Source organism: Mastacembelus armatus, chromosome 20 (genome assembly GCF_900324485.2).
Source record: "Mastacembelus armatus chromosome 20, fMasArm1.2, whole genome shotgun sequence".
Taxonomy (NCBI): domain Eukaryota; kingdom Metazoa; phylum Chordata; class Actinopteri; order Synbranchiformes; family Mastacembelidae; genus Mastacembelus; species Mastacembelus armatus.
The window spans coordinates 281,443-340,606 of record NC_046652.1 but is presented as its reverse complement, the minus strand read 5'-3'; the positions used below and the strand labels follow the sequence as shown (position 1 = coordinate 340,606).

General features: G+C 40.5%; 1 protein-coding gene across 2 annotated transcripts; it reads right to left on the bottom strand.

Annotated features, from left to right (window-relative positions):
• Positions 1–4,024: 4,024 nt before the first annotated feature.
• On the bottom strand, positions 4,025–47,446 carry LOC113121716 (melanoma receptor tyrosine-protein kinase-like). Of its 2 annotated transcripts, XM_026292439.1 has the most exons (27): positions 47,228–47,446; positions 27,263–27,414; positions 24,053–24,260; positions 22,143–22,277; positions 21,983–22,051; positions 21,658–21,776; positions 19,808–19,949; positions 18,997–19,110; positions 18,786–18,912; positions 18,404–18,477; positions 17,865–17,955; positions 16,136–16,335; positions 15,917–16,049; positions 15,394–15,484; positions 14,975–15,132; positions 14,454–14,486; positions 13,892–14,036; positions 13,173–13,295; positions 12,941–13,039; positions 12,320–12,505; positions 11,050–11,205; positions 10,555–10,630; positions 10,228–10,374; positions 8,686–8,783; positions 8,243–8,386; positions 7,774–7,867; positions 4,025–7,557 (listed from the first exon to the last, which is right to left on the bottom strand). In XM_026292439.1, the coding sequence occupies exons 1-27, from the start codon at positions 47,298–47,300 to the stop codon at positions 7,208–7,210; spliced, it is 3,537 nt and encodes a 1,178-aa protein (XP_026148224.1). In that variant the 5' UTR covers positions 47,301–47,446; the 3' UTR covers positions 4,025–7,207. The 2 variants fall into 2 exon arrangements, with proteins under 2 accessions (XP_026148224.1, XP_026148225.1); XM_026292440.1 differs by lacking the exons at positions 4,025–7,557; positions 7,774–7,867; positions 8,243–8,386; positions 8,686–8,783 and adding an exon at positions 9,483–9,512.
• Between the last annotated feature and the right edge of the window lie 11,718 nt (positions 47,447–59,164).

Below are 59,164 nucleotides of genomic sequence, written 5' to 3'. Positions count from 1 at the left end.
TGTCACACATCACACCTGACACTTTCCTCCACCCGTTCCAACCTGCTTGCACCTGTCTCTTCACTTCTTTTCCACACTCTCTGTTGCTCTGCACTGTTGACCCTAGGTACTTAAAATCCTCCACCTTCTTCACCTCTACTCCCTGTAACCTGTTCTACTTGAGTCCCTCTCATTCACACACATGTACTCTGTTTTACTGCTGCTAAGCTTCATTCCTCTCCTTTCCAGAGCAATACTCCACCTGTCTAGATTTTCCTCCACCTGCTCCCTGCTCTCACTATAGATGACAATGTCATCTGCAAACATCATGGTCCACAGAGATTCCTGTCTAACCTCATCTGTCAGCCTGTCCATCACCACAGCAAACAAGAAGGGGCTCAAAGCTGATCCTTGGTGCAGTCCCACCTCCACCTTGAACTCCTCTGTCACCCATACAGCACACGTCACCACTGTCTTACAGCTTTCATACATGTCCTGCACCACTCAAACATACTTCTCTGCCACTCTAGACTTCCTCATACAAAACCACAGCTCCTCTCTCGGCACCCTGTCATACGCTTTTTCCAAATCTGCAAAGACACAATGCAGCTCCTTCTGGCCTTCTCTGTACTTCTCCATCAGCATTCTCAAAGCAAATATTGCATCTGTGGTTCTCTTTCTTGGCATGAAACCATACTGCTGCTCACAAATGCTCACTTTTGACCTCAGCCTAGCCTCCACTACTCTTTCCCATAACTTCATTGTGTGACTCATCAGTTTTATTCCTCTGTAGTTCTCACAATTCTGCACGTCTCCCTTGTTCTTAAAGATGGGCACCAGTACACTTCTCCTCCATTCCTCAGGAATCCTCTCACTCTCCTAGATCTTGTTAAGTAGCCCAGTCAAAAACTGTACTGCCCCCTCTCCTAAACACTTCCATACTTCCACAGGTATGTCGTCAGGACTGCCTTTCCACTCTTCATCCTCTTCAACACCTTCCTCACTTCATCCTTACTGATCTTTGCTACTTCCTGCTCCACAACAGTCACCTCTTCTACTCTGTGCTCTCTAACATTTTCCTCATTCATCAACTCTGCAAAGTATTCCTTCCATCTTTCCATCACACTTGTGGCACCTGTCAACACATTTCCAACCTGTTCGCCAACCTGTACAAATCCACCTCTCCCTCCTTAGAGTCCAACCTATTGTACAAATCCTCATATGCCCTTTGTTTGGCCTTTGCCACCTCTACCTTCACCTTACGCTGCATCTCCCTGTACTCCTGTCTGTTCTCTTCTGTCCTCTCAGTGTCCCACTAATTCTTAGCTAACCTTTTCCTCTTAACACACTCCTGAACTTCCTCATTCCACCACCAAGTCTCCTTATCTGCTTTCTTCTTTCCAGATGACACACCTACCTGTCTCCCTGATCACTTCAGCTGTAGCTGTCCAGTCATCTGGTCACCTGTTACAGCTCCTCCCTGAAAGCCACACAACACTCTTCCTTTTTCAACTTTCACCACTTGGTCCTCTGCTCTGCCCTTGTCCTCTTCATCTTCCTCACCACCAGAGTCATCCTACACACCACCATCCTATGCTGTCTGGCTACACTTTCCCCAGCCACTACTTTGCAGTCACTGATCTCTTTCAGGTTGAAACGTCTGCACAAAATGTAATCAACTTGTGTGCTCCTGCCTCCACTCTTATATGTCACTCTATGCTCCTCCCTTTTCTGGAAAAATGTGTTCACCACAGCCATTTCCATCCTTTTTGCAAAGTCTGCCACCATCTGTCCTTCTGCATTCCTGTCCTGCATACCAAACTTACCCATCACTTCCTCGTCACCTCTGTTTCCCTCACCAACATGTTCGTTGAAGTCTGCCCCAATCACCACTCTCTCACCACTAGGGATACCCTGAATCACCTCATCCATCTCCCTCCAGAATTTCTCCTCCTCTTCTATCTCACATCCTACCTGTGGGGCATAACCACTGACAACATTCAACATCACACCTTCAACTTCCAGCTTCAGACTCATCACCCCATCTGACACTCTCTTCACCTCCAGAACATTCCTAGCAAAATCCTCCTTCAGGATAACTCCTACTCCATTCCTCTTTCCATCCACACCATGATAAAACAGCTTGAACCCTGCTCCTAATCTATAGGCCTTGCTACCTTTCCACCTGGTCTCCTGAGCACACAAGATATCCACCTTTCTTCTCTCCATCATATCAGCCAACTCTCTAGTTTTCCCTGACAAAGTCCCTACATTCAAAGTCCCTACTCTAAGTCCTACACTCCTGTCCTTCCTCTTCTCTGTTTGCCTACGAACACGCCTTCCTCCTCTCCTTCTTCGACCAAGGCCATACACAAAAGTAGTAATAAATAAAAATTTACTGAAGATTCACTAATGAATATCAGACATTTCGTTTGAATTTTGGTTCACAGAAGCATTAAAAAAAACAAAGTAATAAGAATGACCTGGACAAAGATGATGATACCCTTAACTTAATATTTGTTACAACAAATCACTGCAATCAAGCAATTTCTGTAACTCTCAATAAGACCTCTGCACCTGTCCACAGGTATTTTGGCCCACTCCTTGTGAGCAAACTGCTCCAGCTGTCTCAGGTTTGGTCGGTGACTTCTCCAGACTTCATGTTTCAGCTCTTTCCACAGATGTTCAACAGGATTTAGATCAGGGCTCATAGAAGGCCACTTCAGAGTAGTCCAGTGTTTTGTTCTTAGCCATCCTTGGGTGTTTTTAGCTGTGTGTTTTGGGTCATTGTCCTGTTGGAGGACCCATGATCTGCTAACGAGACCAGGTTTTCTGACAGTGAGCAGCACATCTCACTCCAGAATGCATTGATAGTCTTGAGATTTCATTGTACCCTGCACAGATTCAAGACACCCTGCGCTAGCAAAGCAGCCCCAGAAAATAACCGAGCCTTCTCCATGTTTCACAGTAGGTACAGTGTTCTTTTCTTTGTATGCTTTATTTTTGCATCTGTGAACATAGAGCTAATGTCACTTGCCAAAAAGCTCCAGTTTTGTCTCATCTGTCCAAAGGACATTCACTCAGAAGCTTTGTGGTTGGTTAATATGCATTTTGCCAAATACCAGTCTCACTTTTTATGATTTGCTTTCAACAGTGGAGTCCTCCTCAGTTGTCTTCCATTAAGTCTTGGAAGTTATTCTGGGCTCTTCAACTACCATTCGTATTATCTGTCTCCTCAACTTGTCATCAATTTTCATCTTGCAGCCACGTCCAGATAGGTTGGCTACAGTCCCGTGGACCTTAAACCGGTGACTAAAATGTACAACTTTAGTCACAGGAACATCAAACTGCTTGGAGATGGTCTTTACCTTTAACATGCTTGTCTATAATTTTCTTTCTAATATCCTGAGACAACTCTCTCTTCAGCTTTCTGTGGTCCATGTTCAGTGTGGTACACACCATGAACAGCACAGTGACTACTTTCAAACTTGTAAAGTTTAAAGGCAGTCAGTCTGCCTTTAAATAGGCAGACTGACTGAAGTTTGACTGAAGACTGAAGTTTGAAGACACCTGTGATGCTAATTACAGGACACACTTTAGTTTAATATGTCCTTATGGTCAAAGGATTTTCAATCTTTTCTAGGGGTACCATCATTTTTGTCCAGGTCAGTTTCATTATTTTTTTTTTTTTTAATTTTTCTGGTGAACCACAATTCAAAAGCAATGCCTGATTTTCATTAGTTAATTTTCAGTAAATCACTTTTGTCAGCTACGAGTTATTTCAGTGAGAATTATCGGTTTTTCTTTCTTTAATGGAAGGGGAAGGGTAAAAACAAGTTTGTTAATGTGTGTACACTGAGAAATATAAGTAGCACAACCTCTCCTGGGTTGTTTTAAAATAATTCAATAAATATTTTTAGAGATGGCAAAATGAAAACAATAAATGTTTTTGGGTAAAATCAGTGACTACAACTTCAATGTCAAATAAAAAGGTTAGCAGATGAACTGCACACTAAAAGCTAAAAGATGTGATTCTATCAAATGGTTGGTTCACAACTAATTTCACAACATTTTAATATTTAACATTTAAAGATAAATTGCTGCACAATAAAACAACATTTACAGACATTCCAAGTAACTCTCCAGTGTAATTTTCTGAGGAAGCTGAGTGAAGTTGAGGTTGTCTTTGTATTTTAGGCTGATTATCAAAATTACTTAAATCATTTTCTCAAGTAAACAAGGTAAATATTTGTGGTGCTACATATTTTTAGTCATTGTTATCTGAGAGAGGACTTCATTATTTTTTAAATGTAATGTAATCAGACTGCTGCCTCCGAATGACTGAGAGTAATTATTTCATCATTTGCAAGGAGCCCAAACAGAGCTAAAATCCAATCTCTAGGTGTTTGTCCCTTTATTTCAAACTTGTCTTCATCTCAGTCAGGGTTCTCATGTGTTTCAGAAATTTGTCATTTACCTGTTTTGCCATGTAACAAACAGGTTTCCTTATTTTGACTGTAGTTTTAAGCTTTGAGCACTATGTGTTATCTTGAGATAACATTATGAATAATTAACACACTAGTGAACCTGCAGCAACCAAATACACTCTCTCAGCTTCTGCAGATTTCTACTGACAAGCAGTGACAGTTTACAGATTCAGTGTGAATAACAGAAAATCAGGATTTGGCTCATTTTTGTCAAGTAAACAACAAAACAAACCTTTTTACACTTCAGTAAAAACACATCAAAACTTGCACAATTGTACGACTGAAAAAACTAAACATAATATAATCTAATTGTTTTCATTCTTTCAAGTTGTGACATAAACTCTAAGTGAGGCCTGTAAACCTAATTTTTTGGAAACAGAATAAAATACTTGTGTATGTTTTAAGCACATTATTCATTTACCACATTAACATAAACATGAATTTTTACATCGTTAGTCCAGAGTGCAACTACCTGACTCAAATGCTGCTCATCCAGCCAAAGTCAGGATAGTGGATGGGGACGCATCTACTTTTACAATATGTACATGACAAATCACAAACTCTGGCTCTCAATGTGTATCAGCCAGCAGAAAAACAAAAAAAAAAACAAAAACGCACTAAGGACAAACTTAGAAATGAGAAACTTAAAAATGTCCACAGCATAGAAAAATGTAGCCATTACCTTCCATGGACCAAATGTTAAAAAAGAGCTTAGTTTTGAAGATTCCCTAACACTTTAGGGAAACACTTATGCACTTTAAAAGTACGTAAGGACTTAAAACAAAAAAATAGTTAAAGCTTTAAGCTATTATGCAGAATATTGGCTGTTTTATAATTTAAGGAAAACACATTAGTTAACACACCAATTTAAAAAGTGATAATTTGGTATCTCCTAACCAGAAAAAAAACTTTAGCATTTATAAGTATTGTGTAGACATTTGATTTATATGTTAAAATAAACTCTACAATGTAGTTTAAGCAACTCTAATTGTGTTGTAATACATTTGATAACAACTCCGTCAGCATTCATGTCTCTGCTTCCTGTTAGACTCTTATTTTGTGTTATTTCCTGTGTTCCTTGTAGTTAGTTCTCTGTAGCTTTATGTTCACTTAACTGTTTGTTAAGGATTGTTTTCAACTGTGTTTGCTCTTGTTCCTAGTTTCTCCTCTCCCTGTGTGTGTGTGTGTGTGTGTGTGTTGTCCTGGGCAACTAGGTGATGAGCCACACCTGATGCTCATTAGGCATCAAAGCCAGCCCTCCACTTCACCTAGCTGCCGGACTGTACTGCTGCTGGGGTGGATATGTCATCTTGCCATTCCCTGTGTTCCTTGTTCTTTGGGCCCTGCATGTTTCATGATCACTGTGCTTGTCTACAATTGCTCCTGCGGGTTCCTGTCCCCTGAGTCTGCTGCTACACTCACCTAAGTTTCCACAGTCTCCTCCTGGTTCCCAAGAATCCTGATTCTGGATCCCAACTTATGTTCTCACCTGCCCCTTCATGTTTCCCGAATTCCTGTTACCCAGTTAAAATATTAGTCACCTGCCTCCCTGTGGTTTCTGGATTATTGTCTGCCTGTTTGTACTACTCTGTCTGTCCCCCCCATGGTTTGTTCCCTGATCCTTGCCCAGTAAATATCTCAGTTCAAGTTATCTTCTTTTGTTGTGTGTGTCAATAAAGTTCTTTTGTATGCAAACTTGGGTCCAGCTCTTAAATTAATATATATGTTATGACAAACTCCTCCTGTGGACACCCATCAAGGGGGACATCAATGGGAAAAAAAAATGCTGGACAATCTAGTAAAATACATCTGTAGAGTCTTCAGTGAAATTAGAAAAAAAATTAAATTAATCAACACTTTAATGTTCTATAGGCTACTTTATAGCTGATTACATCTACTTTGTAGCATGTTATAAACCATTTATTCAATGTATATATACTACTTATAAATGCTTAACGTTACAGAGAAAACAAATCAACATGGGAAGTGTCTCATTAAGCTTGTTATTAAAATAAAACTTTCCCATTATAACAAGATTGTTGTCATAATGGCAACAATACAAAGCTTAAGGAAGTATTTTAAAGTGTCTTCTACTGAAACTCACCTCCAGTTTTAGGTGCAATTGATTTTTATTGAAACCTGCAGAAACAGCTGCAGAACCTCCACACCGAGGACCTTATGGAGCCCCAGTGCTCGTGAACATTGTCCCCCTATGGTCTATGTTATTATCAAGACTATGATCAAATTTTAATTATTGCACAAATATGTCACTTTTTATAATAATAATTATTCTTAATTTTTCTTTCACTCTGCTCCCATTTTTTTTTATCACCCATGAAAATAATGTAAAGGCTGATGAGGAAGGCATTAAGTGAATGTAAAATTGAAAATAATGCTGGAATATAATGGTTTTTGTGTGTCATAGATTGTGTCCATCATGTCACTTAAGTCTGGGTCTTCCCACAGCATCGTTGTGGGAAGACAACATTGCTGTCGAGAAAAAAAGTGTGTTTCTGAGTTTTGTTGAGAAAACTCCACATCAACAGTAGCTGCTGATTGTTTATTTTCCCACTGTTCTCATCTGTTCCCACCAGATTCGGCTGCACTGTAGGTGCAGACTGAATGGCTCTCATGGAAAACCTGACAATAAACAGCTAAATTAAATACTGCCACAAGCCTGACACAACAGTGTCCACAAAAGCCCACAGCTTCAGGTCAAAGGGTTTGAATGTTGCTGCCTACTAGCGGACAGGAGCATTCAGTGCAGTCCCCAGGCCCAGGTACTCAGGGTTCTCTGCTGCTGGGAGGAAAACACCAATCCTGGTTAAAGCAGTAGTGGCACGTGGGAGGAAGTCGGCCTGGTAGTCCAGGTTGTCGAGGCTTTCTTTAGTGGTGAGGGGAAGCGAGCTTTGTGCAGTGTTCAGGTATTCTGGCCCCTTGAAAACGTGATGAGAGGGCTTCAGATCATCTGGTGGGGAGGGGGGGAACAAAGTGGCACCCCAGGCCATGCTCAGGTCCTCATAGTTGGGATTCAAAACCTCTGGCAACCTGCTGCTGCAGCTGGTTTCACTCAGACTCTGGTTCATGTACTCTGGAAAAGACAGGAAGAAGAAAATATTTTGATTATTTTTTTATTGTTAAAATTTGTATTTTATGTCAAAGGATACTTAGAGGATGTAATGTTGCCTAAATCATTAATTTTACGGCTATGCACATTTTTTAATCAAATAACTGAACAGTAGTAATTTGCAGGTCATTGTTTTGTCAGGTATTAACTTTAATTTGAATAAACCAAACAGATTTGTACCATGTCCGGTGAAGTCTTCTTTAACCAGTGCATTGTGAGTCGGATCAGTGATATATCGCAGAGCAATGCTGTTCTCTCTTGCTGGATGACCATTCTTAGTGAAAAAGGGAGATGCAGTAAAATGTAATTAAAATATATAATGTGTAAAAAGTATTTGGTTTGTGTTTACAAGCACGTAGTTCAGGTGAAATGAGAGCTGAGACAGCCTGACCCACTACACTACAGACAGACTGGCCTAGCTCTTGATTGTTAAATGGAAATACCTGTAATCCCTTTCCCAACTAATCATTTCCCACTTCAAACCAGAGGGAAAAGCTTAGAGAAAAACACAAACATGGAAATAACTCTCCTGGGAAATAACTAAAACATTTCCAACTTTGGTAGAAATCGTTGAAGGAATAAGAATCAAGAAATTTTCAGGGCCTTGAAAGTAAAAAGCTGTAAATTTAAGGGAAGTGTGTGTTTTTACCGTGGCATTGCAAGGATGGTTGTCATGGTTTCCCAGTCCTTTGGAGGGTAACAAGTACTCTTCAGCATCGACCACATCCTCCATGTCATCAGAGCTCAGCAGACGAGAGTAAAACCTTCTATCTGATGGACTGGGGAGGTCACCCTGAGACGTGTCAGGTCAGATTATGTTCAACATAATGGGCATAAAATTAATTGCCGGCTCAGAAATATATTTTATTTTCACCTAGTTTAACCCAAGTTACATTATTATTTGTAGAAAATTATGTGCATGTGACATTCAAAACTGCAAAGAATTTATTTAAATATTTATACAACACTGAGTAAAAAAAAAGAAATAAACTAAAATAATAAAGACAAAATAATCAAAAAAATAATAGCTGAAATTATTAGAAACCAGATAAGTCCATAAATAAAGACTGGAATTAACTTATACACACTTACCTGTATGACAAGGTATCTGGATGGGTCTCTGGCCATTTTGGTGAACTCAGCTATCAGCTCCCTGAACTTGGGACGACTGGACGGGTCAATCATCCAACCTGCAGAGCAACAAAGGGACTCATTGGCATGAACATTCACTCAACAGGACCCCAGTCCCATTGTGGGAAAGTGGTAAAAAAGAGCCTCTCTAGTCATGTTGGCAAACTCACTGAATGGTTGGCCATGTTGGTCCACACTGAAGCAACATGAAGGCTACTGGATGAATGGTCATGAAATTTAGTTCAGGTATTCATGAATCCTACTCACTTCAGTGATTTGACTTTTTCTTTGACTCAATCCTTACATTGACATTTATGATGATTGCTTGCACTCAAATTTGGAAGTAACTACAGAAAGTATTTAAACCCCTCCACATCTTCTACACTTTATGTGTGGCAGATTTAATTTGGAAAAAATAAAACTGTCACTTGCTGTCATTTTTCACTTAATACTCTATGGTGACAAAACAGAAACATAGAATATTTTTTTTGCAAACACATTAATAAAGGAAATTGAAATCTCTCTTGTACAAAACTAATGTCTAATGTCTAACTGACATCAAGGCCTGGATGACCAGTAACTTTCTACTTTTAAACTCAGAGAAAACAGAAGTCATTATATTTGGGCCAAACAATCTCAGAAATAACTTTTCTCAAATTATAGCTGCTCTAGATGGCATAACCCTGGCCTCTAGCACTACTGTAAAAAACCTTGGAGTTATTTTTGACCAGGACATGTCCTTTAACTCACACATAAATCTCCTATATTGGCTTCTCTTCATTGGCTCCCTGTAAAATATAGAATAGAATTTAAAATCCTTCTTCTCACATACAAATCCCTTCATAATCAAGCTCCTTCATACCTCAAAGACCTCATAGTACCATATTATCCCAATAGACCACTTCGCTCTCAGAGTGCAGGTCTACTTGTGGTTCCCAGAGTTTCCAAAAGCAGAATGGGAGGCAGAGCCTTTAGTTATCAAGCTCCTCTCCTATGGAACCAGCGCCCAGCCTGGGTTCAGGAGGCAGACACTCTCTATACTTTTAAGGCTAGACTTAAAACCTTCCTCTTTGACAAAGCATATAGTTAGGGCTGGCCTCAGGCAACCGTGAACCATCCCTTAGTTATGCTGCTATAGGCCTAGACTGCCCGAGGACCATCGGTGCACTGAGCTCCCCTACCCTAACCCCCCCTCTTGATTAAGTCTCTGCAATGTTTGGTTTTAGGCAGTTTATCCCATTCTTCCTGGCAGATCTGACTGTGGGAATGATTATTAGTTCTGTCCACTGATGTGCTCTGTGGTTTAAGTCTGGGCTTTGTTGGCTTTGTTTGCTTCATATTGTTGTGTTGAAAGGTGAACTGAAATTTGACCCCATGACTATTTGATGAATTTGCACAAACTGGGTCATACATTCATGTTCCTGTCAGGCCCTATTGTAATAATCTTGTTGAGCCTCTGACTTTTAATCTAGCAACATCATCAGTTCAAAATATTTCTCTTACACTTAACCATGATCATGTAGACATCAATGGTGCAGATTGGAGGCTGAGGCAGCCGTTCTCCTTTTTCTAGCACTGATGAAATCTCACTGGCTGGGATGCCGTCATACGGCTTGGAGCCAAACGTCATCAGCTCCCACAATGTAACACCTGCAGACAACAGACCCTCAGCTGTTAAAACTACAGTAACATGAACAGAGGTGCCATAGATCCAAAAAAAAAGTGCAAAATTAAAAAAAAAAAAGCAGGTAGAAGTCTGACAGTTTTTTAAAAAAATCAATCATGACCTTAGTGGCCTTAAGGAGGCTGAAGAGCCAGAGGTTTACTCACCATAGCTCCAGACATCACTTTGATGTGTGTAGGTCCATTGGAGGATTGACTCCAATGCCATCCACTTAATGGGAACCTACAGAAAGAAGGCAGGGGCAGAGTTACTGCAGACCATACTGCTTTCATTAAAGTGACATCTAAAGACATTAAGTGTTTTTATGCACATTTTTAATATTAACATAAAAATACTTAGTGCCAACAACACAAATTCAAAGCAAAATGCTCAAAATATAACAAAAAGTAGTGTGTGGCTTCATTCATTCTTACGACAGTAATCCATCATTGGAGGAATAATATGAACTTTTAATATTTAAAAGGTCAAATATTAAAATGGTGATCTCTTGGTGTTCACTACAGAGAAGCTTAGATTTGACTGAAAGCAGGCAGAAACTGTTAACCTGCAGCAGATCAATCAGTAGAGGAAAAATAATCTTTTCTTCTTAAAAAAAAATCACATGACAAAATTAGCCTTTATGTATCTGCTGGATAACACACCCTCCCTCCATCAGCATGGTATTCCTTCTCATCAGCCATCAGCAGCTTAGCAAGACCGAAGTCAGTGATCTTGACATGGTTAGGGGTTTTCACCAGGACGTTCCTTGCTGCCAGGTCTCGATGCACCAGGTGACGATCCTCCAGGTAGCTCATCCCCTGCACACATCCACATGCACAAGCAGATCTTATAACCAAAAACAGCCCTGCATACTGAATATTATGTGTGAAGAGAATGATTGTAATAAAGCATTTTATTTTGTACCTTTAAACTGTGGAATAAACTACTCCTCAAAATTTGTTCACAAAACTAAAAAAAACTCACGATGATTTTATTTCTGGACAATATTATGTTTTAATGTAGTATTTATTTATATAACTATCAGCATCTTAAGAATATTAGTAACTTGATGATGATTGATAATAATAATAATAATAATAATAATAATAATAAATAATAATAATAATAGTTATAGCAATAGCAATTCTTATTCTTGTTATTATTATTATTATTATCTTGTTTTCCTTTGTATTGGCAGTCCTGCAGAGTGGCTTCAGGTAAGCAAATGATAGGATTGCATTGTACTGTTGTTAGTCAGAACAAAGCTTAAAGGTCATTTGATGCTCTACACAAGAGTCCATGTAAATTTGGTCACCTGCCCAACTTAACGGGTGTCCACATTCAGCACAAATTTGCACCCAGCATGGGATATTGTATGTAATAGGGCACAGCTTTGTCTGGAACACATTTTCTACATTGACTTAGTTTGTCAACATGAAAAGGGACAGAAATTGTATAAATGATAAAAAAAAAAATATTGAGAAAGAAGTTCAAACATCAGCTCCTTTCTCACCTGCACAGATGAGAACAATGACTCAGTAAGTGGGTGGGAAAGTCAGATTGTGGATTTTGAGAAGTTACAGAAACGGTTAGCCCCTAATATGATGTTGGACAGAAACTGTGGGGAAAGCAGCTCTGATGGCGAATGATGACAACTCAGAACAATATTATTCATCTGAGCTGATTAGCCTGTTTGTAATTTTCCCAGCATTTGAAATATTCAAAAGAGGTTAAGGCAGAAACTAAACAGATTAATACACAGACACAGATTCCTGCTTTGTTCAGGCTAATAGGCCTCAGTAGGCTTAAAGTGAGCTGCCGAAAAAGCTCATGCCTCAGGCAGCGACAGAAAGAGCAGCTTTCTCATAAACTGAACTCATAAGCAGCTTGGGTCTTCAGTAGAAGATTGCTTTATATTTTATCTGGGATCACCTTTGCAATCTGGACACACCAGTTCAGCAGCATCTGGGCCCCAACATGGTCCTTGTGGTATCGGACGTAGTCCAACAAGCAGCCATACGGCATTAGCTGAGTCACCAGCTGGACTGATGAAGTCAGGCAGATTCCCAGCAGACGACACACATGAGGGTGATCCACGCTCGCCATCACATACGCCTCCTACACAAACACACACACACACACACATAAATATGTTAGAAGTGTCAGAAATCACTAAAAAACATCCTGTAAATAATGGCAGTGGGAGCAACATAGGAGAAATTCATACCTTTGAATTACTTAATTTATTCTCATGTTAATAATTTTTTGATTATTTTATTTGACCTTATCTGCTCTCTCATGGAGGGTATGGAGGATATATCCAAATTAAATGAATTTAGAGACAAAGAGTGATAAATTTCATTAAAATTCATTATAAAATAATGATTTTGAACCCAAAAATCAGTAATAATGTGTCTATCTAGGAGGAAGAAGAAATTGACAAAAATGAACAAGCAAAAGGATAAAAGGATAAGAGAAAGAAAATAAGTAGATGGAGGGTGTGTAGACGAATAACAACCATTAAAGTGAGAAAAACAGGCTGAGGAGTCTTACATCCAGTATTTCTTGGTTGGCTTTCGGTGATGTTGCCTCTCTGAGAACTTTGATGGCTACTGGGATCTTCACAGTCTCGCCTTCAGGGATCCACAAACCCTAAATCCACAAACAAATCGGCGTCATGATCCACAAACTTTGCTGAAAATATTCATTAGTACCAACAACACAACATTATGGTTATAGTAAAAATGATCTGAAGTGATATTTTGCCTGTATCTGTCAGCCTTACCTTGTAGACAGTCCCAAAGGCCCCAGAGCCAAGCACCCTGATCTTCTTAAACTCTGTCTCCTTCAGGACCCTCAGAAGTGCCTGGTTAGGAGCTTGGCCACTTGGAGTCAGTGGCTCCACCAGCTACAAAATTTATATTTTTATTAGAGCCATTGAACATCCAAGGTACTGATGGAAAAAAGTAAGTGAGTGGTTTTTATAACTAATTGAACCTTAATATACAGCAATAATCCCAAAGAAACACTTTCAGTCGCTGCAGATCAGACCTGCACAACATTTAGGTGGATGTTTGAACAAGTTCTTTCTCACTGAGCTACTTTAGCTCAGACATACTCAGAACAGTGCACCAACATAAAAACATCATCCCAATAGTGAAGTACAGTGGAGGGAGCGTCATCATTTGGGGTGACTTTGTTGCCGCTGGAAAGTTCCTGATCTGAAGCAACTGAAAAAATTTGAGGTTATTGTTGCCAAAGTATTGTAGGTTCAAGCAGGTTTTAATTCTAATTGGTTCAATTACTTTTTCTTGACAAAATTGTCCAGGTTAATTTGTTTGTGCGCATTGTGAGTATTTTTCAGTCTTCTTCATTTAGCTAGCTAATTATTTGTCCTTAGTCTTGAGATCAAAAGTCTACATGAGCTATTTATTCTTCATTCATTTTTTTGTTATAAATAATATCATGTTTTATATTCAGAAAATTAACACCATCCTGTCCCACCTCTTTCTCCTGCAGCAGGCGGCGCATAGTCCTCTTTCTTGTTATTCGCCGTCGCCGTAGCAACACAAAGATGACCAGTGACACAATGACAATGACCAAGAGCCCACCAACGATGCCAGCCGCCAACGTAGAGTGGGTAGAAGCACTGAGAACACAGAATGTATTTTATAGATTACCATTTAAATGTGCTGTGTAATGTTGTTTCACATAGTCTCCTGCTAAATTTAGTTAGGGTATCATTTTGAAAGAATGTGCATAGGCCTAAACAAATTCACATTTATTCTTTACTATGCTAATGTGGAAATTTGAAAACACTGAATGTATCATTGTATTTGGTTGAGCTTTCATTCATATTTACATAATTGCAAAGAATAATGTTCCATAACAACACTGCCCAATTTCTACTTAGTTTAATTTCACCCATTGCTAATATTTATTTCAAGAAACAAACGCAAAGTAGAGATTTTGTAACTTCTTGTCATTAAGTTTTCCTGTGAGAAAAGGAGATTCAAGACAACATACTGTACAATTTTATAGTGATCATAAGAAAAATCATGCTTACCCTGTGCATCCAGACAGTCCAGGACCAGAACACCTACAGACATAGAAACACAATACACCTTAATTTAAAAATTCATACATCCATTATCTATACCCCCTTATTCCTAACCAGGGTCCCAGGGATCAGCTGGAGCCTATCCCAGCTCTCTTTGGGTGAAAGGCAGGGGTACACCCTGGACAGGGTCACCAGTCCATCACAGAGACAAACAACCTCACACACTCACACTCACTCCTATGGGCAATTTAGAGTCACCAATCAACCTGACATACATGTTTTTGGACTGTGGGAGGAAACCAGAGCACCTGGAGAAAACCCACACTGGTAGAACATGCAAACTCCACTCAGAAAGATCTCTGCTGGGTTATGAACCCAGGATCTCCTTGCTGTCAGGAAACAGCACTAACCACTCATCCACCGTGCTGCCCAAATTAACACCTCAAATTCAATTAAAAATAATTAATTTTACTTAATGTATTTAACATTGCAAACAGACAGAGCAATTCATCGGTTCTATGTCTCACCCCTGTGTGCAGTTCTGGTGGCAAGGCTGGCACTGGCCTATGCTGTCAGGGTATTTCCAGATCAGCATGTCTCCATCTCCTGGCACGCCATGGGGACAGCGAGGCACACAGTGAGGCCCATCTTTAAAATGGGCACACTGGGAACACTGGTCTGGACCCTGCAGGTGGTGAGTGGAGGAGCATGGGGATGTGTTCAGAAGTAATTTATACAAATCTGGTCAGTTCTTAAAATTGATATCCATGACTAGATCTTACATGGCTCAGCCTGATCTTTCTGGGTGTTTGGTTTGTTTTACATATTTAAAATAGTCTAAAATAATTTTAAAATATATATAATATTAAACAGAGATGTGTATGGAGGAAATTAAGTCTTTCCATTGAAAATCTCAGCAGGCAGCAGCAGAAGCAGCTGAACTGACCGGCCCATGGCAGGTTGGGATCCCGTCCTTCAGCAGACACTCTGGGTGACACTCGACACAGACTTTGTTCATCTCAAATTCTCGGGGTTCACTGCAGAAAAACACAGACAGAAACACAGACAGATGTACACAGAGTGCGAGGTACTTCAAACACTAGAGCAACACTTCATAAAAATATAAACTGTTATAAATAAAAGCTGGTGTAAATAATACCAACCCTTAAGCAAGGTTCCCTCAGCAGTTAAATAGCTACACTCACTGAAGTTTTACAGTTTAAACTTAATTGATCATACTAGCATGCTCAACACATTGAAACATTTTTTATCAAAGACCACCAAGCTGCCCACTACCTATAATAATATTACAACATTATATAACCTTATGTGTGTATTTAAACTAATTCTCTGTCCAGTTTAACAGTGAAGCCCATGACCCCTGGTTGAAGTGGACTATGATGTGAAGTGAGATCAGTATAGACTGGACAAACTGCAGCAAGGACAGTTTGTAAAAGAAAACACAACACCTTTGCAGCAGATTACAGGAGTCCACACAGCACCCCTTACGGTTGAAGTGCCGACAGGAGACACACATGGTGGGACCTGGTCCCCAGCAGCCTGCATCAGTACACTTCGAGTCACAGGTTTTATTCTGTTGTTCTGTGTAAAGGACAACAAAAGATGTTCTTATTCCTCTGATGTTTACCTCATCAAACATAAATGTGAACACACATCCAGAAACTCACTGCAGACGCTGGGGGAAATGTTGTTTAGGATTGTGATGGTCTGATCACTGGATCTGAGCATGCTGGCCCACTGGTTGAGTTTGATGTAGCAGAGCTGAGCATTGTCCTTTATCAGCACCTTCCCTGCGCTCACCTCCTTCAAGGAGCGCAGACCCAGCCAGCGGAGGTACTGCGCCCTCACCACTGCCAAACTGTGCTGACTAGAGAAGAAATATTCAATATGTGAGTAAGTTTTAAAATAATATATCACATTCAGGGCCCTGCGATGGACTGTAGACCTTTCCAGTGTGTATCCCTGATTTTCACCCAAACAGCTGGGACAGGCTCCAGCAGATCCCTAAAATTCCTAAAATAGGAATAAGTGCGTAAAGATAAAGGATGACTGAATGACATCATGTGATTTGGTTCGTCTGAAAATTACAATCATATACCCTTACCGTGTTTTAGGCAGCTGTTGACTGCAGTTCGGTTTCATCACTTGACTTTCAGTGGTAAATAGAGTGGCTAAATCTCCTGGTGCTTCATGAAGTCAAACAGATAAACGTCTAATATAAACTGTAGGCCACCTGCTCATTTCAGCTGCACATACAACATGGTAGTTTGTCTTTATCCTCTGTGATCTTAGTGTTAACACAGTTTGTTTGCTCCTAAGGTCCATGTTTTGGTTCTCTAACTTGCTTTGGTCTATGGGCACATAAGCATATTCCATGTTGCTGGTCTTTGACAGCTTGACTGTGACCTCAGAGTCAGGGTTGTTTGTAGTTTTATTGCAGTTTAATGAATATAACTGATGAGAGAGAAACTACAAGAAACCCCTGTACAATAGGTGGCACACCTTTGTCACCTCAACATTTTCCCCAAAAATACAAAAGAGTTAATGTTTCGTTACAGAAGCAACTTCAACTGAACAAACCAACTTAAGCTGTAGAAGATCTATCAAATCATATTTATAATATTTTATGACTTTTTTAGGCATGAAATGGAGATTATCAACATTATAAGGCTTTTTAAGCCATGGGAAAAGCATCATTATGTGTCATGTGTAACCCCACACACAAAAAAGTCCAGGGACCAAGGTTGCTCTTGCTATCCATTATTGAAAGAACACCTACAGCCCAACCATTCGCAGTTCCACCCTTGTGCATATTTTTGGAAGAACTGAAACAGTACACTTTAGCTGTGCATTGAAATAACACATAGTTTTGAGTGCTCAGAGTGGCTGTTTGTCTACTACAGCACAATAAATAAGGGGAGGTAAACAAAAGCTGCAATACTGGGCGACTAAGCAGGTTTATGAGGAGGCAGGTAAACCACCACATCCTGGCTATGTGAGCATCAGCATTTCTTCTGCTGGCTATCACAGTGGACTAATAGTTAATTGTCCATACCTGCTGACATGCTGCATAGATGGTACATTTTGTTTACTGCCACTGTCAGTCATGAAGGGATGCAACAGAACAGAAGTTATGAAAGTAACTACTCTGGATGACTGAAGGTCCCTCTGACTATTCATGTGGTGTTTATAACTGCAGTGCTTAGTTTTTAAAAAAAAAAAAAAGATCAATAACAGAAATATAAAATCACAATCTTTAGTCATAATAACCTTTCATAATTTCACTATTAATCTGAACATCATAATTTCTGATCACAGAACCTATTCAAAACTGGTGGTTAAAAAAAAAACAAAATAAAACATATTTATTAACAGTGTTAAAGGGCAGAGACTCACAAGTGTGTTGTTCTTCCTCTGATGACCTCCAGGTTCTCAAACACTGACAGCGAGGTCAGATTTTCCGGCCAGGACTGGATCAGCAGGAAACCTTGAGAAGGCAAAGGCAAAGGCAAATTTATTTGTATAGCACCTTTCATACACTACGCAATTCAAAGTGCTTTGAAAAAACAAAATAAAACATATTGAACAAATACGCTCATTATTCCTGCACTATTCAATAAATTACCCATCTGTGTGAGCCTCTTTATATTGTCATAAGACAAAACTACACTTATTAAACTTATTACACAGCTCAGTGGGCCTGAATAATGTCATTTGATCATCAGTGACTGCATGAGCAACTAATTAACAGGCAATTAATGGCCAGGTCACAGTATTAAAATTATAGTCTTAAAAGACCATAGGGTACAAAAAGCTGAGATTTTAATATCCTCATAAGTTGAATAATACAAGTAAACATCCTTATATTTAAATCACTGAAACACTGCTGTACTCTCTACTACTGAAGATAAACATAGTGGTGATCTTTGACCTACCAGTGATTTCCCTCACTGTCCTGAAGTACTCCAGTTTACATGGGTCCATGGGTGGGATTTTATAGTGTGCATCACTGAAATAACCAATGAAAAATAAAACCTTTCAAGTGTTGCGGTCATAGATCACAGAACTGCAGCTCAGGAAATAAAATTATGTTTTGGATTTCTAGCTGAAGCAAGATTTAGTTTTATAAACATTTCTGGCAGATAGGCCCCATCTCACTGATCAAGGTGAATCTCAGTGAGCAGGCACACGGAAGTTTATAAAAATAAGGACTTACTGAGCTTAAAAAAGTAATCAAAATGATTATTTTGATCATAATTTCCTCTGGAAATTTGTCAAGCTGTGAGCACCTGTGAGGCAGCAATAAGAGTATCTCACCCAGTAAAGGAGGTTCCAATGAATGAGATGTCCCCATTGATTTTAGTACAGTTCCTGAAGGACTCAATGTTGGAGGCATTGACTGCCATGGTGTTGATCAGAGCCCCGACCCCGATTCCATCACAGGCTAGAGGAAAAACAAAATTCTGTAAGGTTATGTGTTTAATGTTCAGACCTCGCTTTCTGTTTGTGTCTCTCTTGGTCTTGTTACCTTTAGGACAGGGTCCATCACATGCTTTGCAACGTTGAACTCCATCTTCTTCAACCTCGTACATTCCAGCACTGCAGGTTCGTACACATGACCCATCAGTCACCACGTAGTTATCTATGAACAAACAAAACAATACAGGAAGCCTCTAGTTTATCAGACTTTAGGTGAAAACCCTGCTGAACCCCCATAATATAAAAATTGTATTATTTCCTCAGGTACACAGAAACCAAGCAGTACTCTAGAGCTGACATTATTAGTTCTTTTGTTGATTAGTTCCAAGCAGACCTACGAGTTACAGTCTAACACATCTTTAATAATAGCCCACGGCCTGTCAATAAAATGTGGATCAAGCAGATAATTTTCTTAACATGTCATAGCATAGGCTCTCATGCTCATGGCTCTTTCAGTTCTCCATAAAAAGGACCATTTACAACAAACAAATGCAAAACATTTAGGATACAGAAATTGCAGAAATTGTAAATCAAGGTCATGGAATGCATGGATGCTCATTAGTCATTAGTCATTAGTTTAAAGCAAACAAAGTATAATAAGCCACAAGAAGATAAGGCACAATACCAAAAATAAACATTACTATTTCTAATTAGTTGAAGGACAGGGAGTTTGTTCATTTGTGTTTGCCTTCTTTCTATTCTTTCTAAAATATGTGTATCACTGATGTAATAATAATTAATAATAATTAATTAATCCTTCTATTTAAACACTTAAATGCTATTGCTAATACCTATATACTGTATATTTGGAAATAATTACAGGCCTAAAAAAATGTAAGTAAAAGGATAAAAGTACATACGTGGGCAGGCCTTGACGCAGGTCGCCCCGAAAGTGAATTTGGCATTAGGGTTGGTGACCACCTGGTGGGTTTTGGGGTCGTAGAGTTTCAGAGGAGGACACGCATCTTTACAGGTTCCATCATCATTAAAATCTCTGCAGGCCTGGAGAAGAATTGAAGAAACAATGAGAAAGGCAGTGTCTTCATTGTGCTTTTTTTAAAATGATAATTTCAAAAACATTTCCAGTATTACTGTAGCTTTCACTGTTCTTTACTGTTTCTTCTTGTTTTTTCAGAATTAATAGTTTTAAAAGTACACTGTCTAAAAATTTGATCACGGGCTCCTCTGAGCAAAAGAAAGAACAGCAGTTAAAATCTATAAATATAGCTGAGAGAAGAACGGCAGACAATGACAATGACTGAGATGTGGAAGCGAAGCATAACTCAACCACACAGAACATTTGCTGTTAGTTGAAAAATACATGTACACATATGGGTAACAAATTAAAGGACAAACTAACATAAAGTGTCTTAATACGTTGTCAGTCTGAATTGAGTTGTAATATGGTCGCTGAAAAAGGCCATAGCACATGATTCTGATAATTTTCATCCTTATCAAACCAATCAGTAATCCGTCATGCCCTGTGGATGGGGGCATTGTCATCTTGCAGGAGACGACTCTAGCTTCTCATATGTTTTCTTCCTGATGTTGCTGGTTTTTGGGACTGCTATCACCACTTCTACCATCTGTTTATTTTTTTCTACTAGCAAAGTGTCTGTTCATGGTGCATCCCATGCTAGGTTTTGACTTGCCTATGCTTCATCATTCTTTGTCTGCTGCTGCCACAGACATTCTCTCAGCAGCTTGTCTCTGGGTGTCATCCTACTGATGTACTTGTGGGTACTGTGGGCTTCATCTAGGACCGTGGCCTTGACACTCACCAGGCCCCAGCCTGGTACATCTGGGCATTGCACTTGCAGTCAAATCACTGTGCATTGTGAGCAGCTTCTGGCTTTTGATATCAGCAGCCTCCTTATGGCCAGCTTTCTCTACCTCCAGGCTATGCGATGACAGGTAGTCTGGATCACTCAGTTAATAGCTTCTTCATTCATACAGCTTGATGTCATCCATGTAGACAAGGTGGCTCCAACTTTTAAATTTGAATCTGTATCCACTCTACAGTACATATGGCTACTTGTGAGATTGTCATGAATGAGTCTTGTGCTAGGTAAGTCCTACATTCAGCACATCCTATATCAGGACAGGCTGTTTTTCACATCTCCAAAGAGTTCCTGAGCAAGGTCATCAAAATCCTATTGATTTTATCCTGTGCCAGACACTCACAGGTCCATTATAGAATTTCCTGTAGTTAGTCCAGGCTGTCCTTAGGTTCACCTGTCTGGACCTTAAGTCAATGGTACCGGCTGTATCTATCGGCAACTGGTGCTGGATGTTTTCTGTTGTGATTGTGACTGGTTCCTGTTCTGGGAGATTCCTGTGGTCAGCAAGGTAGATTGAAACATTATGGGGTCTTCAAGCCAGACATCAAGAACTTCATCACTTAGGAGTCAACTTGACTATAAAGATGGTATTAAGATGTCAGAGCTGAAATACTGACCATCTGCCATGTGCAAGAAAGAAGAATTTTGGACAAGACAGAAAACTGAGCTCAAGCAAGAAGTTGTCCATTTGGAAAATCATTAGACAGGCAGACTTATCTGTCCTGGTATAGAACCATCTTAATTTAAGATTTTCTTGTCTGTCGTCTCGGGACATGCCTGCCGTTAAGGACAGCAGATCTGTACTGAAATAATGCCGTATTCCTGCAGTTGCATACAGTGTCATCACACACAAACATGGAGACACTAACCAGGCACTCGGTGGCTCGAGGTCCAGTGCATCCAGCAGCACAGTGTTCATTACAACAATCAATGGGTTTTGGACCGCGGCACCTTCTGCTGCACTGCTCTGCACAAAGCAACCTGGTGACTAGTAGAGACACTAATATCATTACATTTTCAGCAGTACAACTAACAGAAATGATAATATTGTTAAAACCTAAATGGATATGCAAGCAAAAGAGAACACATGATCAAAATGCATAAAATGGAAAAAAGGGTAAAAGTGTTCTATGACAGTGGTTAAGGAAAGTGAAAGAACGGAGAGCAAAAGATGTAGTGTGTTTCACTCTTTACATTTCTGGCAGTGATCCCGTCCAGCTGCCCAACACGAACCATTAACACAGTCTGGGTGACAATTCTCACCTATTAACACACACATAATAATTTTCAATAAAGCCCTTTAGAGTACAGCCTCTGCTAAATGAGAAAAACATTTCATCATTATTCGACATACATTTACGTGCAAAGGTGTCAGTCTTGAAAAGCATACTAGGATTGCTGGATTTATCCAGGATGTCCCACCACTGTATGGTCTCAGTGTTACATAGCAAGGGATTATGGGTAATCTTTACTCCTCCTTTCAGAATCTCTGTAAGGAGAAGATAATGAAGACACATAATGAATGATAAGCAATTCTGAGAATTTAAGCACCACATCTTCCTATGCAGACTTTAACACTAATGTTAGGAACATCAAGTGGCAAATACCTTCTAAATCTTAAGTGAAACATGCATTACATTATAGTGGACTGACTTAAAACAAGGGGTACCAGTCAGAGTCAATGTCTGGCCATAGCTACTGCAAATAATTTTCTTTAACCAGCCGAACCCTGCAAAGGACACATGGAAGCAAGAGAACTTCAACCACTTTCACTTGGGAAAGTGAAGTACAATTGACACACTGGGAAATCAAAAATCCTGACATACTGATGTGCATCTACATGTGATTACAGCTATGAACATGTTACTAGTGAGCTTACAAAAAATTAAAACTCAAATCAGCAGTCATGTGTTCCGAACATCATAAACAATCCCTGGGTATCGGGGCCGAATGTGACAAGGCAAAAGATCTAGTCCATGTATGACCTGAAGAGCTGCTGTGTTTGAATCAGTAAAAAGAAAATCTAAAGCAATCTGTTGAATCCTGGTAAATGCATAATGTTATTCGCCAAAACACACTGTGAGTATCAATAAGCTCTGACAAGTTGAATTCAACAAAGCCATACAACTTGGAGTTCTGAGTTTATGCAGAATGATTTTTAATGTGACCCATTTTTGAGAAATCTACTGAATAAAGTTACTTAAGACTTACTGTTTGAAAAGATCAAGAAATATTTTCTGTTTTTGAAATTACATGATTATGGAATTGCAACATACAGCATTTGTCAAAACCACAGCTCAGGTTTCTACATGTCCTTCACCACTTAGAGCTACACATTTAAAGCTTCCAACATGGAACAGCTTTTAAGTACAGTTAATTCTGCTGAGAGTGGATACATGCATGGTGAAGCAGTTACGTCATCACCCAAAGCTTGCATGGGTGCGGTCTATTTCATGCTATCACAGCACAATCTGGTGTTGACTGAATATTCTTAAATAGTGTGCCAACTTCCCCCACTAGGCCAGAGTCCAACATAATGAACAAGTCACATACCACACCTCAGTAGCTTTTAATTTAGTGAAATGAAGCAGAAGTACCGAAGTGATGTAATAAAACACCCAAGTTCCACAGGAGAAGAATGAATTATAAATTAAATGGCTAAATTTGAACAGTATTAAAGACAAGTGTATCCACAGTCAAACCTACAGAAAGTCCGGGGGTTTGGAGGTGCTGAATTTAAATTTCTTTAATTTCATTTGAGTAGACGTACCCCTGATCTGTAGGATGCAATAAGTACACCCATCTAGAGATAATAAAGAATATCACCTCAAAAGTTGCTCCTCTGTAATACAATATATCTAATATAAAGATGCCCAAACTTCAAACAGTCAGCCTGGATTTGTGTATGGAAAAAGCTCAGCATATAAAGCCCTTCTTAAATCCCCATCAAATCTGTGTATTTATTAGAAAATCTATGATTTCCCAGGGCCCCATAAACTATCCTCTGGCTCTCAGTATTTGTAGGTAGCTCCACAGCCAGTAGTTCACTGACTGTGTTTAATCGTCAGGAGATCTGCAACAAGGCCACACGAACTACCCCCTGGATCTGGGTATTTTCTGGGAAAATTTACATTCCCAGGCCACTTTGAACTATCCATCTGCTATGTGTATTTGCTTATGAAATCTTGCCATTTCTGTGATATGCTATATGAACATTATGTGTTTGCGTATATGTGTTCATGGTAGATGTTTATGTTCATATACCCGTCAGACTGCTGAGCTGCAGCTGTCTCAGACCGCTGGTGTAGTTGAGTGTTGCAGATGAGTGGTTCCTGTTGTAGTTCGACATGACCAGCAGAGCATACTGGCCTTCATAAAGATACTGACCCCGGATCAGTCTCAGATTGAACAATGGAATGGTTGCAGCCTCGTTCATGGCAATCAGAACATAGCCACTAACCTCCTGTATGGACTGAAGAAACAGACGAAATGAGAATTAATCAACAATGTTAACCAACAATAGACAGTGGAGTAGCGTAAAATTTGTTCTTATTATTGTGTCATTTTGTACATGAATAACTATCTATTGACATTAATACCATAACAATCAATTAAAGATCTGCCTGCCTGATGCCTCTTAAAGTTTGTTATATATCCACAAAGTTCTGTGGTTGCTTTTTTTTGTCTTCTGAGTTTCATTTTCTGAAACTCTGAGCTAAGCAAATTGCTGGAGTTTGACCATCAGTTCACAGATGTCAGAGGGCTTTTGAATGAAATATAAAAACAGTTTGGAAAATGACCCCTGCTCTCATCTTTTGCATCACAGGAGGAAAACTTAACTAGAAAAAGTGAAGCAGTGTGCAGCTCCACTGGGACACCAAAGTAGGAAAAGGTCTTATAATTATGACTTGGTACAGAAGAACAGGTGTTACTACATTACTCATCAGGATCAGGATTTTCAGCCATAACATTTTTGTTTACTGCATGACTTAACCGTTGTTGCCATAGGTTTTAGGAAGTCACACACACACAAACACACAGACACAAACACACGCACACACAGACACACACAGACACACACACACACACACACACACGCACGCACGCACGCACACGCACACACACACACACACACACACACACACATTTTGATAACTTGGATGCATTTCTAAATCATGAATTTGTATCCATGAACCATGCTGTTCTGGTTCTCCTGCTCCTGGAGCAACACAGTGAATTTGAGCTGATCATGGTTTTTAAAATGCACTCTAATTCTAAACTAATTAGGGGATAGTTTGCTCATAAATATGAGGTATTGTGGTTTTTCTTTCAATTCAACTCAATTCAATTTTATTTGTATGGCACCAAATCACAATGCAATCATCTCACTTAAGTGCGCATCAATATGTCACTTTACAAAAAAAAAACATTCAAAAAAAAAAGCCGGCCCTAACTATACGCTTTGTCAAAGAGGAAGGTTTTAAGTCTAGCCTTTAAAGTACAGAGAGTGTCTGCCTCCTGAACCCAGGCTGGGAGCTGGTTCCACAGGAGAGGAGCTTGATAGCTAAAGGCTCTACCTCCCATTATCCTTTTGGAAACTCTGGGAACCACAAGTAGACCTGCACTCTGAGAGTGGTCTATTGGAATAATATGGTACTATGAGGTCTTTAAGATATGAAGGAGCTTGATCATGAAGGGATTTGTACGTGAGAAGAAGGATTTTAAATTCTATTCTGGATTTTACAGGGAGCCAATGAAGAGAAGCCAATATAGGAGAAATATGATGTCTCTTGCTAGTTCCTGTCAGGACTCTGGCTGCAGCATTCTGGATTAACTGGAGGCTTTTTATGGAGATACTGGGACATCCAGAATGTAATGAGTTACAGTAATCTAACCTTGAGGTAACAAATGCATGGACTAGTTTTTCTGCATCATTTTGAGACAGGATGTTCCTAATTTTGGAAATGTTGCGCAGGTGAAAGAATGCAGTTCTAGAGATTTGTTTTATGTGTGAGTTAAAGGACATGTCCTGGTCAAAAATAACTCCAAGGTTTTTTACAGTAGTGCTGAAGGCCAGGGCTATGCCATCTAAAGTAGCTATAATTTTAGAAAAGTTATTTCTGAGGTTTTTAGGCCCAAATACAACAACTTCTGTTTTCTCTGAGTTTAAAAGTAGAAAGTTACTGGTCATCCAGGCCTTGATGTCAGTTAGACCCGCTGTCCTAGCACAGAACCTTGTGGAACTCCATAACTAACTTTTGTGCACATGGAAGGTTCATCATGGACATGAACAAACTGGAATCTGTCTGATAAATAGGATTGGAACCATTTTATCACTGTTCCTCTGATACCAGTCACATGCTCCAGTCTCTGTAATAAGATGTTGTGGTCAATGGTGTCGAATGCAGCACTAAGGTATAGGAGGACAAGTATAGAAACAAGTCCATTATCTGAGGCTAAGAGAAGGTCGTTGGTAACTTTCAACAGTGCTGTTTCTGTACTATGATGTGCTCTAAATCCTGATTGAAAATCATCAAATAGTTCATTCCTGTGTAAGTGGTCTGATAGCTGCTTAGCGACAGCTTTTTCAAGGATTTTAGAAATAAATGGTAGGTTGGATATTGGTCTATAATTAGCCAAGACTCCTGGATCAAGACTAGGCTTGAGTAAGGGTTTGATTACTGCAGTCTTAAAGGACTGTGGTACATAGCCTGATACTAGAGATAAATTTACTAAGTCTAATAAAGATGAGTTAATTAATGGCAGGGTGTCTTTAAGCAGTCTAGTCGGGATGGAGTCTAAGAGACACGTTGATGATTTTGATGAAGCAACTACTGATGTAAATTCAGAGAGATCTATGGGAGAGAAGCAGTCTAAACATGACTGAGGTCTTACAGATGATTCAAGAGCTACTGAGGTAGAAGATTCATTTATTGCAGGTATAGGAAGCATCTGCTGAATTTGATCTCTAATAGTTGTGATTTTATTTGTAAAGAAGCTCATAAATTCATCACTGCTGAGAGCTAAGGGAACACTGGGCTCAACAGAGCTGTGACTTTTTGTCAGCCTGGCTACAGTGCTGAAAAGAAACCTGGGATTGTTCTTATTTTCCTCTATTACTGATGAATAGTATGCAGTTCTGGCTTTACGAAGAGCTTTTTATATGTTCGTAGACTATTTTTCCAGGTTAGATAAAATTCCTCTAAATTTGTGGAACGCCACTTCCTTTCCAGCCTTCGTAATGCCTGCTTTAAGGTACAAATGTGTAAATTATACCATGGAGCTAATCTCCTCTGATTCACTAACTTCTTTTTCAGAGGGGCCACAGTATCAAGCGTTTCACGCAGTGAGGCTACAGCACTGTCAACAATATGATCAATTTGGTAGGGAGTGGGATTGAGGCAGCTGCAGTGAAAAGCCAACAACTAAAGACTGCAGTTGAAAATAAGACAACCCAACATTTTGGAGACACACCTGGAGAAAAGACAGGTCCTGATGCTCGAGAGTGTAGGTGACTTCCAGGTTCTCCAGGACCACGGAGCAGTTGGAGTACATCCTCACCATGTTATCATAGTGATTTTCACGAGTCCCCAACAATGTCAGCTGGTTACTCATTCCCTGGCACACTATAGATGGATAGAAAATGTTATTATGATTTTGATTAAATGTTTTATTTTAGCACAGTAGAAATACATTTATTCTCCAGAAAAATACACCTTGACTAATTTATTAGGCTATTAAATTAAATATTAATTTATACAACTACTTTGGCCAGTGGTTGCTAATCTAGGCTTCAGCCCCTTCCAAAGAACCCAATAAACTTTAGTGTCGACACACCATCCCCACGAGGACAGCGTGGAAAACAAGGTCTAGCAAAACTATGAAGGGATGTTTGCTCTGGTATAAAAAGGGTGAGGGAAAATGAATCAGAGCCAACACGTTGAACAGGTTCATCAACACGTTTCACACAGGACTGACTTCTCTCTCCGCCATACGCCAGCCACACAGTCTGTCTCACTGTTCCCAAGCAGCTTACACTGTCCCTACTTCTTAACCCCCATCATTTACTCAAAACAAAAAACTATATCCCAGCTCTCTTCAGGATATTTACACCCTGGTAAAAAGTAAGGCAACAGGTAAAAAGTTGAATTTTTTTCTCATAAATAGTGAAGCAGATGTATAAAATGCATAAAACACATTAAAAGGTATTAAATACTCAAGGAAAGGAGAAGTACCTCAAAACTGTCATACATTGATACTACACATAGATACTACAAATACTATTGTTAAACGTGTGAACCTCAACCCAGAACAGGATGAGTGCAAGGTTTCATGGTTAAAATCCAGCATGGTATTACAGAGTCATGTTTCCAGATATGGGCTCATTAGGTGAAGCTGAGCGTTTAAAGAAACATTCAGGGAGGAGCAGAAACTAATTCACCCACAAACAAGTTTGACAGCGGCTGTAAGATACATGTGATATTTCAACAACCTGCCACTGTCGTCAGAGTGTGGAATGAAACCCGACAGGCTCAGTTTGTAGCCAGCAGGAGTTTACAGGCTAAAGATGGGTGAAATGCTTCCAGCTAAACCTCTCCTCTGAAATGATTCAAGCAGATGAAGCCCAAAAAAAAAAAGGTACATAGCAGTACAGTTAAAACAGACCCTGGGCATGACAGATCTGCATGGTCACATCTGTATGTTAGTATATTATTACTATATTGATCAGGTTCATTGTATCTTATTATGCATTGAAGTGCAACAACTTTAATTTGTGAATGAGAATAAGCAACATTAACACCGTTAACATAAAATATATCTATGAGTGTAATGTCCTGCAGATGTGCTTAAGCTCTTTAGCTCTTAAGATAAGAAATCATTTATTTGTCCCACAATGGGGAAATTGCATTGTTGCAACAGCAAAGAACAAGGATTCATATGTTAATTATACAATGAGATAAACTTGAGCTATGATTTACTGATGAACCTCAAATGACAATAAACCAGGTATTAGTTTATAAACTGATGATGACTTTGGTCTTGTTTCTGTCCCTGTTTCTCTGGATGCATTCATATTGGCCACCTCCCCGCTGTGATGTCACAAAGAAAACACAGCTGCTCTCTGGCTTACTGATGGTTCAGTTTGGGGGGCATGGACCAAAGCCTCCACCTCTGGACACACACACACACACACACATATTTGTGTTTATTTCTTGTTGAGACTTATATTCATTTACCCGAACCTGAACCATCATGCTTTAATGTTACAACATTAAAGTAAGACATCACCCTAAGATTAATTGATGGGAACAGTGAGTAACATTGGTAATAATAACAATTTAAACCTGGTTTTGACCTGAAAACCAAGTCTTAACCTTCAATTAGGTGTGAACAGGTGAGAACAAGGCGTGAAGACCAATTTAAATGTCAAAATGTCCTCACAATGACTGTATCAAATTAAAATCCACAGAACTGTAGAAACCTAAATAACTAAATTCATAAGATCTCCTTCTTTCATTCTAATTCTGTACTTTTTGTCTAATAACAAGAGTTATAACATGAACATGAAATACAGAGTGGAGGTGGCTTTAAGCTGTCAAAACCTTCTTTCTTTCTGTCCATCCAGCCCCCTCCCACTCATTTCTCCCTATGGTCTCCGCTTTCCCCTCTCTCTCCAACCCCCTCCTCTCATCCATCCTTCTCTGTCATCTGTCCTCTCCCACACATTTATTTGTCTCTCCTACAACACTCCATTCTTTCTACTGATTCTTCTTTTCTCTTTCTTCTCTCTCAATTCCTCTGTCTCTTCTATTTTGTCACTTCATTCCCCAAATAAGTAATCCATCTATTCTGCTATTATACCTTTATCCACTGCTTTTCTTCTCTGCCTGTTCCTCTTTCCTCAGTGTTTCACTGAAATATGTTATCCTGACTTTTACTACTCAAACGGTCAACTCTCTCCTTGTAAGTCAGTTGGGACTTTCTCTTAATAAAAACCTCTCTCAAACGCCACACATTCAATTTTTAATGTAAACAATCATTTTAATGTAAGGAGGCTCTTTATGAAGCATTTTTTTTTTTCTCCTCATCCTTTGAGTTTCAGCAGATATTGACTGAACAGATTATGATTATATGTTTTACTATATGTAATACTTAAGAAAAAGGTTTTCCGTTCACTTATACTATAGAAAAAGACATCTAGAGGTTGAGTCATGGCAACTGGACTTCAGTTCTTTAAGGTGAAACGTTTCGCCACCCATCCAAGTGGCTTCATCAGTCTGAGAGCGGCTGGACAGGAACCTCCAAATTTATTCCCCAGGTTGGTTTCACTCCACCTTGGGCCCAATAGCCTCACTAAGTGATCTAAGCAAAACAGGTGAGAGTCGTTAGTCCACGCCCCTGAGTTGGTTTCACTTCACACCTGGTCTGAATAGGCTTGTTTGTTAAGTGACCAAGCAGGAGCTCAGAAGAGGTCTAATGATGGACTCATTCTGATTCCCCAACAGTCTGCAGAACCTGCAGGGTCTGTCGTTCCTGAGAAACATTGGGTTTGTTCTTTAATTTGCTGGGAACAGATGAAAGAGCAGCCTGGTAGATTGAAGACAGATTATGTCTGAGTCCTCCAACCCTGTTGAGAGAGGGTTTCTCCACTTGGACATGGATAGCTTCTCTGACACCTCTTTCAAACCATCTATCTTCTCTGTCCCGTACTTCACTGTCTTCAAAAGAGTGTCCTGATTCCTCTAAATGGAGGTGCACAGCTGACTGTGGTGCTGAGGAGCTGCTCCTCCTGTGCTGGACCATCCTCCTGTTAAGTGGTTGTCTGGTTTCTCCGATGTAGAGTTCTGAGCATTCTTCCTTACACTGGACAGCATAAACCACATTGCTCCTCTTTTGTTTTGGAATCTGGTCTTTAGGGTGAACCAGTCTCTGTCTCAGTGTGTTGGTGGGTTTGAAGTGGACTGGTATCTGCCAAAGATCCGTTTAAGCCTCTCAGAAACCTCTGCTACATATGGAATGACCAGGTTCTTTCTCTGTGGGTCTTGAGGCTCAGTTGTCTCTTGTTTTTCTGCCTGATGTGGATGTTACCATGTTCAAAGCCCACTCAGGGTAGCCACAGGTTTTGAGTCCAGTTGCCATGACTCAACCTCTAGATAACTTTTCCTGGACAACTGAGAATCTACACAGATATAGAAAAAGGCTGAAAACAACCAGAAACGTTACAAAGGTAGGAGCTGCTCTGATAGTTTGGTCTTTATCTAAAGTGACCTGGTCTTTATCTATCAAAAAGTCCTGCCTGCGAATCACACAAAACATTCTGTTTCTACATGATGACTTCACTATCAACACTATAGCACTTGTCCAAATCTGGTACAGAACAGGGTTAAAAGTAAAGCTTTTTAATGTCAGGGGACTGTCGTACTAAAGACACGGTTAGCGTGAGTTATTAACTGTGGTTTTGGGAAAAGGAAACAGCTCTGACAGTTGGTTTGAAATGGAACGTGAACGTGAGTCTCCTGTGTCAGGTTTGCAGCATCTGACACTATGGGTCTGTGCTCAAACACAACTGAGACAATAATTTAGGGGATGCACAAGAATATACATTTTAGCTGTTGGCTACAACTTGACGTTTGTTTGTAAGACTTATCGTACATGAAACTGAAACCACTAAAAGCTGAATCGATTATTATTATTGTACAGATACGCCATATCCTGAAACTGAAAAAAACAAATTCTCAGGCACATTGCGCAGATAAAAAAAGGATCGTCTTTTTATTGTTTCCAAACAGATTTATGGATGTGAGACGCAAAACAAGCTTTTTAGCCACCTTTATATTGTGCTTGTAAATGATAAAAATGCAGAGGTTATAGTGTTATTAAGATGAACACTACCCCTACTTTAACAACAAATAAATGAGCTTTCATCTGTGAGCTTTAGCATGATAGACACAAATTCTCAGCTTTAATTCACACAAGCACCCACATACATTTTATACTTCATTAGACACACAGTTGTTTTTGTTGCTGATGGGGACTTTGCACTGACTTACACTGATTTTCTTAACCATAACCACTGTGTGCCTAATACTAACCTTAAACAAAGTTGTGACTCTAAAACTGAATTATTTACATGATGCACAAGAAAAGAGTTATGAGGACACTTACTGACACAGTGTATTCCCTAGTTTATTTCCTTGCTCCTTTCCCTAAACCAGATTATTTTGACCCTCAATAGCTCTTTATAGCTGTGCAGACTACCTAATGTGTCCTCACAACAATGGCATCAGCAAAAGTGTGTCACACAAAGCAATAAAGACATGCACACACACACACACACACACACACACAGTTTGTTTAGGAACAGGTCTGATCTGTCTGTTTCTTGGAAGACATTCTCGGCTGCTATATGGCACACTGCCCATGAAAAGAACCTTCCCTTTCTCTGTGTAAAAGCTGGTTTGTGTGCAATGTGAAGTATATACATGTTTTCATTAGGGATAAACAATGATGTATTGCAAAATTACTTGTGCAATCTTTCATCATATAAAAGACAGTACTGCGTAAAACAATTAAATCAGCTTTTCTACATTAGAGCATAACCTGGACAAAACTGCACTTGCCTCATTTGTGCAATCTTACTGATAAATATCAACTGTGACATTTTTGGCAGCTAGACAGGAGTACAGTAAACTCAGTTTAACAGGAAGAATTCACTGATACATTTACAGAAAGACGATGAACATGAATGGACACATCCCCTGTGTGATGACTGTTCATTTAGCCCAAAGATACTGATTAAAACCTTCATTTCTTGTCTATGAATTTTGTAATGAAAAACATTGTTTAAATTGTAGGTGAGCCAAAAAGGGCTTCCCCAATACAGATCTTAGCTCAAAGAGAAGCAACATATTTATTTTGAAAGATATAAATGGTGCAGTACATAATTCATGTGTTACTCTGTACTTTTCTTCTTCTTCTCCTTTCGGCTGCTCCCTTCAGGGGTCGCCACAGTGAATCATCAGCCTCCATTTAACCCTATCCTCTGTATCCTCCTCACCCACACTAACTATCCTCATGTCCTCCTTCACTACATCCAAGAACCTCCTCTTTGGTCTTCCTCTAGGCCTCCTTCCTGGCAGCTCTAACCTCAGCATCCTTTTACCAATGTATTCACTGTCCCTCCTCTGAACATGTCCAAACCATCTCAATCTGGCTTCCCTGGCTTTTTCTCCAAAACATCTAACATGAGCTGTCCCTCTGATGTCCTCATTCCTGATCCTATCCATCCTCGTCACTCCCAGAGAGAACCTCAACATCTTCAGCTCTGCTACCTCCAGCTCTGCCTCCTGTCTTTTTCTCAGTGCCACTGTCTCTAAACCATACAACATTGCTGGTCTCACCACTGTCTTGTCCACCTTTCCTTTCATTCTTGCTGACACTCTTTTGTCACACATCACACCTGACACTTTCCTCCACCTGTTCCAACCTGCTTGCACCTGTCTCTTCACTTCTTTTCCACACTCTCCGTTGCTCTGGACTGTTGACCCTAGGAACTTAAAATCCTCCACCTTCTTCACCTCTACTCCCTGTAACCTCACCGTTCTACTTGAGTCCCTCTCATTTACACACATGTACTCTGTTTGACTGCAGCTGACCTTCATTCCTCTCCTTTCCAGAGCAAACCTCCACCTCTCTGGATTTTCCTCCACCTGCTCCCTGCTCTCACTACAGATGACAATAAAAAAGAAAATATTTTGACTAGTGTTGCTGCTCATCATCATATCAAAAGGATATTTCTTTAATTCCAGTTGGTGTTCTACAAGAATAATCATAGCAATGAAGCCTCAGAGGTAAGCAAAAATATTTGTTTCATAACGTACAAGATGTGAAAGGAGATAACACACGCCCATGTGTACCTGCAGCTGCACAGCTTCTCTCCACCTCAGCCTGTCTCTTTGCAACACTCGTGCTTGTCAGGACTTTCTCTCAGGGAATGCAGTGTTTGTGTCACTATTTAATTAGCTGTAATATGTGAGGAGCTGCTGGCTGCTCTTAACACCACAGTCAGTGTTTACCATAATGACCGTTCTACAGTCAACATGTTTCTCAGCACTGAGGCAGTCTGTCCACTTGTTGATGGTCTGAGTCGTCCAATCAGCTGCCTGAACAGTAAACTGACGGAGCCTTGTTATAGCTACAACGTGAAAACCAGCATTAACCCAAACTAACCTAAGGTCATGTTCTCTAAGTAAGAGTCCGAGGTCTTGTTTACTGACCTGACATCTTTGATCCTCATTTGTCAGCTCCTTTGCAAACTGATATATAAGATAATAAATTAATACGTTCAAAATGAAGACATATATGACTATACGGTAACACATTTGACACGGTGACAGTTTTTAAAAAGTACAAGTTTCTATAGATTCAAATTTCTTTACCAACATGGAAAAAGGAGAATTGTTAAAACAACTTAGTTATATTTTGTCAAATCATTTTTTTTTCAAATGTTAAGTTAAATCAATAAATCATTTAGTAGGCAATGCACTGTCATTACTTCAACTATTCGTCAAACACATAACTGTAACTCACACATTTAGCTTGGTCAATGTTCATCAAAAATTTGCGTCACACCCATAAATGAATATACTTTGTATAATTGCCATGATTCCATGTATTGAAAATGCTGCAAAACTTTTTTTTTAAAAACTAAATAATAGACGTTTTGTTTGTTTTCTTTGTGAATATGCAGCATGCGTACTGTGATTATCCCTATTGCTGTTGTTCATTCCATTGTGGAACAACAGCAATAGTTTTGTGGAAACCAAATTTAGTATGAAGTATGGTCCCTCCCCAACCGCGAACACATAGGCGGTGTCGGGAGGGTTGTGGGAAATGAATGTTCATGTTAATGTGACACCGGTTTCTGTTCAGCAAGAAGTTCTCAATCTTATACATTTTTATCTATCAGGTTTTTGACATCGTGTGTTCAGCTTGTGCCCTGCAGCTGAATATCTCAACAGAAACCATGTGAAATTTTCTTTTCACACTCTCCTCCACAGCTTTTCTTTCTTTCTTGTCATTTTTCTTTATGTGGCCCTTATTGAAGAAGCTAATCCTTCTGAGAGGAAAGAAAATGCTCTAAATAGAAGTTCAGTCAGAGCCACATACAAACAGACTCAAGTACGGGTATTTTTCACAGAGCAGCAGGACAAAAATCAATCTTCATAAGAGATCAAAGTGTAGAGGAGATGAGAATAGGGGAGGAGATAGAGAGCGATGGTGACCATGACCCAGACAGATTTCTGGTCTTCCCTCAGACAAACACAGAGGAACAAAAACACAGACCTAAATGAACAGTTCACTCACGCACACAACTAAAACTTATTTTAACTTTAGGGTTGGCCACAGTTAACCTGAAAAACAAGTGCCCATAAAAACACAATTTGTACACAATTTTCAATCAGAAAGATAAAAAAACAGGTAATTAGTTACTCAGCAGCAAAAATAGTTACAATACTCAGCTATTTTTTTGTCCAAACACACAAAATATAAAGAATCTTGTCCAGTTATTATAAATTATGGTGGCATTACAAATAAAGGCCGATTGCCATAATGTCTAAACAGAAAGTATTAGTAATGTGTTGCTAATTTTACAACCAAGGAGAAACAGCTAATTTGTTTGAACTCCTCAGTAAGAATAAAGTAAATACATAAATTCATGTATTTAAAAACATGAAATTGAAATCAATGGTTTAAGTGTTTGACCTGCAGTAACCTTGCCTGGAGCTTCAGCTGACAGCTGAAATTCAAATATTGACCCACCAAAATCAATGAGACCTTTTGATTGGGCACTGCTATGAAAACACTCAATGAGTTTAAACTGTAGCTAAGTGTTTTTATTGATGTTGCTAAGCAAAAAACATATGGCAGAAATACAACATGCCATCTGACCACTGAACTGTGAGTTAACCTGAGCTGTCGAGGGGCTCAGGTGCAAGAGTATATTTAATGTATATCCATATTTTATATATAAACACTGAAGTGACTACACTGAACCATAATCACTGAGGAAACTGCACTGAAGTCCATTTGAATGATAACGTGGTCACTTACTGTACTGAAGTGCAGTTACACATTCATCTGATCATTGAACTCTACTTAAGTGTATTTCAATTGTGATGCTTTCACTTATTGTTCTACATACCAAAGTGCAATTACAATGTGATTTCTAAGTATTAACGTACATCTTACTTTTAAAAAAGTGAAGTGCCTTTAAACTATGATGTATTCACATACTGAAATGCAGTTTGAAAAAAGTTAAACTAGAAAGAGATTACAAATCAAAATTCATATCAGCACAGTGATTCATCATTTGCACCTAATTTAACTAATATGAACTTTTAAACTACGCAGCCTTTAATACAGACTGGTTTTGTAATACTAGAATATTGGAAATACTCAGAGTTAGAGAAGAGACAGATATAATGTTGTCCTGCAGCATGCCATAACAGGAACACAGTGGCCTTGTCTCTCTGTATTACACACACACACACACGCGCGCGCACACACTCTCTCACACACACACACACACACACACACGCACACACACACTTCAGGAATGTCTCAACCAGCTGAGAAATGGCTGTCCTGTTGAACACACAATCAGCACATTTGAGCTCCAGTGTGAAAAGTCAACAAGTGGACAGGGACTTTTTTTAAGGTTAAATCACATCAAAGGTCTGAACTGACACAGAAACATAAAGTCAAAGCGGTTAATCATTTATATCCATCAAAAAGGAAAAAAAAACATCCAATGAGCTGATGGTGAAAAGTAACTAACTTTACAATAAATAAATGCTCAATTCAATATAACGTCTTAGAGGTTTTTCTGACTATTTCATTTTCTACTGCTTTATACGTCTACCTCACTACATTTCAGAGGCAACTATTGCACTTCTGAATCCATTTGTTTATTTAGCAGCTAGTTACTTGTAATACTTTAATATTTCAAAACCTTTAACAGTTTAAATACAACCATTAATTTAATGAATTAATTAATTAACATTAACATTAATCATTTCAAGACCCCTCAGATTTATCTGGTGACTTGATTTGATGTGTCTGAACTCTGGGATGGGAAGCACTGGGCTTCTGTCTTCTTCATTCTGGTCTTCAGTAAACTCCCATGAATTAAAAATGTTTTACATGTAATTTGTCTAATAATAAAAATCAGACATCATAAGTGTTTTTTTCTGTCAGATGTGTGAACAAACACAATCATTTCTGACAAAAGACAAACAAGAAAAACCTTTTCCTAATCAACGGCTCACTAAATCGGCCCCGTGTACATGCTTATCTGTACGCTCAGTTTGTGTGTTTTAGTGGTTTTGCTTGTGTGTTCCGCCTGCAGCAGTGTTTGCAGGTCAGAGCGAGACTGTGCTTGTCTGCCACACTGAAGCTGCTTCACTCTCGCTCCGTTGCTGTTTGAGGAAAATTCCACAAAGCTTCAACCACTTCTCTTTAAACATACTAACTAAAGGTAATGTCCACTAGTGACAGACCAGGAGCATGTCCCCCCACTATGTTGCAGCCTGAGTTTCTGAAGAAAAGAGTTGATAAATTTCCACATAGACTGAGCTGAAATGTTTCCATTTCAATTCGTTAGGTTGCTAGCTTGCAGACTTTTAGTGTATAGTGTTGCCCAGGCTCTGTTTTGTCTGCTTTTTTGCTCCACATGTTAGTAAATTTTAAGAGGTGAAATTCATTTTAACTGTGTTCAGTTAATTTGCAGTCCCTGTGTTGCCTTCCTGAGCGATAGGCTCACAAGTTGTTTTACAAGGTCATCAAATGTATACACAGTTTTAGGGATTACTTCCCCAGACACAGCCTGCTGCATGTGTAATCTGAGATTTTGAAGTAGAACGGATAGTGTAATTATTAATTGTTAAGATTGTTACTGCCCTGAAATTTTTATATTTATTATTTTAATGCATCTTTGACCAAAGCAAATTCCTTGTAATGTGAAGTTACATGGCAATAAACCAATTCTGATTTCTGATTAAACATTTTCCCATCTAATGAACAAACATTAAAGCACAAATGCTTAAATTTGCATCAGATTTCTCAGCTGTAAATTGAGCTGTGTGTGCAGTCAGACTTCCAGCGAATGGCCCTGCGGTGACAGGAGTTTTACATGAATGGATCAAATGCAGACTAAACATGTTTTCACTCTCCTGCCTCCATACAGAGTTCACATTTTAGAGTACAGAAAGCGAGAGCAGATAATCCTGCTAACAACTTCTGAGCTCCATTACTTTTACATTCTTCACATTCCAGCTCTGAAAATCCCCAAGGCTACACTGCTGCAGCAGTTGTCCACTGGTCATACCTGCAGAACAAAGCTTCACCCAACAGATATTGCCTTTCACTGCTCTGAAAGCTACTGCATTTAGTTTTGACAATACAGTACCAATCCAGAGACTGACAAATATGACTGGTTTAAGTCTCAACCTGCTACTCCTCAACATCTGGAGAGAGTCCCCTTCATAGTAAATCTGCTATTTGTGAGGCATCACTGATATGAACAACACTTCTACATTCTACTTGATATCTGCACAGGTTTGATCTCAACACTGCCAATGCACCCAGGCCACCTGTCCCTTCCCCGGTGTCTCTGTGTGTGAAGCAACATCAACAATAATATTTAATGGTGACAAACCAAATCAGACGATCAGGCTTCTTTGTTGATTACCCAAAACAAAATAATGCATTGCTGAATAACATAAATATAAACTTATGGTCAAACTTTGGTTCCCATTTTTTGAGTGGGAAAGATTTTCAATATGAGTGAATAGGATTTTATGAAACCAACTTGTCCTGCTGTAAGAGATTTTCAAAATAAAATCATGAGAAGCAGAGGGAGAGAGAGCAGCCATTGCTATAAGCTAACTAAGCTAAGTGTTAGGCTAGTCAATGTGAAGTAGTAAATTCACTATAAAATTAGCAGATATAATATTGATTTTAGGTGAGCTTGGAGCTTACGTTAATCCATAAACAACAGGTAGTGATACAATAGACTTTCAGCAGGAACAGACAGGCTCCTGTGACAACATGCAATATGTCCATGTAACATGACATGAGCTTTCAGATAGCCCCCTTTCAGCCAATCAAATGCTAGCTTTTCTAAGATGACTTTCATTTATTAGATGTAACCTCAGAGCAGGCATATCTAAAGAAAATGAAACAAATATGTGTTTATTTGAATATTGGCAGGGACATGTCCCTGCCCTCCATATGCAAATTTAGGCCTTTGGGGTAAACGGTGTGGTTCAGTTTGCTATGTAGTAACTAAACATAGATAAATAACAGTTAAGAAGTGAAAAATACACTGAACCAGGCACAAACATGACTACGTGTTAATACCCTTCCACTTACTAAGCAAAAACACTCACTCAAAGTAAGTAGCATCTACTATTATCTCTCATACAATTAACACTGATTTGATGGTCTGGCCTATGAAGCCCAAAATGGATTCAATTAATAATTTCTTTCAGCCTGAGATGAATTGGCTTTAGCTCATTTATTGTGAAGAACATGATAAGAAACTATTTGGTTTGAGCATATTCTCTATCACCCCTGGATATTTACATCGTATTCAGGTCTTCCACACCAAAAGGCAATAATACTTGAAAAACTGTAGTAGTTTGCACAAGTAAATTAATTACACATAAAAAGATTACAGCTCTTTTGAATGTCACCACCAGAACACCTCCATTACTATCTGTCACGTCTGTGCATATTTACGCACGTTCAGCGTTATGCTAACTCAGCACTGGTGCAACAGGTTATAACAATTTGCAGTGTTTATTCTTGGTTCCTGACAGGAACCTGTACAAGACTGTAAACTGAATGAGCACACTGTTGCGTGTTTAGCTCCTTATCACAATGGATCAGTAAGTCAAGAGTCATGGCAAAAAGGTTTTCTCTTCAGGAATAACTGATTTTGGATAAGAGACAAGAGGGAGTGTCCACTTTGGAACATCTTCCAAGGACCCCTGTCTCTGTGATGAGGATTTAGAGCAGGTGATATGAGCAGTGGGCCCCAAAGGACAGAAAGACACAATACAGATGCAATTATATTTGCAACACACATGCAGTTAAAGTCGGTCACTCATGAAGGCATATTTTATGTCTTTTGGGTGTAGTCAGGTTTTATGAATTCACTGTGTATACGTCAGTATCTCCTTCTATTTTCAAAAAAAAAAAGATTGACAATGAAAACCATTGTGCTTTTATTTCATTAATAAAAAATAAAAGTATTATTATTAAAATAACTGCTTTGCTGCATTTATGTCTTGATTAAAATTCCTGGGTTTTCTTCCATGGAACATTTTTTATGGACTCTGAGCACCTTGTGTCTTGTTCTTGTATACTGTATCATTTATAACTTTTAAGATACCTACAACTGAGGGATTCAGTGTGAAATATGTAACTATTACACCTTGGTCTTGGAGGTCAGTCTGTTGTCAGTTCCTTGAAAGTTGCCTTGTTTAGTTCACCAAACTTTCCTGTCTGATTCTGGGACAACTGTCCTCTTGTGGCTACATCCAGGGAGGTCTTCTCTCATCAAGTGAAACTTAAACTAATATCACCTTAAGCTTGGCAGTTTTTTTCTTCCTCCCCTCAGAAAAAAAATATGAATACAAAATTAAAGACTGGACATTTAAGTCCTTGTGCTCTGAGTTAGTAGTGGTTTTCACTTTGCCACTCTCCTACGGATGCCTTGGTCTTGGAGGAATTTAGGAAGCCCATAGGAGTGAGTGTGAGTGTGTGTGGTTGTTTGTCTTTGTGTGTCTATATGTGGCCCTGTGATGGACTGGTGACCTGTCCAGGGTGTACCCCTGCCTTTCACCCAAAGAGAGCTGGGATAGGCTCCAGCAGATCCCCATGACCCTGGTTAGGAATAAGTGGGTATAGATGATGGATGGATGGATGAAATAAAAGGAATTCTTAATTTATTTGAATTTGCATAAATTCAACATGTCCCTGAACTGTCATCCGATGAAACCTACTGAAACAAGGCTTTGTGGGCTTTGTATCTGGCATGCTTTGTGGGCTTTGTATCTGGCTGAGTGTTGCAGTTTTCAGTCAGTACGATTCTATTCAGTATGCTAAAACTGTTACTATGCTTACCACAATACCCCAGCATCTTCTTTTTTGTTTGTATTGACTCTGTTAGCCACTTCCAAAGAAAGACACTCACCGAGAGACACACAAAGACAAGCACACACGCTGCCAAGGTCTTTCAAAAAAGTGACACTCAAACCAAACACACACCCACATGAATTATTTTTAGTTGACAGGTCAGCGTCAAATTTCTCTGCAGTCACAACAATCAGTGTTTTATCCATCCATCCATCTTCTTCCGCTTATCTGGGGCCGGGTCGCGGAGGCAGTAGCTGAATCAGGGATACCCAGACTTCCTTCTCCCTGGACACTTCCTCCAGCTCTTCTGGGGGGACACCGAGGCGTTCCCAGGCCAGCCGGGAGACATAGTCCCTCCAGCGTGTCCTGGGTCTTCCCCGGGGTCTCCTCCTGGTGGGACATTCCCAAAACACCTCCCCAGGGAGGCGCCCAGGAGGCATCCGAAACAGATGCCCGAGCCACCTCAACTGACTCCTCTCAATGTGATGGAGCAGCGGCTCTACTCCGAGCTACTCCCGGGTGACCGAGCTCCTCACCCTATCTCTAAGGGAGCGCCCGACCACCCTGTGGAAGAAGCTCATTTCACCCGCTTGTATCCGCGATGTTGTCCTTTCGGTCATGACCCAGAGCTCATGATCATAGGTGAGAGTTTATCATTAATGTTTTATCATTAGCTGCAAATGAAATTCAGATTTTAAAAATGTTTGGACATTCAGAAGAAGCAAATAAACAAAAAAATAGACCAGCTGTTCTCATCTGGACTCTCAGTTCTCATGCACACACACAAACACACATACACACACTTTGTCTTAATGTTTATTAGGGTGACTAATTACTTATTTCATAGAAACAGGCCAAGAAAAGATGCTGAATGTGTAGATTTCAGTTCTTGAAGTTTTCTGACCAATCAGAGGAGGAAACAGTAAAGGCCTGTATGACGTCACAGTTGTTTGCTTTACACAAGAAGAAATATTATATAATTATATATTTATCAGCAGGTGCCACAAGACAATCTGACTTAAAGCTGAGTTTAACAGTGTGCATGGGAAATACACTTGCCTTGTCTATGAGTACCACATTGAAAAACATGTCATCTTATAATTACAATTACAATCATAATTACAATCATCTTTCTTCTTTTTTTAATTATTTGTTTATTTAAACAGGGTCAATATAGCCATAGTAATAGTCTTAATAGCAGCTAACCATAGCTTCGGCTCATAACGCCTCCTCAACTAAGCGAGAAATATGTCTTCAAATATCTGTGCAAACTTGAGCTACAGCATCTTTAAGGACCTCTACAAACCCCTTAAAGATGTTTAGACCCTCTTCAACAACATCTGATACTTTCTTGAAGACTTTAGCCACTTTAATAGCAAACTAATAATCTGTTAAAGGACATTTTAAACCTTTTACAAACCCATAGGCTTCCCCTGGGCCATTTATAACCTGTTCAAGCACTTCAGCAAATCCTTAAAGAACTTATTCAAACATATTCACATTTTGGTTTAAAGGAGTTGCTCTTAAAGACCTCCCTAACCTTCTTAACAACCTCTACAAGACATCGATCAAGAACATCATTAGAAAGAAAGAAAATATCCAAAAACATCCAAGACCACTGATGCTAGTCTTAAACATCTCTGGAACATACTCAAAAACCTCTCGAGCTCCACCACAGGCCCTCCACAAGTCATTCAAGAACGCCTGGAAATCCTTTCAGGACTACTGCCCACTATAGGACATGGATCATGAGGGAGAAAAATTGAACCCCCTCAGAGATACAGAGAATAAACTTTCATCCACACAGACATGGATCACACATAATGGATCTCCAAGTGTCTCCTCCACAATATGCCTTTATTTTCTTACAGTGGAACACACAGTTGTGAATTATGACATATTTGGTGAACATGTTCAAAGCAGCCTGACGTAGAATTCAACCGCCAACCCTGTCCTGCTGCACAGTCTGTGCCTAGCCATGTAATCACACAATAATCTATTTGAGAGTCACAGAAACACACTCAGAGTAATAAAAATTCTCATCATAATCAAATTGTTGTCAGGACAAAAAGAAAGTGCTGTCAGCTGTTTTCATTTATAATGGAAACACACACACAAACACACACTGAGATAAGAGCATGAACAGAGCTCCGCGCTTCTTCCCATCATTCATTTATTTATTGTCGTCTTCTGTCAGGAGAAACAAGCTTTATTTCAAATGAAAAACCTACGTGAGCCAAGATATCCTCCATCTTCAGAATTCACTCATCTCTCAGTTCAATAATGCTTAACAACATTTTTTTAAACGGATAGTTCAGCAAGGAAGCTACCCAGAGGCGAAGTGCCTCAGAACAGAGGAACGTTACACACAAGCCAAAATTAGTACTGAATTTCAACATACTGTTAAACCAAAATGAACAACCTCAGGCACTGTGGATCAACATCTGGGAGAATTTAGAAATACAATTAATCTCTGTCTCCATCACCAGAGTGAAATTTGAAAACACTCCAGTGCAAACTCACATTTTCTTACCACCTTATCAAAATAATAAATGAGAGAGTGAAAATCAGCCCTATAATAATGAGTCAGTGACACCGCCGCTGTTCAACCTGTTCTACAAACTCTGAACTCTAATAAATGTGATGCAATATCAAAGAAGCACAACAATGCATCAAAATCAGTTTTATCCATTTGGTAGGTTAGGAGAGTTACATGTGCCATCACATTTCAAGACCAGTTAAAGTGTAAAGGGTTAAACTTTCTCTCTGCATGTTTCACCTTGTACTCTGACATTATTCAGTTCAGACTTGTACTGTGTGAATGTTACAGGTCAGATTGCCATTGTGGCTTTTATGTGAAAATGGATCAGCTGCTTATTCATGGACATGTTAAATTGCCACCAGATTAACATAATGAGTACATTGCTGAGAGGGGATTAGTAAACGAAGAAGCTTCCAGAACAAACTAGCTCAGGGGAACAACCATCTGTGACACTTTCTGGTACAACCAGTTATGAATTCTGCTGGCAAAGCATCCACCTGTCTCCTGGATAAATTAATGACCAACTTTATATCTAGACGAGTGCAATAAGAAAGATGCTCCCATCCATCCATTGTGATTGACGGGGGTGGGGGTGGAGGCAGGAGCTGACCTGTACCATAGACCTGTCTATCATAGGGTTGACCCACAGACTGCGGGAGGAAACTGGAGACATGACACCCACACAGACACATGACACCCACACAGAAATACGTAAAGGTTAGGACCAAATGCATCTTCAGTTGTTTTTGTTCTTTAAACTGCTGAAACACATATCTGGTTGCTACTTTTTAAAAGTGGATTAGTATGGTCTGATACATGATATGACATCTTTGGGTTTGAGAATGAAAGTTGAATATTAAAATTTTAAAAACACTTTCACTACTTGATTATGCTTTAGTAAATAAAATAATTAAATTATGATTAAAAAATAATCATTACTTGAAGTTTCAGTGGAAAAGTTCATCAGAGGTTATAAATGTGCATAAAAAGACTGTGAGTCCCACATACGCAGCAATAGTGGGGGTCACATACTTTAAGATACCTATAATGATGTAACACTCTTAGTGTAATCTGAGCCAAACCTCCCTTGCTTCCTCTCTCTGAGGTTATTGCTCCCAGTGGGGTAGTTTTCCTGTTGGGTGTGTGATCTGAATGTCCGCTGTCATAAGCATAAGTCAATAACCGCATGATTAAAACTAAAATGCATGTTCAAACCTGTGGTCTTTCTGTGTGGAGTTTGCATGTTCTCCCCGTGTCTCGTGGGTTTTCTCCAGGTGCTCCACCTTGTTCTCACAGTCCAAATACATGCAGGTTAATTGCTGACTCTAAATTGTCTGTAGGTGTGAAGATGAGTGTTTGACTTTTTCTGTGTCAGTCCTGTGATAGACTAGTGATTTGTCCAGGCTGCACCCCGCCTCTTTACAAATGTCAGCTGGGATTAGCTTCAGACTACCGTGACCCTTGATAGTATTAAGCGGTAGATCTTAGCTGTTAAGCTCAATATCTATGGGGTTTGGACTGTTGGTGATACATAACATAATACTAATGACAAACTATAACATTTCATAGTGTGGCTTTTCTAAGGCATGTTTAAGTTCATAATGATTATTTCCATTGCTTTAATGTTAAAATTAAAACTGAGTCTGTTGTAACTTTATGAAGTAATAAAAGTAATATTATAATATTCTAGATATTATAATACTAATGTTCTTTTCCTTTCGGCTGCTCCCTTCAAGGGTCGCCACAGTGAATCATCAGCCTCCATTTAACCCTATCCTCTGTATCCTCCTCACCCACACCAACTATCCTCATGTCCTCCTTCACTACATCCAAGAACCTCCTCTTTGGTCTTCCTCTAGGCCTCCTTCCTGGCAGCTCTAACCTCAGCATCCTTTTACCAATGTATTCACTGTCCCTCCTCTGAACATGTCCAAACCATCTCAATCTGGCTTCCCTGGCTTTTTCTCCAAAACATCTAACATGAGCTGTCCCTCTGATACCCTCATTCCTGATCCTATCCATCCTCGTCACTCCCAGAGAGAACCTCAACATCTTCAGCTCTGCTACCTCCAGCTCTGCCTCCTGTCTTTTTCTCAGTGCCACTGTCTCTAAACCAGACAACATTGCTGGTCTCACCACTGTCTTGTCCACCTTTCCTTTCATTCTTGCTGACACTCTTTTGTCACACATCACACCTGACACTTTCCTCCACCTGTTCCAACCTGCTTGCACCTGTCTCTTCACTTCTTTTCCACACTCTCCGTTGCTCTGCACTGTTGACCCTAGGTACTTAAAATCCTCCACCTTCTTCACCTCTACTCCCTGTAACCTCATACTAATATTATAAGGTAATATTAAGGTAATACCCCTAAACTGTAGGGGTGGGCATCAATCGATATCCCCCAACCCACTGAGGGTTTACTCAACCACTTGTTAATGTACTGAGACCCTCCCTCTGTTTCTTTTACAAATGTTAGTATCGATCGTTTTCTTCTCTACTGGAAAAGTGGGTGTTTCCTGTGACCACCCACTGGTTCTACGCGGGGACTTAAAACCTTTCGTGCTAGAGTTCAGCCTGAGCACTTCAGGAGCCGCTTGGTGCGTTTAATCAGGGTTTAGCATAAAGATACGATGTATTAGTCTAAAATAGTGAGTATTTTTATAATTGGATTAGCTTGAGAGCATCACAGTCCCAAACTGGCATTCACACAATTCACACTACATGAATTTATTAATTCACAGCTACAGTAATTAACACTGGTCTGATTTCAGATTTTAAACGTTTTAAATATTTCTGGAGTAAATGAGGGGATGTGGAGAGATGAGACAAAAAGTCAGGATGCAACAGTGAAGAGAGGAACAAGGTGCAACCAGCAAACGATGGAGGAACAAACCCAGAGCCTTCAGATGAGACATATGAAGCTGCATGAAGCACAAAATTGAACTGTTTTTCATCCACATTCAACCTGATTCAAAGCAAGACTGCTATAAAATCACTGGCGGGTCCAGTAAAACTCGGACTGACACTGACAGATATATCTGAATCTGAATATATTTGTGTTTTTCTAATGTTTAATAGATGTTTACATTGGTTTTGTTTGCGGAAACGCCATCAAAACGTTTACAACACGTAAAACTGTTCCTTTTTTAATTTCAATCGATCCATACAAAAATCGATTTCAGTCAGTGTATAGTGCAGCTGATGTATACTGTAGGTTGTATTTACCAACTAAGCCTAAGGATAAAAGGGGATGCTTCATATTTTAAGATGAACAAATATATTGAGGGGAGTATTTTTAGTAAATCACAACCTATCACTGTCCCTAACGCGATGAACATGCTTTCTACACTAAAATATATCTAGACTCTGCCCTGGAACTTGGAAACGGATCATAACCAGATTTCTGGTAGCGCCCATGCCTCGTATGGTTCCCAGTAATACGTCTGTCCACGTTTTTATGTGTTTAATATAATTTCAAGAGCTTTAAACAGCCTTAAACACATTGTGTTTAGTAGTATCTTGTATTGTCTCTAATCTGCATTTCAAATCAAGCTGCAAATATTTACAGTATAAATCTGTAAGTTAGAATAAAATCACAGGAAACCTCAGGACGAAGTGCAGGAAAAAGTCATTGCAGTTTACAGTTCAACTTTATCCTTGACTCCAGTACTAATACCGGGCTCAGCCTTACCTCTCCTGTCGGGACTGGTGCAGCAGCAGCGGCCGAGCAGCAGCGCAGCCACAACCCCGTAAAAAATCTCCATTCTTGCAGCTTTTTAATCAAAGTCCTCTGAGTTGCTCTTCTGCTGGTGGTCGTGGACAGACAGGTCCTCCATGAGCAGCAGCAGCAGCAGCGGCAGTGATGGTGTTTTTGCGGTGTCGTAGCTGAATGGCGAGTCCTGGTGGAGTCAACGAGATTGCGAAAAGAAGTACACACCTCCTCTGGCCTACACCTCTACAATTGACTTTCATTGAGCTGCATTAACATGAAACCTCTATGATTTTTTGGCACAGGTTATAAAGTCAATCTGTCTTTACTTTCTTTGTGTGTCCCTCCAGATTAACTCCTCTGTTGTCAGATGCACATTTGGACATTTTTTCAACCCTCCGGGCTCGAAGTTGTTTTTTCCAACTGTGGATGTGTTCGGACTACAGAGGTTAATATTTGTTATCAATCCACATTTTGTAATTTAAGCCTTTTGGTTGTTTCTATTTTTATTTACAGTGATTTTCTGTCTTTTGGCCTACACTGTGTCTCTGTTGACCTGCTGCATAAAATTCCTCATATCAGGGTAAAAAAGTTGTGTTGTATTGAATAAATGATTCAATAATTATTCATTTACAAAATGAACAGAAGACACTTGACTTCACTTTGCTTCTTCAGGGCCCCCTGGTGGCCATGATGACCTCCATCTACCACCCTTCACTTTAGCTTCACATTTTCACTTACAACAGAGGTCAAAGACATAGTGGGGTCTATTGTTTCAGTAAAATTAGAAATACCACAGTGTAAAAATACTCTGTTCCAAGTAAAAGTCTGCTTTAAAAATGTTACTGCAGTAAAAGTGCAAAAGTATCACCATTTAAATGTATCCAAAGTTGCCAAATTGAAAGTAGTCGTTCTGCACATTTCAACTTAATGTACATGATATTATTGGAATATAATTATTGATGCATTCATGTGTTCATCACTTTAATGTTTCAGCTATTAAAGGTGGAACTAATGTTAACTACCTTATATACTTCTAATTTGAAGTAATTTACATACTGCTGGGTAATTTCTGAATTTTCCACCAGGGATCCATAAAGTTTAATAGTTTTCAGATGTGACTTTACAGTAAAATATAGATTAAAGGATGGAACTTTCCAATATCAGTCATTCTCTTATGTTTTTTTTACTGATTAGTCTTTTAGTAAGTCCATCCATCCATCCATCCATTATCTATACCCGCTTATTCCTAACCAGGGTCCCAGGGATCGGCTGGAGCCTATCCCAGCTCTCTTTGGGTGAAAGGCAGGGGTACACCCTGGACAGGTCACCAGTCCATCACAGGGCCACATACAGACAAACAACCTCACACACTCACACTCACTCCTATGGGCAATTTAGAGTCACCAATCAACCTGCCATCTTTTAGTAAATGATTAGTAAAAAAAAAGCTGCTGAGGAAATCATTTTCTCACCCCGTCAGACTTTTGTTTTTGTCCTTTGTCTTTGCCTTAAGTTTTCCATTGAATATCATGAAATAAAGTTAAAAAAAAACAAATGATTGTTGTAATCTGATCCTGCGAGTCTGCAGATCCTTTCTTGTAAGAGGTAAACAACATGCAGCAAACAAAAAATTAGTCATGTGTGTAGATCAAATAATATATACTCAAATAGAGAAAACAAAGAGGGGGCAAAGATGAAGTTGAGGTATGAGGTTAGTTTGTCTTTCCTTTTCTTTAGTTGATCTAAGGTAGGCTCAGGCTTACTGGGAAGGTTTGGGTGCAGGCAAAGAGGATAGTGGTTCTGGGATGCTGGAACACACTGTTGAGCCTTCTCTGCGTTGTGGGCCCAACTCCACAAAACACCATTATTGAGAGGGCCTAAGCCTGCAGGCAAAGACTTGCATTAACACAGGACAAGGATCCAGGAGTAGGAGAGTAGTAGGAACTGAACACAGGACCAACAGGGAGTGTGGCAGGACTACAGTCACCATCCAAGCTAGCAGTTACCATCACAGATAACAGTATAGTCACAGTACAATCCAGCAATGAGGTGGTGTAAGATGCTGTCTTAAATAGTGCAGATGGGCAACGGGTGAGACTTATCACCTCATTGGCTGACCAGCACACATACACACTTAAAGAAAGAGACCAACGAAGAGGAGAAAACCAGGGAACAGAGCAAACACAGATGAAAGTAATCAATGAGAATGGGAACACAGAACTACCTAGAACTAAAACATAGGAACAGAGGAAATAACCACAAAATAAGAGTCTCTAACAGGAAGCAGGGCATAGGTCCTGACACATCCATTTCTTGGCACATTTCATTGTGTATTTTGGTAACAGTAGTTTTGCTGAAACAAAACTGAAATGAACAAACAGACTTACATTTTGATTTTCTGGGTTTTTATTTATTGTGGTATAATGAACTGAAACCAAAATTTATAGAAAGTTGTGAATGAAAATTGTTAATTATATGTGTCAACATTAGGACTGTTCATTCAAAACACTTCAACCTGCTTTATTTCTTTTTAGCTCATTATTTATTTACTTCTGCTGTTTACTTCTTGCATTTGGCCCTTTTGGCCGATTTGCTAAAAGAACCACAGTAGCCAATTAATTAGTTTTGTTCGGTATTAGTGGTAAGTTGGATTTCCTTCTGCTCTAATTCACATTTGATAATGATAATAAATAAACACAATGTGTTTCTGTGTTTTCCTGCAGTTTATTTTCTTCTCTCTAAAAACAGCATCTTAAAAACACATTAGCAGAGTTCAGAAACATCACCCTTTTTCAATTTAACATTTCCTATTTGTGTTTTTTAACTTCAGTTTAATTCTTTTCAGCTCTTTGTTCAACATATGTTTTCATGCTAATGGGGTCATTGACTTCAGCCACACTGCAGAATGTTCTGCTTTCATAATTAATAACTGCTCTCTGCTTTATGTCTGGTTTTTCTGGTGTGTTTACCAAAATTCCTCCTTGTGGGACTGCTTACTTCTTGCCAACAAAGCATTTGGAAGCTGGAAAAAGATCCTTAATGGATTTTCTCACTCATTTGTCCTTAATAAAAACTGACAGTGAGTCACCAGGGAGAAAACAACTCAAATGTGTGTCATAACTAACATCAGGTGAGCCAAACACCTGATTTTGTTAAGCTGATAATGTGAATGAACCGGTTAAAAAATGGGAAAATGTGGACTTTTTAAATTCAATTATAGGCCTATGATTAAATAAAATGTGTTTTAATAGCAATTAACATTTTTGGTACACACAAGGAATGAACTGCAATTGAAGTTGACAACAAATTAAGTTTTCGTACTTGAAAAACTTAACATTTTTCTTTACATTTATCTGGTTGTTTGACAGAGGGCAGATGAATAGAGATCAGTCGTGTGTAACAAATGTCACTTTATGTGGGAGGTTTTGTGGTCCAGGTAGCATAAGAAAAATAAACGTAAGGATTTGATCTAATGCCAGAAAATAGAGACAAAGAGAAGTTGAATCCTAAGATCTGGTCCTGGTTAATCCATCAACATGGCAGCCTCAACATGCCTTCTTTAACAAGTTGATTGCTGAATGCACCTTACCTCTGTTATCACTCTGAGAAAGTACCTGAACCAAGAATAATTTAGCAAATACAGTGGGCAATTACGTCACCACATCCAGGATATTTATGGTTCATGGAAGCGTTCCTGCAGATAAATGCTACGTTTTATGATGGCTAATGTCAGGTCTGTTGCAGTCTGTCAACAAACTAACATCAGCTTCTGAGAACACAACTAATGGACCAAACAAATCAGGGTTTGCAGGTACATCACCTGTAGGAGTGTGAGACAACAGATGAATGACTCCTGTGTCTGAAGGAAACATGGATTACCTTCACTGTTCATAGAAAGTTTCAGACAGTTAAAGGTAAGCTGCAACAGACACATACTTTCTGCAGGAGTTATTAGAGACCAAAAACAGAGTTAAAACAGGCAGGTGGACACAAACACCACTCAAATGAACAATCATGTTGCCCTGTGACTGCTGGATGTGTCATTAAGCAAATCGTACCAAGTTCATCTGTTTCAATCATGACGATATGTCAATGCTGCTGGACAAAATACTGCTACTGAAGATTTTAAGTAACACCTGAAAAGAAATATATTTGTTTTCATGGCATAATTCAGAGAAGTACAACTCAAAGTGGTGTAAGAAATAAGATCCACAAGAATATGAGATTATAGCAGTTACGACATTTTATTTATTTACAGAGGTGGCAGAAGTATCCACATTCAATACTTAAGTTGTCAAGAGCTGGTGTCGGGGTGAAGGTGCGGGAGAGAAGGAAAGGTGGTAGGACCCAAATGCTGGACAACAAAAAGGCTTTATTACTCCTGGGGACTCCAGGGCAGAAAACAAACCAAATACAATACTCTAGGGAACCAGATAGGATGGTCATCAAGAAACTGCTCACATACTAACAACAACTAATTACAACCAATGCTTTGGCAGGGAACAAAGGAAGGAGGGAGGTATAAATAGGGTAAACACAAAAGGTGCTGCCGGGGACCACAGCAAGGGGAAAAAGGAAGTCTTTACAAAATAAAGGTCCCCCAGCAGGAAGTCTCAAAGGGGAATCATGACATAAGTAGAAGTACAGATACGTGTGTGAAAAAAGACTGGTCAAAGTAGGAGTACCGACTCAACTCCTTTACTCAAGTAAAAGTAAGAGAGTACAGGTTCTGAAATGTACTTAAGTTAAAAAGTAAGAAGTACTTTTATTTTTTTTGCCTTCAGTGATACACAATACATATTTAAAAAATATAATACTAAATACTAAAAAGTTCCACACAAAAAAAGGAAATTCTTCTTCTTTGTTGAATTGTTGTCGGACTCAGCAACACTCCCTGGATCCCTTTCTTCCTACATGTCACACTGAAAGTTTTCTCTCTATCATAACCTGTACACTAACTGGATTTCCCTCTCTAGTTAGTTACATCTTTTACTTTGTGTCATTATCCGCAGAGGTTGAAAAAGTAACAAGCTTGTTTTGATAATGTAAGGAGTAGAAAGTACAGATATTTGTATTTAAATATAGGGAGTAAAAGTAAAAATAAATACTTAAGTAAAGTACAGATACCTGAAAAATCTACTTAAGTACACTAACGAAGTATTTGTACTTCGTTACTTCCCACCTGTTTATTTATGAATAATACAAGGCTGTTTTTATTCAAACCATTTATTTTGAGCTGAATGACTATTCCACATAGGTAAAACATTTCATGAATATACACTTGTGGGTCAAAACCTGTTTGCTCTTCTAGGTTGATAGCCAGTTGGAAGAGAGAGCAATAACTTTTTTATATGATGGCCTCACAGCGCCACCAAAAGGCAAACAAATAACATATAACAAATAGCTTCTACAGAGGCAGCAAATAAAATGAAATAATAATACATACGATGACAGCATTCAAGCTGTCACTGTCATCAGGCCGCTCTGGGAGACTATTCTGGAGGCACCACATATTTCTGGTCTGGTTTCAGCAGATCTCAGTGGTCTAGAAGGGGCATACCTAACCTGCATGTCAGGTGCTGATCTCTTTAAAGGTTTGAACTAAATGCAATACCTTGAAGTGACATAAAATAGCTAGAGAGCCAGTAATATAAATAGATACATTAAAAAAAAACACATGAATCCAGTTCAGTGCACACTTCTAGAAGCTACATGTGTGTTGTATAAGCTGATAGTCTCAGGCAGAAGGGACCTGCTGTAACGCTCCTTTAAACATCTGTCCAAGGTGCTAAAAAGGGGATGAGAGACATTGTTCATAATTGCCCTGATCTTTCCCAGCATTCTGTCTCTAATCAACTCCTCCAATGGAACCAGTCTGGTGCCAACAACTGACTCAGCCTTTTTTATGAGTTTGTTTAATCTGTTTGAGTCCTTCACCCTAATACCTGCTCCCCAACATACTGCAGCAGAGAAGATGGTACTAACCACTACCGGCTGGTAGAACATGTGGAGTATTCTGTTGCAGACGTTAAAGGACCTGAGCCTTCTTAGTGGCCTCTAAGAAGGCTCAGGTCCTTTAACGTCAGAGTCAGCCCAGGCCCTTTTTGTAAAGCACTTCAATGTTTGTGGACCACTCCAGCTTCTGGTCTATATTACACTGAGGTACTTGTATGATCTTACCAGCTCCGCTTCTGTTCCCGCAACAGAAATCGGCAGAGGTGTGGACTTCTTATGGCTAAAATTAACCACCATCTCTTTTCTCTTGTCCACATTCAGCTGTAGTTTGTTGTCCCCACACCACTACACAAAATCATCCACCAGTCTTCTGTATTCCTCCCTCAATTCCCTCCCCACACACCCCACTAGGGCCATATCATCTGAGTATTTTTGCAGATGACATGACTCGGAACAGTATTTAAAATCTGCAGTGTAGGTGGTGAAGAGAAAAAGAGAAAGCACAGTTCCCTGAGGGGCCCCGATGTTACTGATCAGACAGTCACACAAACTGCTGTCTGCCCATTAGGTAGTTGGTAATCCAGGTAATTTTAGAAAAGTTATTTCTGAGGTTTTTTGGCCCAAATACAATGACTACGGTTTTCTTTGAGTTTAAAAGTAAAAAGTTAGTGGTCGTCCAGGCCTTTATGTCAGTTAGACAGGCTTGAAATCTGGTTAACTGGTTTCAGTCACCAGGTTTCACAGATAAGATACAGCTGCTGTTACATCTGCATAACAATGGTAAGTAATAGCGTGTTTCCGAATGACACTGCATAAGGGAAGCATGTACAAGATTCAGAGAGTTGGTCCTAGCACAGAACATTGTGGATTCATTTACCTTGAATCCACTTCCTATTGCAAGCGTGTCGTGCTGTTTGTGCTGTATAGTTCGTCTACAGATTAGCAACAGACTAGCTATAGTCTAACACACCTAAAGACCAACTAAACTCTCTAAACAATTCATTAACTGCTACATTCCGGTACTAGTCAAGTACCTTTCTATTTTGACCGGTATTTATTGCTATTTCCTGACTTAGCGCTCGTTAGTCTACCGGTTAGCTTAGCTAGCTAGTAACATGGCGTCTCCCTCTCTCTCTTTCCTGCTAGGTGTGCCACATGTTTAGTTATTCCTCTGCCTCCTTTAGTGATAATGATACCTGTAATAAGTGTAAGGTTCTGGTAGCCTTGGAGGCGAGGAACACTGTCCGTCGGCAGCCCCGGAGCAGCCCGCAGAATTAGCCTGGGTGACGGTCGGCATTAGGGTAACCTGTGTTTGTAACTAGAATAATTTAATTGAAGGTCCTTACAAAACAGTGTTACCAACTCCTCAGTAAGAAAAGTAGCTATTGGCTGTCCTAAAAGTCGCTAGAAGTCACTAAATGACGTCATCGCCTAATTTGCGTAACTGTCATTTTGCTTGTCAATTTGTAGTGGTTCGCACTGTTGCCTCACAGCAAGAAGGTTCGCATCCCGGCCTTTCTGCATGTTCTCCCTGTGCTTGCGTGGGTTTACTCCAGGTACTCCGGTTTCCTCCCACAGTCCAAAAAACATGCATGTTAGGTTGATTGGTGACTCTAAAATTGCCCGTAGGAGTGAGTGTGAGTGTGTGAGGTTGTCTGTCTTTGTGTGTCTATATGTGGCCCTGCGACAGACTGGTGAGCTGTCCAGCCTGCCTTCCACCCGAGAGAGAGCTGGGATAGGCTCCAGCAGATCCCCGTGACCCTGAACCAGGAAAAGCGGGTATAGAAGATGGATGGATGGATGGAATTTGTAATGGACACTGGGAGAAAGGAATAATGTTGTGGGAGAGCTAAAAAGTGAGTAAAAGACACTGTAAATATGTTTAGAACTGTAAATGTATTTTCAGTTGATCATTTGTCAATTTGATTTTTTAATTTAGCCATTTAATAGACTATTTTTCAAAATATCCCAAATGACATATAATCAGTTTTGTCCTGTATTCTAACCCTCCTCCTGTATCTGGGCTTGGGACAAGCAAAGTGACCTAAAAGAGACACAGTGGCGGAGTTACTTTGGTTTTTTTTTTGTGTGTTTTTGTGTTTTTTATTTTTTTATTCTTAACTTTGTTTTAGCTCCACTTAGGACTGGAGCCTGCAGTATTTTTGACTGTATAGTTTTGACTGACATTGTGAGCTAGCTAGCTAGATCTTCACAGACACAGAGTAGACGAGGTGGTATAGGTGACTGAGAACGTCTGATGCAGCGAGTCAAATGTTGACAATGATTTATTTTAGAGTGATAGTGTAGTAACTTAACATTTACATTTACTTGCCGCTCTGTAAACAAGGCGGGCTCGGTGGCGACTTTGCGCATGCGCGATTCATTTGCCATTTGACAGCGGTGTGTGGGGGGGTCTCCTCCCCTCCTCTCTGCTCTGACTGCAGCTGCTGCGGGAGGCCACAGTGAGACTGACCGCATTTGAGTGCTTTGGGACGGGGAGGGGCTCACAAAAGCACCCGCTGCTTGTGTCGTGTACAGTGTAGTAGAACGACACGTGCTTTCACGTCGAAGTCTCCAAAAGTTCCGAAAAGTCGCTAACAAAATCAGAAAAAGTAGCTAGATTTGTCGCTAGTCGCTTTTGACAAAAAAAGTCGCCAAGGGGGGTTAGAAAGTCGCTAAATATAGCGACAAAGTCGCCAAGTTGGCAACAGTGTTACAAAAACAAGGCATGTCTGAAATCTATCGAAAATAAAGTCTTACTTTTAAAACGTGGAGATTGTTAAGGTAAAACCACAGCATCTGGTCTGCGCTGAAAGATTAATCAACATATTTAAAGAAAGAAGTTCCCGATCATAAATTTATAATGATTTAATATTTACTTTGGCTTAGGTGGAGCAATTTTCTTAAGAAAATCAATATTTTTCATTCAGTGACCCCTTATGGAGCGACAATTGAAGACCGTGACGTCGCCCGGCATGGTGAAGCCGGTGCCCCACCCTGGAGCCAGGCCTGGGGTTCGGGCTCGTAGGCGAGCGCCTGGTGGCTGGGTCTCCCCCCATGGGGCCCAGCTGGGCAAAGCCCGAAAGAATGACGTGGGGCTGTCCTTCTGTGGACCCACCACCCGCAGGAGGATCCATAAGGGGCCGGTGCATAGTGGATCGGGCAGTGGTCGAGGACGGGGACCTCGGCGACCCGATCCCTGGATGCTGAAACTGGCTCTAGGGACATGGAATGTCACCTCACTAGGGGGGAAGGAGCCTGAGCTTGTGCGGGAGGTTGAGCGGTACCGACTAGAGATAGTCGGGCTCACCTCCACGCACAGCCTGGGCTCTGGAACCCAGCTCCTTGAGAGGGGCTGGACTCTCTTCTACTCTGGAGTTGTTCGCGGTGAGCGGCGGCGAGCTGGTGTGGGCTTGCTCATAGCTCCCCAGCTCAGCCGCAACGTGTTGGAGTTTTCCCCCCAGAGTGAAAGGGTCGTTTCCCTGCACCTTCGGGTCGGGGATAGGTCTCTCACTGTTGTTTCGGCTTATGGGCCGAACAACAGTGCTGACTACCCGGCCTTTTTGGAGTCTCTCAGGGGGGTGCTGTAAGGTGCTCCTACCGGGGACTCCATAATTCTGTTGGGGGACTTCAACGCTCACGTGGGCAGCGACAGTGAAAGCTGGAGGGGCGTGATTGGGAGGAACGGCCTCCCCGATACGAACCCGAGTGGTGTTCTATTGTTGGACTTCTGTGCTAGTCACAGTTTGTCCATAACGAACACCATGTTCAAGCATAAGGGTGTCCATCAGTGCACATGGCACCAGGACACCCTAGGCCGGAGGTCAATGATCAACTTTGTAGTCGTGTCATCTGACATTCGGCCGTATGTCTTGGACACTCGGGTGAAGAGAGGGGCAGAGCTGTCAACTGATCACCACCTGGTGGTGAGTTGGATCCGCTGGCGGAGGAGCAAGCGGGACAGACTTGGCAGGCCCAAACGTACTGTGAGGGTCTGTTGGGAATGTTTGGCCGAACCCACTGTCAGAGGGGTCTTTAACTCACACCTCCGAGAGAGCTTCTACCAGATCCCGGGGGAGGCTGGGGACATTGAGTCCAAATGGACCATGTTTTCCACCTCCATTATCGACGCGGTGGCTAGGAGCTGTGGCCGTAAGGTTTCGGGTGCCTGTCGTGGCGGCAATCCCCGAACCCGGTGGTGGACACCGGAGGTAAGGGATGCCGTCAAGCTGAAGAAGGAGTCCTACCGAGCTTGGTTGGCTTGTGGGACTTCCAAAGCAGCTGACCGGTATCGCAGGGCCAAGCGTGCTGCAGCCCAGGCGGTGATGGAAGCAAAAACTCGGGTATGGGAGGAGTTCGGTGAGGCCATGGAGAAGGACTACCTGTCGGCCCCGAAGAAATTCTGGCAAACCGTCCGGCGCCTCAGGAGGGGGAAGCAGTGCTCTACCAACGCTGTTTACAGTGGAAGTGGTGAGCTGCTGATCTCGACTGGGGATATTGTTGGACGGTGGAAGGAATACTTCGAGGATCTCCTCAATCCTGTCAACACGTCTTCCATAAGGGAAGCAGGGGCTGGGGATTTGGAGGCTGATCCATCCATCACCCAAGCCGAAGTCACTGAGGTAGTTCAGCAGCTCCTCGGTGGCAAAGCACCGGGGGTGGATGAGATCCGTCCCGAGTACCTCAAGTCTCTGGATGTTGTTGGGCTGTCATGGCTGACACGCCTGTGTAACATCGCGTGGCGTTCGGGGACAGTACCCCTGGATTGGCAGACCGGGGTGGTGGTTCCTCTTTTTAAGAAGGGGGACCGGAGGGTGTGTTCCAACTACAGAGGGATCACACTCCTCAGCCTCCCGGGGAAGGTCTATGCCAGGGTGCTGGAGAGGAGGATCCGGCCGGTGGTCGAACCTCGGATTCAGGAGGAACAATGCGGTTTCCGTCCTGGGCATGGAACACTGGACCAGCTCTACACACTCTCGAGGGTGCTCGAGGGTTCATGGGAGTTTGCCCAACCAGTCCACATGTGTTTTGTGGACTTGGAGAAGGCATTCGACCGGGTCCCTCGTGACATCCTGTGGGAGGTGCTCCAGGAGTATGGGGTCCGGGGCTCTTTGCTGGGGGCTATCCGGTCTCTGTACAAACGGAGCAGGAGCTTGGTTCGCATTGCCGGCAGTAAGTCAGACCTGTTCCCAGTACACGTTGGACTCTGGCAGGGCTGCCCTTTGTCACCGGTTCTGTTCATTACTTTTATGGACAGAATTTCTAGGCGCAGCCGGGGTGGAGGGAGTCCAGTTCGGGGACCACAGGATTTCATCTCTGCTTTTTGCAGATGATGTTGTCCTGTTGGCTCCATCGAGCCAGGATCTCCAGCGTTCGCTGGGGCGGTTTGCAACCGAGTGTGAAGCGGCTGGGATGAGAATCAGCACCTCCAAGTCCGAGGCCATGATACTCAACCGGAAAAAGGTGGTTTGCCATCTCCAGGCCAAGGGAGAAATCCTGCCTCAAGTGGAGGAGTTTAAGTATCTCGGGGTCTTGTTCACGAGTGAGGGAAGGACGTGAGATTGACAGACGGATCGGGGCATCGGCAGCAGTAATGCAGTCGGTGTACCGGTCCGTTGTGGTGAAGAAGGAGCTGAGCCGGAAGGCGAAGCTCTCGATTTACCGGTCAATCTACGTTCCTACTCTCACCTATGGTCATGAGCTCTGGGTCATGACCGAAAGAACGAGATCGCGGATACAAGCGGCTGAAATGAGCTTCCTCCGCAGGGTGGCCGGGCGCTCCCTTAGAGATAGGGTGAGGAGCTCAGTCACCCGGGAGGAGCTCGGAGTAGAGCCGCTGCTCCTCCACATCGAGAGGAGTCAGTTGAGGTGGCTCGGGCATCTGTTTCGGATGCCTCCTGGGCGCCTTCCTGGGGAGGTGTTCCGGGCATGTCGCACCGGGAGGAGGCCCCGGGGAAGACC

Excerpts from the sequence above, each read along its gene's own strand:
- LOC113121716 (XM_026292439.1), bottom strand. The coding sequence starts at position 47,300 with ATGGAGATTTTTTACGGGGTTGTGGCTGCGCTGCTGCTCGGCCGCTGC. Across the intron at positions 17,956-18,403 it reads GACAGTGAGGGAAATCACTG|GTTTCCTGCTGATCCAGTCC; the intron begins GTAGGTCAAAGA and ends TGCCTTCTCAAG. Across the intron at positions 10,631-11,049 it reads ACCATGCTGATGGAGGGAGG|GTTCCCATTAAGTGGATGGC; the intron begins GTGTGTTATCCA and ends TTCTTTCTGTAG.